At 38.5% G+C, this 72,089-nt stretch overlaps 1 protein-coding gene and 3 pseudogenes across 3 annotated transcripts; 1 reads left to right on the forward strand and 3 right to left on the reverse strand.

Annotated features, from left to right (window-relative positions):
• Positions 1 to 1,098: 1,098 nt before the first annotated feature.
• LOC112621604 lies at positions 1,099 to 2,154 on the reverse strand (annotated as a pseudogene).
• Positions 2,155 to 32,350: 30,196 nt separating this feature from the next.
• LOC112620042 (putative vomeronasal receptor-like protein 4) lies at positions 32,351 to 33,736 on the forward strand. The gene is given in 2 exon segments (XM_025378043.1): positions 32,351 to 32,368; positions 32,673 to 33,736. Coding segments are annotated over 2 exon segments (918 nt in total). The 3' UTR covers positions 33,573 to 33,736.
• A 9,877-nt stretch (positions 33,737 to 43,613) lies between these two features.
• On the reverse strand, positions 43,614 to 45,649 carry LOC112620228 (annotated as a pseudogene). The gene is made up of 2 exons (XR_003118491.1): positions 45,404 to 45,649; positions 43,614 to 45,090 (listed from the first exon to the last, which is right to left on the reverse strand). The product of XR_003118491.1 is annotated as a 14-3-3 protein epsilon-like (transcript).
• Positions 45,650 to 57,229: 11,580 nt separating this feature from the next.
• On the reverse strand, positions 57,230 to 59,260 carry LOC112620858 (annotated as a pseudogene). Its single transcript, XR_003118607.1, has one exon. The product of XR_003118607.1 is annotated as an MAPK-interacting and spindle-stabilizing protein-like (transcript).
• Positions 59,261 to 72,089: the final 12,829 nt, after the last annotated feature.

The following is a 72,089-nucleotide window of genomic DNA, read 5'->3' on the forward strand; positions in this document are numbered from 1 at the left end:
AATGTATTTCCAAATTTATTACATTTGCAAGATTTTTGTCCGATATAAATTATCTGATTTTGAACAAAGTTTGAGCAACTGCTTCAGGGTTTCCCTCTAGTATAAAATGTGTACAGGCCGGGCGCGGTGGCTCAAGCCTGTAATCCCAGCACTTTGGGAGGCCGAGACGGGCGGATCACGAGGTCAGGAGATCGAGACCATCCTGGCTAACACGGTGAAACCCCGTCTCTACTAAAAAAATACAAAAAAACTAGCCGGGCGAGGTGGCAGGCGCCTGTAGTCCCAGCTACTCGGGAGGCTGAGGCAGGAGAATGGCGCAAACCCGGGAGGCGGAGCTTGCAGTGAGCTGAGATCCGGCCACTGCACTCCAGCCTGGGCAACAGAGCGAGACTCCGTCTCCAAAAATAAAATGTGTACAATAAGATTTGTGATACAAGTAAAGGTATTACAACCCTCCTTATATTTGTAATATTTGTCATCAGCATAAACATGCATTTTACTTTAAAGGGTTCTAGTTTCTGAAAGATCTTTTGACAGTAATTGCTTTTATAATGCTCCTAATTAAGTAAAAATTCTGACGTTAAGATGTGAGCAGATATCAATGACATTTTTATATTCTTCATATTTGTACTATCTTTCTCAAGTATAAATGCTTTCCTGTGCAATAAGGTGTGGATATTCCTTCACAGTTTTGCCACATTCTTTACTTATAAAGTTTTCTCCAGTATAAATTATCTTACCTATAATCAAGTGTGACAACCACCTGAAGGCTTTGTCACAGTCTTCACTTTTTTTTTTTTGAGACGGAGTCTTGCTCTGTCACCCAGGCTGGAGTGCAGTGGCGTGATCTCGGCTCACTGCAAGCTCCGCCTCCTGGGTTCATGCCATTCTCCTGCCTCAGCCTCCCAAGTAGAGGGGACTACAGGCGCCCACCACCATGCCCGGCTAATTTTTTGTATTTTTAGTAGAGATGGGGTTTCACCGTGTTAGCCAGGATGGTCTCGATCTCCTGACCTCATGATCCGCCTGCCTCAGCCTCCCAAAGTGCTGGGATTACAGGTGTGAGCCACCGCGCCCGGCCACACATTCTTCACATTTTTAAGGTTTTACACCTGGATGATTTTTTGTATATTTCGAAAAGTTGGAGGTGTTGTCAAAATCATTGTCATATCTTTTAGGTTTGTAGAGTTTCTCATCAATATGAATTTTTTTATGTCTAGTAAGGTTTGAGGAACAGTTAAAAGCTTTACCATATTTGTCACATTTGTAGTGTTTTTCTCCTGTATGAATTTTCTTATGATCAGCAAGAGTTGCAGGCTAGTTAAAAAATATTGCCACATTCATCACATTTGTAAGATTTCTCTCCAGTATGAATTGCTTTATGATTAGTAAAGGTTGAGAATACACTAAAGCTTTTGCCACATTCTTCACATTTGTAGATATTCTTTCTAGTATGAATTCTCTTATGTCATGTAAGGTAGGAGGGCCCATTAAAACCTTTGCCACATTCTTCGCATTTGTAGGGTTTCTGTCCTGTACGATTTCTCATGTTCAGTAAGGTTTGAGGACTGGGTAAAAGCTTTGCATCATTCTTCATATTGTAGGATTTCTCTCCAGTATGAATTGTTTTATGTTTAATGAGGTTTGCAAACTGGTTAAAAGCTTTGCCACATTCTTCACACTTGCAGGACTTCTTTTCAGTATGAGTTTCCTTATGTTTAGTAAGGTGTGAAAACTGGTTAAAACCTTTGCCACATTCTTTACATTTGTAGGGTTTCTCTCCAGTATGAAGTCTCTTATGGTTAGTTAGGGTTGAGAACTGGTTAAAGGCTTTGTGACATTCATCACATTAGAAGGGTTTGTCTCCAGTATGAATTATCTTATGTTTATTAAGGATCAAGAATACACTAAAACTTTTGCCACGTATTTAACATTTGTAGGATTTCTCTTTAGTATGAATTTTCTTATGTCTAATAAGGGTTGAGGATTGGTTAAAGGCTTTGTCACATTCTTCACAGTTGTAGGGTTTCTCTTCTGTATGAATTCTTTTGTTTAATAAGCTGTGATAACCAGTTAAAAACGACCACATGCCTCACATTTGTAGGAATTATCTCTAGTGTGAATGCTTTTATGTCATGTTAGGTGTGAAAACATGCAAAATGATTTGCCACATTCTATACATTTGAAAGGTTTCTTGTCAGGATGTCTTATGACTTTGAATTTAAAAATATATGAAAGACTTTCATATATTTATCACATTGAAATATTCTGCTCTGAGTAGTTGTCAAACATTTGCTAAGTTCATTATAACCTCGGTTGTGCACCTTACACTCATCCACACTTTTACAGTAAATTTTTATGTCTTTACTGTAAATTTTTATGTCCACATTTTCCATATCTTCTCGGTATCACTTTTTGGAAAGAAGCCTTTATGCCTTGCTCTGGTCAACGATCTTGGGGATAATGAGAACACATAACTGAAAGAAATAAAAATAAAAAATTCCTTCACTTGCTAGACTCAAATGAATATACTTTACAAATCTAATGTATAGGCTAGTGTGGTGGCTCATGCTTGTAATCACAGCACTCTGGGAGGCCGAGGTGGGTGACTGACTTGAGGTCAGGAGTTTGAGCCTGGCCAATATGGTGAAACCCTGTCTCTACTAAAAATACAAAATTAGCTGGGCATGGTGGTGAGCACCTGTAATCCCAGCTACTCAGGAGGCTGAGGCAGGAGAACTGCTGGAACCCAGGAGGCAGAGGTTGCAGTGAGCCAAGATTATGCCATTGCGCTCCAGCCTGGGCAAGACAGCAAGACTCTGTCTCAAAAAATAAAATAAGTCAAATGGAAGAAATGTACAGGAGAAAAAAAGGAATGGTGAAAGATGAAGCACATAGATAATCCTGGTAAACAGCTGTGATTAATAAAATTATCCACCCTTTGTGTTCTTCAGGAACAGTTTACAGAAAAAAACAACCTTCCCATTTTGACTTAGATGGTTTAAGTACTCTCTCGTCTTACTTATCACATAGCCAGACATGAACTCTCCAAGTCTTCTTTTTCTAATTAAAAAACCAGTTGGATTTGTCTTCAGTGGTCAGAATAAAATACTTCTTAATCAAAGTTTATCCCCTTCCCACAAGCTTCTGAACTTTGAGCTACCCTCAGTCTGAGCCAACACAGAACCCCATTTTATGTCCCTTTTAAGAACATGCTGAGTTCAGGGTAAAAACTGTTCTGATCTAAAATCTAATTATTTTCACCCTGCATTTTCCATCCCCTTCCCACCTCCTTTTTATTTTATTACCATTATTCTTTGAGACGGAGTCTCGCTCTGTGACCCAGGTTAGAGTGCAGTGGCGCAATCTCAGCTCACTGCAAGCTCCGCCTCCCGGGTTCATGCCATTCTCCTGCCTCAGCCTCCCGAGTAGCTGGGACTACAGGTGCCCACCACCACGCCCGGGTCATTTTTTGTATTTTTCATAGAGACGGGGTTTCACCATGTTAGCCAGGATGGTCTTGATCTCCTGACATTGTGATCTGCCCACCTGGGCCTCCCAAAGTGCTGGGATTACAGGCGTGAGCCACGGTGCCTGGCCCCCATCCCCTCTTTAATCTTGTTTGCTCCTCCCTATAAAAGAAAGCCCTTGTCTGCCGAGACTTTGCAGTCCTTAAAGATCTTATAGTTGGCACTTCCTCCTGTTGCAATGCTTCTTTGGAAATCAAATTTTTTACAGAAATCTAACTTTGTTTTATTTTACAATGTTTAGAAACTGCCTCAAAACAGTAACAACTTTATCTTCAGTAAAACCCTCCCAATCCCCTTCCATCTTAACCTTAACTGCAACTGCCTGTGGGTCCCCAGCTTTCTAGGGCTCTGTAGGTTCTCCGTATAAAGGTTTCTTTCACGGCTGGGGTGAGCAGGCTGGGACACCTGCAGGGGAGGCCTCCTAGAAAGAATTAACTGGACCTTTAATAACATCCTTTTGCAGGATCAATATTAACCCTAGCTTGGAGTCACCAGGCTAAAGCTTTGATTTCCATGTCAAAGGTACTCACTTGGTTTTTGAAACTAAGTGTTTGAAAAATCCAGCACAATTACTCAAACACAGTGTTACTATAAAGGGAAGGAATTTATAAGCTGCTTACATTTCACACCTCAATAAGAAAAGTAAAAGTATTCCTTTCAGATAATAAATGTATTTTATTATTTCCATTAATAATCATGTAGCAAACAACTAGTCATATGGGAACACTTCTAAGAGGTACCAAGTTTCACCTCATAAAATTTAGCATGAAACTCAGAAATCAAAATAACAGGATATAGAACAGAGATAGTCAGTGTCACAAACTTACCCTGCAAAAAAAGAAGCTGATGTTTTCATGAATCTATGAAACTCACCAATTAACTACAACATTTTCTTGTGGAAGTGTATTAATTTTCTTTTTTTTTTTTTTGAGACAGAGTCTTGCTCTGTCACCCAGGCTGTAGTGCAGTGGCGTGATCTTGGCTCACTGCAAGTTCTACATCCCAGGTTGTATTTTTAGTAGAGACGGGGTTTCACCATGTTAGCCAGGATGGGGAAATGTATTCATTTTCTAAAACCAAAATGAAAGAGTGATTTTGCCTATAATTTTCCTTGGTGGCTAGTAATCTAAAAGCTAAGCCTTGAAATTCTGTTTGAAATCACTCAGCCATAAAAAGCACACCTCAGAAAATTGTTAAACTCACTCTGGGAAAGAAAAAGGTAAATGAGAATTATTAACAAATGCAATATATGATTACATACTATTTTTTTTAAAACCCACCTCTTTTATGTCCTTTGTAATTATTTTTTTCTACCTGTCAAACCCTACTAATAAAATGCAATTTACAGTTTAAAAACTGAAGTCAGGCTGGGTACAGTGGTTCACGACTATAATCCCAGCACTTTGGGAGGCTGAGGTGGGTGGATCACCTGAGGTCAGGAGTTTGAGACCAACCTGGCCAACATGATGAAACCCAGTCTCTACTAAAAATACAAAAATTAGCTGGGCATGGTGGTGTGCGCTGGTAATCCCAGCTACTTTGGAGGTTGAGGCACGAGAATTGCTTGAACCCAGGAGTTGGAGGTTGCTGTGAGCTGAGAGCCCACCACTGCACTCTAACCTGGGTGACAGAGCAAGACTCGGTCTCAGGTTAAAAAAAAAAAAAAAAGCAAAAAACAAAACTGAGGGTCAAAATAAGTAAACAAATATTTTCACAGTGACAAATTTATGGTGTGGCAGTGCTGATTAAAAAGCAGATGTGTCTGAATCATGTGTCAAGTCAGGCCATCCAATCGCTTAAGAGATTCTCCCCCCCCATCCTGCTCACTTAAGTGCTCAATAACCTGTCTCTCAGGAGACACTGCACTATGCCCCAGGTGCATCTTACTTTGCATTTTACAAGTTATTGAACCATCTCACTGGGGTCAGTTTTTGTTTGTTTTTTGGAATATTGTTTTTTCTTTCACAAATTTTTCACTATTTGTCTTTCACTATTTTTCCTCTGTTGTACTTCTTTCACAATTTTTCCTCTGTTGTACTTCTTTCACAATTTTTCTGCCCCCATACAGAATCCAGGGAGCAAAAATTATTTGTGTTTTCCCCTCAATACCAGCATCTGATTATCTGACCAGCAATGTGTCTACAAGAAATGGAATCTGGCTTGAACACAATCTTAATGTCTCAAGGGGTTAGCTTTTCAAAAAAATAGTACACCAGGAGATTCCACTCAGCCCTAGAGCATCCAGCTGCTCTTTAAGAGGCTACACTCCATACCTCAGGTTTTCCTATTGGAGAAAATGACCTAGGAGCTGAGAATCAGTAGACATTACAGCAGACATAGCCATGGTGGGTATCTCGGTTTATCCCTAGACAGTACTGAAACCCAGGACCTGTAAAAAACTGAAGGATGGCTGAGGACACATCACCCCATAAAGTTTCCAAAGGGAAACCATGACTCAAAAACATTCTGAAAAGATCTCTGTGCCTAGGAAAGATAAAAGAAAAAGAGGCACAGACTTTTTTTTTTACAATACATTGTCTGTGGATTATTCTTTCCTTTCTTCTTATGAGAAATATTTACAAACAGAAAACAAATGTTTTAAAAAGTGCCATCCAATACTTTGTCATAATGATTAATAATGATTAACACAGTATCAAAAATGTACACTAAAGAACAAACAGTTGATCATGCAAATTAGGGAGGGGAAGTTGGCATTTGGGAATGTCAGAAGGAACTGGAAATTTAGTATTTTACTGCAAGCCAGAGTTAGGACGAAGGATTAGGGGGTGGGGGGTAGACTTGAGACCCTGTTTGGGACACATGTGAAAAATGCAGGGTAAAATCTGTCCCCTGTGGAGTGTGAACATAATTAAATGGCAGGCAATTAAACTGAGGTGGCTCTAGCCCCTGGATTCCTACTTTAAAAAAAAAAAATCTAACTCAAGTGCATTTTTTTGTCAATTACTATATTGGAGAAAGCAAAATTTAGGCTTAACCAACTATAAACTGCCAATTAACCTCTGATTACATTATCAGAAAATTTTCATCTCGATCATACAAGTTGGAAAACTATGTAACCGTACCTAACCAATGACTTTCTTCATTGTGCACCTTAAAATGACTTTTTTTTTTTTTTTCCTGAAAGGAAGTCTCGCTCTTGTCCCCCAGGCTGGAGTGCGATGGCCCGATCTCGACTCACTGCAACCTCCGCCTCCACAAGGAGGAGACAGGACGCCCGGAGTCCCTGCTGTGAGCCGGGCCGCCATCTTATGGCTAAAGGTGGCTGAGGGCCGAGCTGAGCCAAGAATTGGGAGTGGGAGTGGGGATAGGGGGTGGCGGGAGGGGAAGAGAGGGAGGAGGTCCGCGGAATTTGGAGCCCACTTCTGGGAGGCCCGCGTCCCGCCACAGCCACTTCCTACCGGTTCCAACCAGCTCTCTCCCCCTTTCTCGGGATGTCGGACCCGGCACCCTCACCACTTTTAGGCTTCCAGGGGGTCCTGGCGTCTTAGCTGCGGATCTCTCAATACCTACAGGTCACAGGGACACAGAGATTGGGCCTCTAGAAGCAGAGGACACAGAGAAGTGAAGTGAACACCTGGAGCTCCAACGGTTGCGAAAGACAAAGGCCGCGCCAAATCCCGGAAACCGTCCTGTCTGCTCCAGCTACGTGCGTGATTGGACGGTGCCCAGCCTAGCGATCCTGATTGGATAATGTTTAGGGCCCCACCCACTCAGGCCCTGAGTAGCAGAAGATGTGCTCAGATGCAGGGCTGAATGAAGACAGAGTGAAACCTAAGCTGCAGCCTTTTCAGGCAGGGCTTCTTCCTGAGCTGAGCCAGGCCCGCCCTAGAGGGCATTTGTATTTAACCAAGTGTATAAGATCACATGCATTTATAAATAATATATGGCTATTCACAAATGCAAAGAATATAATAACCATTATTTAACAAATTCAGATTTTATGACCTTCCTGGCTTCTGGTTGTTGAGCAGGCAGCCTGGATTTTTAAAACGGAGGCAATCCTCTGAAATAAAATGTGAGCAACATGTGAATTTTACATTTTCTGGTAGCCAAACTTTAAAAAAAGAAGAAACAGGCCGGGCTCGGTGGCTCAAGCCTGTAATCCCAGCACTTTGGGAGGCCGAGGCGGGTGGATCACGAGGTCAGGAGATCGAGACCATCCTGGCTAACATGGTGAAACCCCGTCTCTACTGAAAATACAAAAAACTAGCCGGGCGTGGTGGCGGGCGCCTGTAGTCCCAGCTACTCGGAGGCTGAGGCAGGAGAATGGCGTGAACCTGAGAGGCGGAGCTTGCAGTGAGCCGAGATCGCGCCACTGCACTCCAGCCTGGGTGACACAGCGCGAGACTCTGTCTCAAAAAAAAAAAAAAAAAAAAAAAAGAAGAAACAGGTGGAAATGATTGTAGCAATTTAATTAACTCAATATATTCAAAATATTATCATTTCAATATGTAATAAATACTTATTACTAATAAAGTGTGTATATATATATTTATAAATAAATATTTAAAACGAACTCTGTATTTTACCTTTCTAACACATCGCAGTTTAGACCAGCCACATACCAGGCACTCAGTAGCCACACGTGACCAATAGCTGCTACATTAAAGTGTAGCTTTGACATCTGGAGGATGAAGAGCCTGAACAAATCTTCTCCACCAGAGGTGAAGGAAGAGCCTCTCCCTACCAACATCTCTCTTCAGTTCTAAGGGTGGAACAGATACTGGCCATGTAAAAAGCAGAGGGCAGCAGGAATAAAATAACCACAGGTACGTCACTGCGGCCCACCTTTTGATGTACCTGTGACTATTTTATTCCTAAGTTATAAACTAAAGATCTCAATTATAAGCTAAAGACTGTTGAAGTAAGAAACTAAATAATAAGGGGAGAGAGAATGCTTAAAAACTGTTGGTGTGAATATAAATCAGTAAAGCCATTATAAAAAACAGAATGAAGATTTCTCAAAAATATTAACATAGAACTACCATATGATGCTGCAATTGCACTACTGGGTCTAAATCCCAAAACAAAATACATGTGTTGAAGAGAAATCTGCACTTCTATATTTATTGCAGAACTCTTCACAGATTCATAGCATAGAATCAATCTAAGTGTCTATCATTCAATGAGTGAATAAAGACAATGTGATATATATTTTTTGTTTGTATATATTTTTTGTATAAGCATATATATAATATATGTATATTTTGGGTTATATTTTAGTATATATATTTATATATATTTTGAGCATATACATACACATGAAATAAGAAAATCCTGTCATTTGCAATCATACGGACGAAACTAGAGGAAATTATATTTGTTAAAGTAAGCCAAGCACAGAAAGATTAATAACTCATAATTTCACTGTTGTTCACTTACCTAAACAACTTGATGTTACTAAAGTAGAAGTTTTGTGGTGGTTACCAGATTGTAAGATAATTAAAGAAAGAAATGTATGTGGAGATGTCTGTGAAAAGATACCTAATTACAGTTGGCTAGGAAAAATAAGTTCAAAAGGGCTATTGTACAGAATAGTGACTATAGTTAGTAATGATGTATTGTGCCAAGACCAGCTCGACTGGGGAGACCCTAACCCAGTGGCACTAGAGGAATTAAAGACACTCACACAGAAATATAGAGGTGTGAAGTGGGAAATCAGGGGTCTCACAGCCTTCAGAGCTGAGAGCCCCGAACCCAGAGATTTACCCACATATTTATTAACAGCTAGCCAGTCATTAGCATTGTTTCTATAAATACTCAATTAAAAGTATCCCTTATGGGAAATGGGATTAACTAAAAGTATCCCTTATGGGAAACGAAGGGCTGGGCCGAAATAAAGGAATAGGTTGGGCTAGTTAACTGCAGCAGGGACATGTTCTTAAGGCACAGATCGCTCATGCTATTATTTGTGGCTTAAGAATGCCTTTAAGCCGTTTTCTGCCCTGGGTGGGCCAGGTGTTCCTTGTCCTCATTCTGGTAAACCCACAACCTTCCAGTGTGGGTGTTATGGCCATCATGAGCATGTCACAGTGCTGCAGAGATTTTTGTTTATGGCCAGTTTTGGGGCCAGTTTATGGCCAGGTTTTGGGGGGCTTGTTCCCAACATGTCCCCCTTCTTTGATTTGCAAATCGATAAAAGCAAAGGCAGCTTTGTCACAGTGAGCTACTTCTTGCAGGAGTCAGGATCCACATCTGCAGACTATAAAAGAGAAACAACACAGATTAAAAGCACAGTCATCATTGAAATCACAGAGCTTCCAAGTGTTTTTATCCATTGTAATGGGTTACTAGCTGCTAATCTGTCTGCAGCTCCTTCAAGCACTCCAGTTCCTGGCATTAAGGTCAGGTGTGCCTGGGATGCTTTAAATATTTGTTCTTTAATATTGTAATATCCAAAGACAAGTTTTTAGAGTGTCCTTCTGATGCTTTTTTTATTCTTTCCCAAATTTTGATCTTATTAAGAGCTATTAATAGTTTCCACAAATCCTTAATGTTTAGCTCCTACAGTGGGCCATATCATTTGAGGTTGAGGTGCCACTATACCGCCATGGTTCCAGATAATAGGAACTCTTGCCAGGTTCAATTTTGTTTACAAATAGATTTATGAGAGTGGTATGCCTCAATTATAGGAGCAGATTTATTATGGTAAATACTGAGATCAGAAAGCATGTGTAACTGTGTCATAGAGTGATTACATCCAGGCATTATTACCAGCCAGGATTGATAAATATGCCCAATAAGTATAATTGTTCTCTGTGTCAGCCCTTGTTGAAGGAATACTCACAGCAGTGGTGATAACTGCTATCATAGCTACCATTAAATTACTCTTTGTGACTGGTTGTCCTGCTTTCCTCAGGTTTTCTTCCTCCATCTGTGACAGCTTCTTGATCTGTCCCCAGGTGGGTGGCTGTGTTCGATGGGTGTTGCTCATGACAGTTGGGGTTCTCCTCAGCGTCAGTCTCGACATGGCTGCAACTGAGGGGTCCTCAGGATCCTCCCAGAATCTGGCTCATGAAATTTTTCAGGTGTCTTGATGGTATCCAAATTGGCTGTTGATTTTGGCCTGGAGAATCACAAGCATAACCATAACCTCTACCCCATTATTATCTTACCTATTTCCCAACTTTTTGCTATCAGATCTCTCCACCAAATCAGTTGTTCTGCTTCTGTCTTTGTGGCTGTTTCTGTAGATGTTGTTCATCTGCTGATAACATCTGGCCTTTGGGCAGGCTCAAAAAATTTAAAGTTAATAATGCTAGATTTAGTTGCATCTGTGGGGTTCCATATTCTCTAAAACCCCTTTTCTGCTTTTGCAACTGCTATTTTAGGGAAAGATTCATTCTTTCCACTATGGCTTGTCCTTGAGAATGGTATGGGATACCAGTAATGTGTTTAATATTCCACACAGAGAAAAATGTAGCTACAGCTTGGTTAGTATAGCCTGGGGCGTTATCTGTTTTAATAGAAGCTGGAATGCCCATCACCACAAAACACTGCAAAAGGTGACATTTAACACAGGCAGAAGACTCTCCTGATTGGCATGTAGCCCAGACAAAGTGAGAAATACATACATGTACATAAGCTAGTCTCCCAAATGAGGGAATATGTGTGACTTGCATTTGCCAAAGAGAGTTAGGTTCCAATCCTCAAGGATTAACTTCTCCTGTAAAAGATGAGAAATGTACCATTTGGCAAGTTGGGCATCACTGGATAATAGCTTTAGCTTCTTTCCAGGTAATGCTGTACCTGCATTTGAGACCAGAGGCATTAACATGGGTTAAATTGTGAAAGTGTCTAGCATTAGATATTGCATTAGCAACTAGGTGATCATCCATTTGATTCCCTTCAGTTAAAGGTCCTGCAAGAGGTGTATGAGCCCTAATGTGAGTGATGCAAAAAGTGTGCATTCTACTTCTAACTGCTGTTTGCAATTGGGTAAATAAAGTCATCAGTTGTTCATCTGTATGAAACTGTAACTGAGCATTTTCAATTAACTGTGTGGAATGAACCACATATGAAGAATCAGAAATTACATTAATAGGCATATCAAAAGCAGTCAGTACCTCAATTACAGCTACAAGCTCTGCTTCTTGAGCTGAAGTATAGGGCGTCTGGAAAACTTTACCTTTTGATCCAGAATAAGAAGCTTTCCCATTACTAGACCCATCTGTGAAACAATGAAAGCACTTAGCAGGCTGCAGGTTGTTTACTGCAAGAATTGTAAATGCAAACCTTTCACAGTCTTACTTGGCTAAAGGGATAGTAAAGAAATAGTCTTTTAAATCTATGACTATTAAAGGCCGATATTTTGGAATTATAACAGGAGAAGGCAATCCTGGCTGTAATGCTCCCAGAGGTTGTATAACGGAATCGATGGCTCTTAAGTCAGTTAACATTCTCCATGTACCTGATTTTTTCTTACTTACAAAAACTGGAGAATTCCAAGAGGAAAATGTTGGAGCTCTGTGCCTATTCTCTAATTGTTCAGTAACTAATTTCTCTAAAACCTCCAGTTTCTCTTAGCGGCCACTGTTCTATCCAAATTGGCTTATCTGTTAACCATTTTAAAGGTATAGGTTCTGGAGGCTTAACAATGGCCGCCATCAAAAATAATATCTTAATCTTTGGCAGGAACTTTGTCTTTCCACTTGAAGTGGTTTTTTCAAACCTTGCAAAATTTTTTCTAGTGCCATACCAGGGACATGCCCCTTTTAATGCATTGTATGTTGACTCTGAGGGCTACATAATTGTTCTGGAATTAGAACTTGTGCTCCCCATTGTTGTAATAAATCACCCCCCATAAATTTATAGGTACAGAAGTTATAATAGATTGAATAGTTCCAGGTTGTCTATCAGGCCCTTCACAATGTAAAATATAACTACTTTGACATACTTCAGGGGCTTTACCAACTCCAACTACATTAAATTGAGGGGGTTGAATTGGCTATGCAGACAGCCAGTGCTGTAGAGAAATGATTGAAATGTCTGCTCCTGTATCTATCAAACCTTTAAATTTCTTTCCCTGAATAGTTATTTCACAGGTAGGACATTTATCAGTAATTTGATTTACCCAATAAGCTGCTTTGCCTTATTTATTTGTGCTTCCAAATCCTCCTGTTTGTTTAATTTCACTTTTTCCCATTCCCACATACTGCACAATCAGGAGCTGTGCTATACGTTCTCCTGGCTCTGCTTTCCAGGGAACAGAAGGAGATATAACAATTTGAATTTCCCCATTGTAATCTGAATCAATGACTCCTGTATGTATTTGTACCCCTTTTAAACTGAAACTAGATCTGCCTAGAAGTAATCCTATCATCCCCACTGGCAAGGGTCCACAGACTCTGGTTGGGACCTTTTGCAGGGGTTCCCCAGGCAGAACATTCACAGCTTTTGTGCAGCATAAATCCACTGTGGGACTACTGGCTGTGGCGGGCGACAGACATTGTACGGGGTGAGGGAATGGCTTGAGTTGGAAATGCCCTGGTTTAGAACGGGACCTGGGACGGGCCTCTCATGGTGTTTCCTGAAATCAGGTTCCCATCTTTATCAAACTTAGAGTGGCACTGATTAGCCCAATGTTTTCCTATTTTACATTTTGGACATATTTCAGGCTCAGCAGTTTTCCTTTTTCCCCTATCTGGTGGCCTGACTCACTGATTTTTTCTACATTCTTTTTTAGTATGACCATGCTTCCCACAGTTAAAACAAGCTCCAGGAAATGGAGTATTTCTGTTATCCACTCTCAGTCCTGCCATTGCCTGTGCTAGCAGAGTAGCTTTACGCAGATTACCTCTGATATCATCACAGGCCTTGATATAACCAACTAAATGTGCTTTCCCTCTGATAGGTCACAGAGCAGCCTGGCAATTGGGATTAACATTGTCAAAAGCTAATAACTGCAACACTATATCCTGAGCAGTTGAATCTGCAATCATCTTTTTAAGAGACTCCTGTAACTGAGCTATAAAATCAATGTATGGTTATTTGGGTCCCTATTTTATAGCACTAAAGGAAGGATATTTTTCTCGACTTGAAGTGATTTTTCCCCAAGCTCTAATGCACACTCCTCTAAGCTGTTCTATGGCATCATTCTGCATGACCAGTTGTGCATCTAAACCAGCCCAGCCACCAACCCCCAAAGGTTACTCTGCAGTTATATTAATTCGAGGTTGGGCCTGGGCATTGTGGGCAGCCTGAATGGAAGCTTCATCTGCCCACCAAGCTTTAAACTGTAAGAACTGAGCAGGAGTTAGACAAGCTTGAGTAAGAGCATCCCAGTCAATAGGAACCATTCGCCTGGAAACAGCAACATTCTTTAACAGTCCCATTACAAAAGAAGAACCTGGCCCATACTGATTTATAGCTTGTTTAAATTCTTCAAGTAATTTAAAAGGAAAAGGCTCAAATGGAGCTATAATATTTCCCTGTTGATCTCGGGGGTGTATCCTAACAGGGAACTGCCAAGCCTCTAAATCTCCCTCTTGTCTAGCTTCCTGAATTCCTGCCTCAATAAAACTAAGAGCAGTTGTTCGAGGCGCTGCTTGAACAGTCACTGGGGCAACTACTTTTCCGCCAGTGTCCTCCAGAAAAGAAAGATCTGGAGGTTCTTTTTCTTCAAAATAATAATGAGGAGGCGCAGAAGGGTAGGGATGAACCTCTCCCTCCTTTGCTGCTTTAGCTTTAGCTGGCAAATAAATCTGATCTGTAACCTCTTCTGTTACTTCATTATACTTCGCTTCCTCCTCATCATTGGTGTGAAAAAGTTCCAAGGTGGAATGAACCACAGCCCACACCTGTCCCATTGCTACCCTGATGCTTCCAAGCTCCCCTTCTTACTCACCATGGAAATTGCTTTAAGAGTATTTAGGTGTCCTCCAGCTAGTTCCACGTTCTCCAACCATCCCTCCAGCAACCCTTCAACCTGGATTTGAACCCCCATGATGGACACCACTTGCCGAGACCAGCTTGGTTAGGGAGACCTTAACCCAGCGGTGCTGGAGGAATTAAAGACACACACACAGAAATATAGAGGTGTGTAGTGGGAAATCAAGGGTCTCACAGCCTTCAGAGCTGAGAGACCCAAACAGAAATTTACCCACATATTTATTAACAGCAAGCCAGTCATTAGCATTGTTTCTATAGATATTCCATTAACTAAAAGTATCCCTTATGGAAAACTGGATTAACTAAAAGCATCCCTTATGGGAAACGAAGGGATGGGCCGAAATAGAGGAATAGGTTGGCTAGTTAACTGCAGCAGGAGCATGTCCTTTTTTTTTTTTTTTTTGAGACGGAGTCTCGCTCTGTCGCCCAGGCTGGAGTGCAGTGGCCGGATCTCAGCTCACTGCAAGCTCTGCCTCCCGGGTTTATGCCATTCTCCTGCCTCAGCCTCCCGAGTAGCTGGGACTACAGGCGCCCGCCACCTCGCCCGGCTAGTTTTTTGTATTTTTAGTAGAGACGGGGTTTCACCATGTTAGCCAGGATGGTCTCGATCTCCTGACCTTGTGATCCGCCCGTCTCGGCCTCCCAAAGTGCTGGGATTACAGGCTTGAGCCACCGCGCCCGGCCAGGAGCATGTCCTTAAGGCACAGATCACTCATGCTACTGTTTGTGGCTTAAGAATGCCTTTAAGCAGTTTTCCACCCTGGGCGGGCCAGGTGTTCTTTGTCCTCATTCTGGTAAACCCACAACCTTCCAGTGTGGGTGTTATAGCCATCATGAACACGTCACAGTGCTGCAGAGATTTTGTTTATGGCCAGTTTTGGGGCCAGTTTATGGCTACATTTTGGGGGGCTTGTTCCCAACAGTATTACATTTTTTAAAAATGCTAAGACAGTCAATTTTATACGCTCTTGTCACAAAAGTGTCAATGATGTGAGATAAAGCACTTGCTAAGTACCTAGCATTAAGCTTTGACAATGTATACATTTGACAATGTACTTTAAAACATATTTTACAGGATAAATAAATTTTATGCATCAATTTAAAAATATGTTTTTAAAAACATTATCAAACAAAAGTGTTTCAAATGCTCTGTGTCTTTGTCATAAACTTGACTAAATCCTATCAAAAGTATATATCTTTAGTTTAGTGTTTTGTTGTTGTTTTTTTTTTTTTTTTGAGATGGAGTCTCACTTTGTCACCCAGGCTGGAGTGCAGTGCACAATCTTGGCTCACTGCAACCTCCAATTCCCAGGTTCAAGTGATTCTCCTGCCTCAGCCTCCAGAGTAGTTGGTACTACAGGTGTGTGCTGCCATACCTGGCTAATTTTTTGTATTTTCAGTAGAATGGGGTTTCACCATGTTAGCCAGGCTGGTCTCAATCTCCTGACCTTGTGATCAACCCTCCTCAGCCTCCCAAGGTGCTGGGACTACAGGTGTGACCCACCGCACCCAGCCAGTTTTATTTTTTAAATTTAATAACTATAGAAACTATAATATTTGCCAGCATATTCTAGACCCAGCACAGAACATGGGAAGAGCCAGTGTACTCTAGGGCCCTTACTTTACGCTTGAGACATCTTGGAGTTTCTGGTGCTGATGATAATGAGGCAGAAATTGAAAAATAAATGTGTTCATTCACTCTAAGAAAAGTACCAGGAAAGGCAAGGGTTAAAAAGAAAAGAACAACTGTTCCTCTGCTTAGCAGCTCACTTCAAGGACAGTTATAAGACAACACTGTCTGGAAAGCCAAGGCCAAAGGAATGGGCTTCAGACACCATTCCCCTACCAACTGCCAGAACAACATTGAAGGAAAAAAGAGAAGAGAAAGACAAATTCTTTCACTGTTACTCCTTTCCCTGGTTTCTTAAGCATAATTATGTTTTACAAATGTCTGTATTTAGCCAGTTCTTGTTTTTCTTTTGACACAGTTACAAGGTCACTAGCTATGCAAGGCCACAAGTTATGCTAAGTCAACAGTTATGCTATAGATTACATGACCTGTCACTGTATGATTAACTGCTTTTGTTTTGCCTCTGTAAGTTTTCTTACAAAATCCCTGCTCTGTCTTTGTTCAAGACTCAGCTTTTTGAATGTGAATTCACTGAGCCGTTGCATACCTAAAATAAACAATCCTCCTGTTCTTCATGTCGGTCTCTCTGTCCCTCAGTTTCCTGCAACAGTAATAGTATGAAAGACATTAAAAGGGCAGGTCTCATAATTAACTATTCTGTAAACACATTGAATAAATTTGCACCCAAAATCAGTGGAAAATGTTTTAATTAAAAAGCTGCCATTATCTCCAATCTTGGCTACAGTTAGGTAACTAAAAACTGTAGGCCATAAACTGCACCCAGTAAAATAAAAAAAAAAATTATAAGAGAAAGTCTTCAAGATTGTAATCTCAATCTGGAAAGGAAAGATCATTTTGGATTTTTAGTCCACAGAGGTTACTCTATTATTTTTCCACACTTAACATTCACACTCAAATAGAAGCTTTTGCGTGGAAAAATAAGTTGTGGTATATGTGTGTCACCAAAATCTTAATTTAGAATTACTCACTTACCATTAGGTTTCCTGAAAATTTTATTTGTCAGATACTTTTTCTCTTAAGAGATTTCAAAAATCTGATTTGTTTCTTTCTATGATGCTTACAACAGGCAACCTACTCATGTTCATGCTTTACCTATTCTAACTAATGTTATATATACCACATTTTGTGTTGGAAATTCATAAAAAAAGAGAGAAAGACAAGTGATGCTAACTGCCTGATTTATGCCTTTTATCTCAATTAAATGATTTAACCATTGCATTGATAAGCTAAAAAGAACCTCAAACCCTTCAGTTAAAAAACAGGTTTTCATCGCATTAAATAATTTCAAACTTCTCATCAGAACCTAGAAAGTACATGTGAAATGATATGGCATGGAGACAACAGTGAGAAAACTGTAGCCATAAAACAGTCCTCTTTGGAACTGTAGTTTTGGCTGTAAAATGACCATGTAAAGCTTTACTTTTTGTTGTATAACTTACACTATGGAGTAAGCATCTTTTCTTGCCTTAAAAAGTCTATGCCTTAAAAAATTGTCATTTTGTTTTCAAAGTCTGAATAAATGTCTAACACTTTATCCTTTGTGCTTTCAATATTATCAAATATTTGTGAGTTTCTGTGATATAAAGGTTTTTCTCAGCACTCCTTTTTAAAAGGATTTTAATCTTTTTTACTACCTCTGTTTTTCATGTTGATAATTTTGTTTTCCATTAGGACATTTGGCTGAATATCCAGATATTCTCAAATATCAATAGTGTAAAGATTCTTGGAACGATTTTTTTCTATTAACTCCACTTACATTTGATTCAAAGTTGACGTCTATTTTAAGCACTTTTTATTTCTTTTCTGCATGTTTATATTAATGGGTCAATTCTCACTATGGATTATCCATTGTTTATATACTATTAGTCTGTGTTTATCAATCTTAAATAAAAAAGTGCAATACATTTATAACTTTTCTATTTGAAAATAAATAACAGTTTTCCAATTACCAATCACCAGCAGAACTTGAAGATAGTGATGTGATGTGTCTTGGTGCAATGATATTAATCAGAATGAAAAAAAGATTAAAACTCTGGACAAATTCAAACATGGGTAAATAGGGCAGTAACATTAAACAGAAACATAATGACTCAACAGTTCTTCCTATGAGAATATATATGAGAATATACTTAGAGAAATTCTATTAAAGAACACATTAAGCTCTATACCATTCCCTTCACTGAAGAAGGGTTTGTAATCACTTGAAACTAACAATAGTTTTAGTGTTTGTGATGGTTTATTCTATGTGTCAACATGGCTAAGCTTTGGTACTAAGTTTTTTGTTTGTGAAACACCGGTCTAGATGTTAGTGTAAAGGTATCTTTCTGACGAGATTAACATTCAAATACTTAGCATTTTCTTCAATTGAACAAAGCAGATTACCCTCATAATGTGGCAGAAACTCATTTTACCCATTGGAGGCTTTAAGAGGAAATACTGAGTTCTCCCAAGGAAAAATATCCTAGTTACATAATAACTTTAGACTTGAGACTAAAACATCAACACTTCCCTAAGTATCCAGTGCCACTTTGCTCTTCAGATTTAGCATTGTCAGCCTCAATAATTCAATGAGTCAATTTTAAAAAATAAGCCCCCCCTTTTTTTTCTAAAGAGATAGTGGCAGAAAGACAGCATACTAGGAAGTTTCAGGCCCCCAGTTCTCTGTGGAAATAAGAGAATAGCAGCAACATATCCACAAAATATCTTTGTGGCAATTCTAGCAATCAACTGAGAAACTGTAGCAACCAACTGAATGCTTAGTTATGAAAAAAAAACTGCACCTCAAATGCTAGAAAATTCGGTGACATTTTTCACGTGCTTTTTCTCTATCCTGATCTGGTGCAGTGCACTGTAATCTGAAGGAAGGCAGTCAATTCACAATTTCTACCTCATATAAAATGGAATAACTAGAAATAACTTGGATCGTTGTAGCTAATTGTTGTACTAACTGAAGTAGTGACTCCTGTTTTATTCAACTTGAAACACTGATATAAATGAAGCAAAATTTGGATAACAGAATGGAGGCCGCGAAAATCAGAAGTAGGCACCATGTTGTGTTAGATTTGCAAAAATTCTATAGTAATCCAGGGACCTGAAGGCAGCAAGTTACAGTCAGAGAAACAAAATAGAAACCCTAGGCTTTTGAGACAAAACTGGCTGAAACTCTTGGGTAAATTGATACATGAGAAGTATATTTATCAGAAACTGGAATAAAAATTTACACTAAAAACCCAGGAAGCTTTTGTGAGTTTCTAGCATCTCTACACCACACTGATTAGTGAGAGTTTATTCCTGCAGTAAGCCTGTCTATAACAGTGAATAAAGTGCCTGGGTTTTTTTTTTTTTTTTTTTTCCTGCAAATTATTAACTCTCATAAAAAGATTATAAGGCATATAAAACAGGGAAATATGGCTCAATCAATAGAACAAAATAAACCTTCAGAAAACAAGCCTAAAGAAACATAGATTTATGTCTTGCTTTATGGATAATTTAAAACAACCATGTCGTCCCAGGTACTTGGAAGGCTGGGGTGGAAGGATCACTTGGGACCAAGAATTCAGTGCTGCAGCAACCTATGGTCTTGCTGCTGCACTTTATCTGAGATGACAGAGACATCCTGTCTCAAAAATAGAAAAGAGAATACTGTGCCCACCAAAGCTAGCCTTCAAACACAAAAAATAATAAAGACTTCCCAGATAAATGAAAGCCGAGGGAATTTCTTGACACCAGACGTGTCTTACAGAAAATGCTAAGGACAATTCTTTAATCTAAAAGGAATAAACATTGACATGTAACAAAGAAACATCTAAAATCATAAAATCATGGGTAGAAGCCTTAATGGGAATACAGAAAAAACTCAGAATAATGCTATAATCGTGGTAGGTAAACTGCTTATATTTTAAGTATGGACATAATACAAAAGTACTAGCCACAAGAATAATTATGACAATTGGTTAAGAGATAGGTAATATAAGAAGATGTAATTTAAAATATCAAAAAGTAAGAGTGCCAGGGGGATGGTGTTAAAGTGTAGAGTGTTTTACATTACTTGTATTTGTAATTAAAGTTAAGTTGTTATTAGTTTAAAAGAGCATGCTATAACCATAAGGAGTTTTTGTTAAGCATTCATTATGTTATCTGTAAAACAAAAATCTATAGATACATTAAAAGAAATAGCATAAAATCATAACATGCTACTAGAGAAAATCACTTAACCACAAAGGAAGAGGCGAAGAAAGAAAAAAATTTACAGAACAACCAGAAAAGAAGTAACAAAATGGTAGTAGAAAACCCTTACCTATAAATAATAACCTTGAATGTAAATAGATTATATTATTCAATTAAAAACTGAAGTATGGCTGAATGGATAAAAAAAACAGGACCAAATATATGCTTTCTATAAAAACATTACTTAATCTACAAAGACACATAGACTTAAAGTGATGGAAAAAGGTATACCATGAAATGAAAACCCAGAAAGAGCAAGAGTAGATACACTTATATTAGATAAAATTGACTTTAAGTCAAGAATTGTAAAATGCCATTATAAGATAATAAAGAGGTCAATACTACAAGAGTTTATAACAATTGTAAATAAATTGTTAAAAATAAAAAAGTCCTAAACACTGAGGCATCAAAATATGTAAAGCAAATATTAATAAGGTTAGAGGGAGAAATTAGCTGTAATACAATAATAATAGGAAATTTCAACACCACATTTTCAGCAAAAAAAAGTCATCCAGACAGAAAATAAAGAAACAGAAAAATAGAGTTAAACTGCACTTTATGCCAAATGTACCTACAGGACATTTACCGAGCATTTCCTCCAGCATCAGCAAAATATAAAATTTTCTGGACAGGACATGGAATATTCTTTAGGATAGACCATATGTTAAGTCACAATAAAGGTCTTAGTAAATTTATAAAGATTGAAATTATATTAACTATATTTTCTGACCAAAACATAAGAAAACTAAAAATGAATAACAAAAGGAATGGCAAAATCTATACAAATTTATAGAAATTAAATGACATGTCCTGGAACAATGAGTGGGTAAGTAAAAAAATTTAAAAACAATAAGTTTCTTGAGACAAATGAAAATGAAAACACCACATATCAAAAAAATTTGAGATATAGCAAAAGCAATTATGAGATAAGTTTATAACAATAAACACCTACATGAAAAAGATATTTCAAATAAACAACCTAATAATATATCTCAAAGAACCAGCAAAACAAGAAAAAACAAATCTCAAAAAAGTAGTAGAAGGGAAGAAATAACAAAAATCAAAGTAAAAATAAACAAAATAGAGAATTAAAAATAGAAAATACGAAAGATGCAGTTGTTTTTTGAAATAATAAAATCAACACTTCCTAGTAGATTAAGAAAATAACAGAGAAGACTCAAATAAATAAAACTAGAAATAAAAAGGGATAAATCACAACTGCTACCACAGACATACAAAGGATCACAAGACACTACTAAGATCAACTGTATGTCAATAAAATGAAAAACTGTGAAAAAATAGATAAATCTGTGGAGACATACAACTTACCAAGATTAAATCATGAAAAATTAGCAAACATAAAAAGACAAGTAATTAGTAACAAGATCAAACTGGAAGTAAAGACTCTGAGGAAAAGCCCAGGGATGAATGACTTTACTGTCAACGTCTGACACACATTTAAGGAAGAATTATTACAAATACTTCTCAAATCTTTACAAAATATGAAAGAGACAAGCTACAGAATGGGAGCAAACATTTGCAAACTGTACGAATATCCAGAGGATATAAAGGATTCAAACAACTAACCAGCAAACAAACAAACAAACAACAAAACAAAATAAATAATTCAATTTAAAAATGGCAAAATACCTTAATAGATAATTTTCCCAAAGAAGTGTACAAATGGCTGGCAGCTTTATAACAAAATGCTCAACATTACTAACTACAAGGGAAATGAATTTTTTTTGTTTTTGTTTTTTGAGACAGAGTCTCGCACTATCACCTAGGCTGGAGCGCAGTGGCACAATCTTCACTCACTGTAACCTCCTCCTCCCGGGGTCAAGCAATTCTCCTGCCTCAGCCTCCCAAGTAGCTGGGACTACAGGCACATGCCACCACACTCAGCTAATGTTTGTATTTTTAGTAGAGACGGGGTTTCACCATGTTGGCCAGGATGGTCTCCATCTCTTGACCTAGTGATCTGCCCACCTTGGCCTCTCAAAGTGCTGAGATTACAGGCGTGAGCCACAGCACCCAGCCGGGAAATGAAAATTAAAGCCACAATGAGATACTATCCCACCGTAGTAACAGTGGCTAGTATCAAGAAGACAAAATATAACAAAAACATATGAGGAGGCAGTGAGAGGAAAACTCTTTGACACTGTTGGTGGGGATGTAGCTTAGTACAATCGTTATAAAAAAAGTATGGTGATTTCTCAAAAAGTTAAAAATAGAGCTAACATATGGTTCATTATTGAACTACTGGTATATAGCCAAAGTAACTAAAATCAGTATGTCAAAAAGATATTCGCACTATGATGTTTATTCCAGCACCATTCACGGTAGCCAAGAGATGAAATAAAAATGTGGCCATCAATAAATAAACAGATAAAGAAAGTGTGGTATATATACACAATGGAATACTATTTGGCTATGGAAAGAAACAAAATGCCGTCATTTGTAGCAATATGTGTGAACCTAGATAATATAATGTTCAATGAAATAAACCATAGACTGAAAGACAAATATTGCATGAGCTCACTAATAGGTGGAATATAGAAAAGTTGATCTTGCAGAAGTTAAGCATAGACTGGTAGTTACCAGAGTCCGGAGAGGGGTCTGGGAAGAAAAAGATTAAGTGAGGTCATTCACTGGGTTCAAAGCTACAGTTAGATAGAAAAATTAAGTTCTGGTGTTCTATTCACAGTTGGGTGACTCTAACAACTATGGCATAATAACAACATATCTATTTTACAATAGCTAGAAAACAGTAACTTGAAAGTTATCACTATAAAGAAATGATAATGGTTTGAGATGATGAACATGCTAATTACCCTAATTTTATCAAAATGTACATATGTTTTAAAACATAACGCTATACCCTATATTTGGAATTATGTGTCAGCTACAGAATAACTTACTAACCTAAATAAATAAATTTACCAATGCAAAAAATTTCAAGTCCTTGAAGCTGTGTTCTGTGTGTCTCTTGTAAAATGCCTTTTCCACTTAACCAGAACGTTTTCAACTTGGCCTTCCCCTTTACTTTCTGCTTGTCCAGAGATTGAAGGTCAAACAGACGTCAGAAATTAGGATCATTCTAGGTCTTTTCTGAGCCGGCAGCTGGCCCTAATCCTGTACATTCCCTGCTAGATTCTCTTAACTATGTGGACACTTTTCAAAGATCTTATTCCCAAAGAATTGCACTCTCCATTATCTCCTGGTAGGCATTTCAGTATGACTACTTTTTGTCCCAAAGAAATCCCTTTGCCTAAGGTTATTGATTTGAAATGCCTTTTTTCATGAAGAAATTAACTGCTATAAATAGCCCTTTGGTCACAATGCTTGCTGCATCTTGCATGTTTTGTTGAGTAAACATTTTTATTCATCTGAAATATTTTCCAATTTTTAATTTTTTCTTTGACACGTTGGCTATTTAGAATTTCATTGCTTAATTTTCACATACTCAAATTTCCTGATGTAATGAATTTTTAATTTTATTCCATTGCAGTGAGAGAAAATACTTTGCATTTACACAATTATTTTAATTTTTGTTTGTTTGTTTTTTGAGACAGAGTTTCGCTCTTGTTGCCCAGACTGTAGTTCAATGGCACGATCTTGGCTCACCGCAACCAAGATCACCATGGCTCACCATGCCCGGCCAATTCTTTTAATTTTATTATGTATTTTATTACCTAGAGTATAGTTTATTCTAAAAAACATTCTGGTCAGGCGCGGTGGCTCAAGCCTGCAACCCCAGCACTTTGGGAGGCCGAGATGGGCAGATCACGAGGTCAGGAGATCGAGACCATCCTGGCTAACACGGTGAAACCCCGTCTCTACTAAAAAATACAAAAAACTAGCGGGGCGAGGTGGCAGGCACCTGTAGTCCCAGCTACTCGGGAGGCTGAGGCAGGAGAATGGCCTAAACCCGGGAGGCGGAGCTTGCAGTGAGCCGAGATCCGGCCACTGCGCTCCAGCTGGGCAACAGAGCAAGAAAAAACATTCCATGTAAACTTACTAAAAATGTATAGTCTATTCCTGCTATGTGGAACGAACTATATGTGTCTGCTAGATCTCAGTGGTTTTGCTTCCTTCAAGTCTATTTAGTCTTTGACCTGTTGACTGTTTTTTAATTCATTATTGAGAGTGAAGTATTTAAATCTCTGTTATTTTTAGATTATCTCTTTCTTGCTTTATTTTTGTCAATTTATTTTTTTTTAGATGGAGTCTTGCTCTGTCACCCAGGCTGGAGTGCAGTAGGGTATTCTTGGCTCACTGCAACCTCCGCCTCCTGGATTCAAGTGATTCTCCTGCTTCAGCCTCCCGAGGAGCAGGGATTCTTATTTTTACATTCTGTCTAACAATCTTAGTTTTTCATATTTAATTAATTAATCCTTTTATATTTCGTATTATTTATGTAGTTGGACTTATTTTTTCTGTATTATTTTTGTTTTCTACATATCATATGTATATTTTATTTCTTTTTCTACTATTTTGCCTTATTTTGCATTAAGAAAGCATTTTTATATAACGTCGCAATTTTAAAAATCATTTTAAATATATATTTGTGGCTATCTCTTGCTGTTTTAGGGCTTCTGATATACATCTTCATTCATCAGAATCTGTTTTATATTTATAATAACTTAATACTGATGAGTTATACAAACATCAGTTCTATGTATTTCTATTTCTGCTTCTCATTTTGTGATACAAATTTTACACTTATATTGACACATGCTATAAACTTATTATCTTACACTTATTATTTTATATAATTTTATTTTTATTTTTATTTTTTATTTTTTTTTTTTTGGGACGGAGTCTGGCTCTGTCACCCAGGCTGGAGTGCAGTGGCCAGATCTCAGCTCACTGCAAGCTCCGCCTCCCGGGTTTAGCCATTCTCCTGGCTCAGCCTCCCGAGTAGCTGGGACTACAGGCTCCCGCCACTTTGCCCAGCTAGTTTTTTGTATTTTTTAGTAGAGACGGGGTTTCACCATGTTAGCCAGGATGGTCTCGACCTCCTGACCTCGTGATCCGCCCATCTCGGCCTCCCAAAGTGCTGGGATTACAGGCTTGAGCCACCGCGCCCGGCCTATAATTTTATTTTTAAAAATGAGATGAGAAAAGAAAAAAGAGCAAAGATACATCTAAAAATCATTTGATATTAACCTTTTTATTTCTCATTTCTGAATTTTCTCATTTGTTCCAGAATATTCAGCTAATTTTTATTGCAAAACATGTTATCACTCACCTGTTTTGTTCAGTTATTGGTAAGTATATTACACGTATTTGTAATTGGTCCAACAATACAATTTTATTTACATTGTTATGCATTCATTTTTAAAAATAAGAAATAAAAAAATGTATGCATGATGTGTTTTATAATGACATGATTATCTTTACTGGTGCTTTTGTCATTTCATGTAGATTCAAATTGTTCTCTTTGGTTATTTGGTTCTCTCTCTCTCTCTCTTTCTTTTTTTCTCAGAGTCTCCCTTTGTTGCCCAGGCTGGAGTGCAGTGGCACAATCTCAGCTCCCTGCAACCTCCACCTCCCAGGTTGAAGTGATTCTCCTGCCTCAGCCTCCCAAGTAGCTGGGACTAGAGGCGCTCACCACCACACCCACCTAATTTTTGTATTTTTACCTAGCTGAAATCAACTCAGTTTTTGTTTACCTGGAAAGGCCTTATGTTGCCTTTATTTTTTATTGATAGCTTTTGCATTCAGAAGATTATTTCTTGACAGTTTTTCTTCGATGAGTAGACAAAAAGATTTAAAAGGAATTGAAAGGCTTCCAAAAGGCAACTAAATTATGGTCTAAAAAAATGGATATGAGATTGTTTTTAAATTGAATTGAAAATAAAATTATATTGATGGCAGCTGATGATACGTTAGACTGGGATGCAGAGAGCAGGAAGAATTAAACTTGTGGACAATAGAAGTCTGAGTTGTTTGGTCCTGACTTAGGCCAAATGGAGGGCCTTCTTTTTAGAGAATTAAAGATGGATGCATGAGAGCACAGCCATGCTGAAACTAAAGAGCTGAGCGCCTGCACTGTGCTAAGATCCACAGGTTTGTAGAAATAGAACTCACTATTTTAACATACAACAATTTAACATGCAATACTAGACTAAGAAAGCAAATAGGCAGTGATAATTATGATTAATGTTAACTTTAGTTTTAATATAATGGTGTTTGATGGGTGTCACAGAAGCAAAAATATGGCCTTTGCTATAAAACGTGTGCCTTACTACTGAGTGTGTAAAGCACTCCTGTGAGTGGAAGCCACAAAGAAATCTGAGGGTCAGGGTGGTAGAATAACCCATTGATTCTCCATATCTAAAAAAATAAAATTTCTTGACATGGAGAGTTTGTGTCTAAACACTCACTGCTTGAAATAGATGTGCACTTCTATACTCTATAAATGTACCTGGACAAAATAGTGAGAGGTATAAAGTAGCCTACATTTTGCTCCCATGTCTAGTGCCCTGACTCAGAACTGTATCTTCAGGAAAATGGAGCACTTTGCCCATATAGGTCTCACAGAGGTGGCATTTTTCCGTTTCTCACAAAGGTGCTTTTGGTCTACTTCTTATCATGAAAATCAGAGATTGCTGGGGAACATTAGTGAGGGCAACCATGAATTACTTGAACCAGTAATAATGCAGTGGGAAATTTGACAATGTGTTTTACTAATTTCAAAGTTGGGTAATTGGGAGATTACTCTTTCGTTTATAAGAACAGACACCATACAACCCACTGGGCTGAATATACCTGGGGAAATAAGCTTACACATGGAAAAGTTGGAGCACAGCTGTTTCTAATGTATTTTCTAGGAATCAAAAAGTTTCATTTTCCCTTGGTGGTTCCTTTCTTAAAATCACAAAACCAGAGCTGGTACTATCTTTATATTTGACGTGAAAATTACAGGCCTGGAGGGATGGGCTGACGGCCTTGCTTCCTTAAAACCACACATTGTGAGCCTCATCCCTCAAACATGGACTCACTCCAAAGACTCAGCTGGGTGACTGTTTGTCATCATTATTAACAGTGAGAGCTCAAGACTCAGGTGAGTGGTGGGATGAGGCAAAATTTTCCCAATGAAGAGTTAGGATCATTCTTTTCATAATTTCAGTCATGTCTCAGTGAATCATATCTAAGTATCTAATATGATTCCAAATGAAAAAAAGCAACTTTATGAATACTGGGGCCATAATGTATTGATCTTATAAATACTTTGTTAATTTTGTAATACTGTATTTAAATTGTAATTGTATTTTATTTGTTATTATACTAGCTTTTTCTCAGTTTAACTTACTGTATATACCTAGCTAAAATTTTATTTTTTGAAACACAAGAAATCTGAACTAATTCATAAGAATTTAGTCATATTTGTTTGTTCTTTTAAAGTTGAAAACACTTAAGTATATTATAATGTTTAGAATTATCTCAAAGCATGATTACTGTTTGATATTTTACATTAATTAGCTTCAGTGAATGACCATAAAATTATTTTGTTTTATTGTAGGGTGGTAGCACATACAGGATTTGGTTCTGGTTACCATGAAACTGTAAACAAGTATCTCCTTTTGTCATTTATCACATTTTGTAGAGTTAATCACTACATTACACATGTGAAAGGCAGTATAATGAGAGTAAACTTGACCTGCGTTATGTGTTTACTGAGAGTACTCAGGAGCATCACTGTCAGCCTCAGCAGCCTTAGGTTATCTAGTGGTGAGAGCTAAGTTGTGCATTCAGACTTTGAATTTTTTTTTTTTTTGAGACGGAGTCTCTCTCTGTCGCCCAGGCTGGTGCGATCTCAGCTCACTGCAAGCTCCGCATCCTGGGTTCACGCCATTCTCCTGCCTCAGCCTCCCAAGTAGCTGGGACTACAGGTGCCCGCCACCATGCCTGGCTAATTTTTTTTGTATTTTTAGTAGAGACTGGGTTTCACCGTGTTAGCCAGGATGGTCTCGATCTCCTGGGCTTGTGATCCACCCACCTCGGCCTCCCAAAGTGCTGGGATTACAGGCGTGAGCCACTGCGCCCGGCCCGATTTTGAAATTTTTAATGGGTCACATAAAACCAAATTTTTCTTTGCACTCTAAACAACCTAAAAGTAGCATCTATGGACTTTTTTTTTCCTACTTTGTTTCACCCAGTTTGACATCATATTAATGCAAATTCCATAATTCTAACTGTGGTGTAGTTGTCAGATTTATCAAATAAAAACATAGAACACAGTTGAGTTTAATATTTGTATTAAAAATGACTTCTGCAATATGTTAAAGGCAATTATCAATTGTTTAGCTCTGGCAGGTGATAAGAAGTTTTGAAGATACAATCAATTCAATCATACTCTATTTGTATGCTCTAATTTATGACAACCGTGATTGTGATGACCAAGATTGCTGATCTCGTCTGGGATCAGCATCAATGCTCTCAAGAGCCTCAGTGGAAAAACACACCATCTGATCACGCAGAAGATTATTCCGTTTCAGTGTGTTTAGGTTATTTACAGAGTAAGGAGAATGAATTAGCATAAACTGGATGTTTTCTAGGGTGAAAAAATAAAATATTAAAATTCTTATCTATGTTATTTAATCTAATTATTTGTCCTCTATCTTCTTTTGGTGTGTGGTTCATAATATATGGGTTACATTAATAAAACTATATAGATATATAGTTAATAACTCAACTGTACATATATTATTATCTCATGTTCAAATATATTTTTCTATTACTCCAAACGAACACTTTCTTTTTTTTTTTTTTTGAGACGGAGTCTCGCTCTGTCACCCAGGCTGGAGTGCAGTGGCCGGATCTCAGCTCACTGCAAGCTCCGCCTCCCGGGTTCACGCCATTCTCCTGCCTCAGCCTCCCGAGTAGCTGGGACTACAGGCGCCCGCCACCTCACCTGGCTAAGTTTTTGTATTTTTAGTAGAGACGGGGTTTCACTGTGTTAGCCAGGATGGTCTCGATCTCCTGACCTCGTGATCCGCCCGTCTCGGCCTCCCAAAGTGCTGCAATTACAGGCTTGAGCCACCTCGCCCGGCCCTCAAATATATTTTTCTAGTACTGAAGTGTGATCCTTAAAATTTGGATACCATTAAGTCTTTAATTTAAAATTACTTTGTGTTTTTTTCTGATTTCAACTTGACAGCAGAACTCAACTGTGCTGATGGTGTAGATGTAAGGTGGAAACCTTTCGCTGTTTGTTTCTAAGATAAATGTGTGTACTTATCGGGGGAATCAGCCACCAATATTTCAACGTTGGTTGTTTTCTATTTTCCCTAAGTGTCGGCCAGTCTGAGAAATAAAGAGAAAGAGTACAAAAGAGGGAACTTTTACAGCTGGGTCTCCGGGGATGACATCACATGTCGGCAGCTTCTGTAATGCCCCCCAAACCACAAAACCAGCAAGTTTTTGTTATGGATTTCAAAAGGGGAGGTGTGTACGAATAGGGAGTGGGTCGCAGAGATCACATGCTTCAAAGCCTATAAAATATCACAAGGGCAGAAGGGCAGAGCAAGATCACAAAGCCAGGGTGAAATTAGAATTACTGTTGAGGTTCCAAGTCCCGCTGGGCATGCATTGTCATTGAAAAACATCTTAACAGGAAACAGGGTTTGAGAGCAGAAAACCAGTCTGACTACAATTCTCCAGGCTGGAATTTCCCAATCCTAGCAAGCCTGGGGGCACTACAGGAGACCAGGGTGTATTTCATACCTTATCTTCAACCACATAAGACAGACACTCCCAGTGTGGCCATTTTAGAGACCTCCCCCTAGGAATGCATTCTTTTCCCAGGGCTATTCCTTGCTAAGAAAAGAATTCAGTGATATTTCTCCTATTTGCTTTCTGTAAGAAGAGAAATATGACTCTGTTCTGCCCGGCCTCGCAGGCCGTCAGACCTTATGGTTATCTTCCTTGTTCCCTGAAAATTGCTGTTATCCTGTTCTTTTCAAGGTGCCCAGATTTCATATTGTTCAAACACACATGCTTTACAAACAATTTGTGCAGATAATTCAATCATCACAGGGTCCTGAGGCAGCATACATCCTCAGATTACGAAGATGACGGGATTAAGAGATTAAAGACAGGCATAGGAAATTATCAGAGTATTGACTGGGGAAGTGATAAATGTCCATGAAATCTTCACAATTTATGTTCAGAGACTGCAGTAAAGACAGGTGTAAGAAATTATAAAAGTATTAATTTGGGAAACTAATAAATGTCCATGAAATCTTCACAATTTATGTTCTTCTGCCATGGCTTCAATTGGTCCCTCCATTCGTGGTCCCTGACTTCCCACCACATTTACTTACTAAAGTTTCATAGAAAGAGTAATAACCATTTACTCAACTAGATGTTTCCTTTATAAAATCAAACATATCTGGTGATTTTAGAGCAACATTTTCTCAGTCACTAATTTTTGATTATCCAAGGATACTCAATGTCAACATTCTTGCATCATCTCATATATTTTTATTTATGGAATTGTACAATGATAAGTGACCTTGAATCAGACACATTTTATTTAAAAAGTGAGTGAATTTAACGGTGTTTCACTTTTTTAATGTCATGAAGCTAAATTGTTCTTAGCCCTGGATTAAATTAAAATGATAAATTATGTCTGAATCTTGGCCAAATAATATGAAATGCTAACTGCAAAATTGTTCTGCAAAATTTTACAAGGTGTTATAGTATTGAAGTTATCACAAGAAAACTTGAGAGGAATTATCTTTCTTATTGAAGACTAAATATTTTTCTATTTTTTAAATAGAGTAGAAAATGGTAGAGTATCTCTGTATTAAGTGAAGTCTCAGGAAGATGTGACTATTTTGATGCAACTTCATGGTTGAAACAAAGTAATTAAAAGTAGTGGCCAGTCTCGGTGGCCCATGCCTATAATCCCAGCACTTTGGGAGGTCAGAAATTTGAGACCAGCCTGGCCAACATGGTGAAATTGTCTCTACTACAAATACAAAAATTAGCTGGTATGGTGGTGGGCACCACACGGTGGGTGCCACTTGGGAGGCTAAGGCAAGAGAATCGCTTGAACTCAGGAGGCGGAGGTTGCACTGAGCAGAGATTATACCACTGCACTCCAGCCTGGGCGACAGAGTAAGACACTGTCTCAAAAAAAAAAAAAAAAAAAAAAAAAAAAGGAGTAGTGTTTATCTTCTTGGTAACTGAGAGGAAAATATTTAAAAATGTGTTCTGAGATAAAGAGAGATCATATAATAAATCTCTAGGATGTGAACTAAACAGAGACAGCCAGAACTATTTCTATATTATACACAGTAAATTAGGGTTTCATTAAGCACAATAATGTACCCTAGTCCCTATAAGCATATTGACATCTGAATTTCAAGATATCACATTACACATTACAATTCATGACAAAGAGAATATAAGGGTGCAGATAGGATAAAAATTGCTAATATGCTGAAGAAATATCATGAATTATCATGGTGAGTCCAGTAAAATCACAGGGGTCAAAAACCATGGAAGAGTGATGATGAATAAATTGTATCAAAATGATAGATCATGAGAAAGACTCAACCTAATGTATTTTTAATTGTTTTAGTGAGTCTTTTCACATTAACATGCATTCAATTCAAGTGTACAAATACTATTCATTTTATATGCCTAATTGAAGTGGTAAATATAAAATGAGAGAACATAAAACAAGGATATGATTACTGAGATGAAGGCCAAGGTACATGAGGAATACAGGTAGTGTGCCCCTTAGACAGGCATAATTGAAAATGTATTTATTATATATATTCATAATAAATATATATGTATATATTTATTTGGTTTAGAAAATAGTATAAGAGATACATTATCAAGAATTTATATAAGATGGGGTTAATCAAGAAAATGAGAGTAAAATAAAAATAATGAAAATGGTAATAATTTTGAACACTGACAAAAGAACATTGATGACACAAATCTATTTTTTTCAGGTCTTCAAAATATGTTTCTTCTACATCATTAGGATGAACACACATGTCATATGTTATCTTTGAAAAAGGCCTTTTCTTTTCTTTTCTTTTTTTAGACAGAGTCTCGCTCTGTCGCCCAGGCTGGAGTGCAGTGGCGTGATCTCGGCTCACTGCAAGCTCTGCCTTCCGGGTTCACGCCATTCTCCTGCCTCAGCCTCCCAAGTAGCTGGGACTACAGGTGCCCGCCACCACATCCAGCTTTTTGTATTTTTAGTAGAGACTGGGTTTCACTGTGTTAGCCAGGATGGTCTGGATCTCCTGACCTCATGATCCAACTGCCTCAGCCTCCCAAAGTGCTGGGATTACAGGCGTGAGCCACTGCGCCGGGCCAAGGTCTTCTATTTTCAAGCTGGCATTGGAATTTCAGCCAACATATTTCTTCTTCTCTGGCACATTTTTACATTCTTTGAGTATAGCAAGCCTAAAAACCATGACCTGATCATCTGTCACTTGACCTTTGTCCAGATAGTGATGCTAGTCATTGCAGCAAAGTTATTGTCTCCAGATATGTTTGAGTCATAGAATTTTCAGAATAACTTCAGATGTAAGGCTGTGTTCTACATATACAAGGTAATGAGGGGCCTCTCTATCTGCAACACCTCTTTCCTGAGCATCCTTCAGACCATCACCATCAGCCCCAACACCTCCTGGTTGGTGAGATTTAAACATAAAATCACAAAATACAATATCCTAGGTTTATTATTTTTTTGGTCCCTCAATTTGTCTTTCAACAGTGACATGATAATCTACATTGTAGGTTTTTCCAATGTGACCCAGCTAATTCTGAAAGTCAGTAAATACTGCTCACTTTCCCCAATGAATGTCATCATCAGAAGGCTGTTTGTTACTCTGTCGTTACCCGGAGATGTCTTCCTTGTAGGAATCATGCTGCTCTCAAGTGCATACATCGTGATTCTCTTGTCCAGGCATCAGAGGCGCTCCCAGAACCTTCACAGCACTAGCTTTTTATTAAGAACCTCCCCAGAAAAAAGGGCCACCAAGACCATCTTGCTGCTGGTGAGTTTCTTTGTGGCTATGTACTCATTGGACTTAATTGTCTCATCCTCCACAATGCTGTTATGGGTATTCAGCCCTGTCATCTACAGTGTCCACAAGTTTATGGTCAATGCCTATGCCACTGTCAGTCCTATGGTGCTAATCAGATCTGATAAGAGAATCATCAGTATTCTGCCAAAGGTTCACTGGAAGCGCCATCCCTTTTTAACAAGTTAGTGATAAAATTTCCTAAAAATTATTTTGCTGTCATCAATTATTTTAAAACACAGAATTTGCTATCCGATTTAAATAAAACCTGTGGAATTTCACTTTCATAATATCTATTTTTTTTTTTTTTAGATGGAATCTCACTCTGTTGCCCAGGCTGGAATACAATGGTGCGATCTCGGCTCATTGCAGCCTCTGCCTCCTGTGTTCAAGCAATTCTCCTGTTTCGACTTCCAGAGTAGCTAGTAGTCATGTGTCACCATGCTCAGCTAATTTTTTTTTTTTATTATTAAAGACAGGGTTTAGCCATGTTTGCCAGGCTGGTCTTGAACTACTGACCTCAAGTGATCAGCCTACTTCAGCCTCTCAAAGTGCTGAAATTACAGGTGTGAGCCACTGCACCCAGCCTATCTCAATTTTTTTTTTTTAATTTCCTGGTGCTAAGGACTATATGTTGTTATCAGTTCAGGGTCCCCCATGATTTAATAGTCCCAAAGCATGTCTCTCACTACTTAATTTTAATTTTACCTTTATACAGGAAAACATTTTCTTTTTTTTTTTTTTAAGATGGAGTTTCACTCTTGTCTCCCAAGCTAGAGTGCAGTGGCATGATCTCGGCTCACTGCAGCCTCCGCCTCCCAGGTTCAAGCAATTCTCCTGCCTCAGCCTCCTGAGGAGCTGATATTACAGGTGCCTGCTACCACGCCTGGCTAAGTTTTGTATTTTTAGTAGACAGGGTTTCACCATGTTGGCCAGGCTGGTCTCGAACTTCTGACCTCAAATGATCTGCCCACCTCGGCCTCCCAAAGTGCTGGGATTACAGGTGTGAGCCACTGTGCCTGGCCAGGAAACCATCATTTTTCTGAGTGTATGCTTGTGTGACTTCTATTAGCAAGCATATCACTCAGGGTTATTACTTTTGAAAAAATATATACATATTTTGAGATGGAATTGTGCTCTTGTTGTCAGGCTGGAGTGCAAAGGTGAGATTTTGGCTCACTGCAACCTCTGCTCCCAGGTTCAAGGGATTCTCCTGCCTCAGCCTCCCCAGTAGCTGGGATTACAGGCATGTGCCACCACACAGGGCTAATTTTGTATTTTATTAGAGACGGAGTTTCTCCATGTTGGTCAGGCTGGTCTCAAACTCTTGACCTCAGGTGATTCGCTCTCCTTGGCCTCCCAAAGTGCTGGGATTACAGGTGTGAGCCACCGCACCCAGCTGAATAATTTTTCTAAGCATGCTTTTAAAGTTTATTTTTAATTGAAGATAACATCGTAGAAGTTTATTATGCACAACAAAAGGTTTCAAAGTACATATAGATTGTAAAATAATTAAATTCAGCTAATTAACAAATGCATTATCTAAGTTATTATTTTGTGGTAAGAACATTTAACATCCACTACCTTTGCCCTTTTCAAGACTGTACAATCTCATAAGTAACTATAGCCACCTTGCTATTTAAAAAACAGCATTAAATTTATTTCTCTGATAAAATTGTAATTATATTCCTTTTGGCCAACATTTTTTATCCTCCTCTCCCCTCTAATCACTTCAGCATTTAGTAACTATGTTATATTTTATAACCATTTTAGTCTCCATAGTGCATAAGGGTTTCCTTCTCTCCACATATTGCTAACACTTGTTATCTTTTGTCTTCTTGATAATGACCATGCTAATTTAAGTAAAGTAACAACTATATTACTTTTACATTTCCCTGATGACTAATGATTTTGAGCATGTTTTCATACACCTGTCAACTATATATATATCTTGTTTTGAGAAATATCTATTCAGGTTTTCACTCATTTTAAAATTGGGTGATTATTATTATTATTTCTGCTGTTGCGTTATTTGAGACCCTTATATATTTTAGATGTTAACCCCTTGTCAGATGCACAGTTTGCACGTTTTCTTCCATTCTGTAGTTTGTCTTTTTTTTTTAGACAGAGTCTCGCTCTTGTTGCCCAGGCTGGAGTGCAGTGGCGCAATCTCAGCTCACTGCAACCTCTGTCTCCCAGGCTCAAGTGATTCTCCTGCCTCAGCCTCCCCGGTAGCTGGGACTACAGGCACCTGCCACCATGCCCAGCTAATTTTCTGTATTGTTAGAAGAGAGGGGCTTCACCACGTTGGCCAGGCTGGTTGCAAACTCCTGACCTCAAGTGGTCCACCACCTCAGCCTCCCAAAGTGCTGGGATTACAGGCGTGAGCCACCACACCTGGCCCGTAGTTTGTCTTTTCACTCTGTTGATTATTTTCTATGCCATGTAGAAGCTTTTACTTTAACATTTTAGCAACTTTTTTTTCTGTTTTCTGGCTTATACAAAGGTGAGACATTTTGCTCTCACTGCTTTTATGAGCTTTTTCTTTGTGTTGGTGTTATGAAGTTTGACCTTTTTTTAAATTAAGGTTTATTTTATTTAAAATTGACATATAATTATACACATTTATGGATACAGTGTGATATTTCAGTGCATTTATTCATTGTATAATAGAACCAGAATAATTAGCATAGCCATTGTTTTCAACATTTGTTATTCCTCTGTGCTGATAACATGCAAAATTCTCTCTTCTAGCTAACTTAACCTATATAATAACATATTATTATTAGTTATAGTCACCCTACTTTGTGTAATATAACACAAAAAATTATTCTTTATTTTTAAATTTTTTGAAAAAAATTTTTTTTTTTTTTTGAGACAGAGTCTCGCTCTGTTACTCAGGTTGGAGTGCAGTTGCACAATCTGCTCACTACAACCTCTGCCTTCAGGGTTCAAGCAATTCGTGTGTCTCAGCCTCCCATGTAGCCGGGATTACAGGCACTCGCCACCATGACTGGCTAATTTTTGCATTTTTTGTAGAGACAAGGTTTCACCATGTTGGCCAGGCTGGTCTCGAACTCCTGGCCTCAGGTGATCCACCTGCCTCTGTCTCCCTCCCAAAGTGCTAGGATTACATGTGTGAGTCACCATGTCCTGCCTATTCTTTCTTTTAAATGATAATGTTGCATTCATTGGCAAACCTGTTCTCATCTCTTCCTCCCCACATCCTTTCCAGCCTCTGGTAACCACCATTTTACTCTACTTCCATGAGATCAGCTTTAAATTTTACATAAAAATGGTATCATATGGTGTTTGTCTTTCTATGCTTGGCATATTTTACTTAACATTATGTTTTAGAAAAAACAGTATGTAGATTCTTCCAAAAATTAAAAATAGAACTACCCTATGATTCAGCAATTTCAATACTGGGTATATATCAAAAGGAAATAAATTCAGTATGTCAAGGAGGCAACATTACTACCATGTTTATTGCAGTACTAATCCTAATAGCCAGACTATCACTTTACTTAAGAATGCTTTAATCTCTTTTTGATATATTACACTTCTAAACTTTTAAAGGATTTAAAGGTTTTCAGTTTTAGAAACTATTTAATCACCAATTCTTTAAATATTTCATTTTTCATATAGTCTAGTAAAGCAATTAGATGTTCATCTCTTCTCAATCCAATCTTCATATATGTATAAATATATTTCATTCTCTATTTATTTGCCTCCTGTAAAATATGTAACTACATCAATTTTGCTTAGTATTCTATTTTATTGGCCTCTTGTCAGCTCAGTGTATTTTAATATGTAACCCATATGTTGTACATTACACTGCTTCACCACATTTGTAATAGCTTACTTTCAATTTGCTTTTTTTTTCAGATATGACTTGAGAAGCTTATAGTTTTTTTTTCATTGCCCATTACTTTGGTTTTCTGTTTTTCCATTGTATTGAAAAATATTTAAACATAAGTCAAATATCTGATGTTTATGTACCATACAATTTCTTTTGACCCTTCATCTTGGTAGTTTATATATTAGTGTGCAAGTTATATATTAGTGTGCAACATAATATATAACTTAGTTTTCACATATGGAAGATATCATACTTGGAAATGTCTCCAGTCTGTGTGTTTCTTTGCTGATTCCATTTGCCTTGTTGGAAGTTGAATGCACATGAATCTGACATTCTTGTGATTAGTTCTGTCTGAATAGAGCATGTGCTTCTTAAATTGACTACTCCTCTGGATTATTCCCTTTATTTACTCCTGGTCCTGGGAATTTCTCATATTTTTCTTCAACTATATTTAGCATAATATGGATTGTTTAAACTTCTCGACAATTTTAATTATCTGTATTAAATGTTTAAAATATATATTATTTTTCTGAAAAGCATAAATAGCAACAGTTGCATACATTAGTAAAATATGTCTCATAGATTGTCTATGACATAAAACATCATCTCGTGCAAAATCTCAAGGTTTTTCGTGTAGAAGACCTCCTTCCCAATACATCACATTGTAATAATTTGTGAAGTGTGATTATTTTTGCTACTATGTATGTACTACATATGTATTATGCACAAATTTCAGAAACACTCCAATGAATATATAGCCAGAATTACTGTTTTATATAATATAAAGCTAATATGGGTTAAAGCATTTACCTTAATTCAGATTTTTTCTACAATTACCATTCTCTGTCGTTAGCACTTTCCTGATATCAAAAACATAATATGGATTTAGATTTTTTATTTAATCCAGAAGATGTTGAAAATGGTTCTAAATGGAGTTTACATGTGGCCAGATAATACTTGTTAATTACCTTTAACTTTTTTTTTTTACATTTATCGATATATAAAATAAACTAAAAGTGTATATATTTAGGATTTAGAATATGATGTTTTGAGACATGTACACATTTTTTAATTACCTCGGTTAAGCTAGTTAACGTATTTATCACTTTCCATACTTTATGTGTTTGCATGTGAGTGGGTATGGTGAGATTACTTGAGATTTGATTTTGAAAAAATTTGAAGTATACAGTATTCTTAACTATTGTCACCAGTCTATATGTTACCTTCTCAGCATTTATTTTATAGCTGAAAGTATGTATATTTTGACTGATACCTTGTCATTTCCTGCCACATCCTGGCCTGTAATAATTATTATTCTTCTTTTCCTATGACTCTGAGTTTTTAAAGATTTCACATAAATACAAAATCATGCAGTACTTGTTTTTTTGTATCTGGCTTATTTCACTTAGCATAATGTCTTCATGGTTCTTCAATGTTGCTGAAAAAGGCAGAATTTTCATCTTTATTAAAGATAAATTACATATACATATATATTTATTATAGTTTCTTTACATATTCATCTATATATGCTAAGTAGTAACCTATCAAGTTATTTTTTCTATATTATCATTCAAATATAATATTGTTTTGCATTTACTATTATTAAAATTAATTTCCTGTCTTTAAAAAATTTTCATAAAGTTTATGGGGTCAATTCAATCTGCCCTCTTGATAAAAGCCAAAGTTATATGTCAGTTTTACTAATTTGGATTAGATTGAGATTTTTATTGCCTCAAATAATAAATATAAGCATTAAGGATAAAAATATAATTATATTCTTCATCTTAAAACAAAGAAAACTTTGGGTTATTTATTGGACAAAAGACTTACTCTAGGCCGGGCGCGGTGGCTCAAGCCTGTAATCCCAGCACTTTGGGAGGCCGAGGCGGGTGGATCACAAGGTCAGGAGATCGAGACTATCCTGGCTAACATGGTGAAACCCCGTCTCTACTAAAAATACAAAAAACTAGCCGGGCGCGGTAGCGGGCGCCTGTAGTCCCAGCTACTTGGGAGGCTGAGGCGGGAGAATGGCGTGAACCCGGGGGGCGGAGCTTGCAGTGAGCTGAGATCGCGCCACTGCACTCCAGCCTGGGAGACACAGTGAGACTCCGTCTCAAAAAAAAAAAAAAAAAAAAAAAAAAAAAAAGACTTACTCTATATTATTATTTCTATTTTTGTGTCACCTAAACATTTATTACACATAGAATACCACAAAATAGGAATAAATAAATTGGTAGTCACAAATTATGAAAGTAAAATTAAGAAATAAGATATACTTCCCAGAGACTGTTTGTAACAAAAATAAATGAAATATGTTTTAGGTGATGCATATTTTAATTCCTCTGATTTGATTATTATATATTATATGCTTGTATCAAACTATCACATGTACTACATAAAGATGTGCCACTATTATGTGTCTGTAACAATTAAAAATAAAAAAGTCTATATGAATATATATGTATATATAAACAATCACGTAACAAGTAAAGTATTAATTAAAATATTTCCACAAAGAAAAGTTTAGGGCCTGACATCTTATGTGTCAAATTCAATGAATATTTAATAAATAATATCAATTGTTTAAAAAAACTTTCAAAAATTGAAAAGAAATTTATACTTTCTAACACACAACATTAGAACTATTATACAATAAAATAAAGTATACAGGCCGGGCGCGGTGGCTCAAGCCTGTAATCCCAGCACTTTGGGAGGCCGAGACGGGCGGATCACGAGGTCAGGAGATCGAGACCATCCTGGCTGACACGGTGAAACCCCGTCTCTACTAAAAAAATACAAAAAACTAGCCGGGCGAGGTGGCGGGCGCCTGTAGTCCCAGCTACTCGGGAGGCTGAGGCAGAAGAATGGTGTGAACCCGGGAGGCGGAGCTTGCAGTGAGCTGAGATCACACCACTGCACTCCAGCCTGGGCAACAGAACAAGACTCCGTCTCAAAAACAAACAACAACAAAAAAAGTTTAAATACTTTAAATGATCACTTTAGAATATATTAATAAGGGGGAATATAGTATTTCGAGAAAACAGAGTTTTAATGAAGAGCAAAGGTAGTATGGCCTAATGGGACTCTTCAGTGATACAGATGAAGTGAATTCTGTATTTGAATCATCAGCTGTGCAGCTGTCAGCAAGTTCCTTAAGTACTTCCCATTCAGCTTTCCATCTGCAAAAACGCAGGCAGCAGCTCACCTGATTACTCTTGAGCACTTACGTGCTAGATTCCAGACATTGCTGAGTAATGAGCACAGTGCCTGGTGCAAAGCTGATACTCAGTGTTAGCAAAATTATTATTTGATTTTGAGACAGTCTCTCGCTCTGCCGCTCAGGCTGGAGTGCACTGGCACGATCTCGGCTCACTGCAAGCTCCGCCTCCCAGGTTCACACCATTCTCCTGCCCCAGCCTCCCCAGTAGCTGGGACTACGGGCAGCCGACACCACGCCCGGCTAATTTTTTGTATTTTTAGTAGAGACGGGGTTTCACTGTGTTAGCCAGGATCGTCTCAATCTCTTGACCTTGTGATCCGCCCACCTCGGCCTCCCAAAGTGCTGGGATTACAGGCGTGAGCCACCGTGCCCGGCCAATGTTAGCAAAATATTAACAGTATCAATTACAATCCTACGAACTCAAAGAAACAGGATAAAACAACACAGCGCTTGGTTTTCCTGATGCAGGTTGGATCTGGCAGCATTCCCATTTCCTCTCATGGTGCTCACAAAGGCTTCCTTTAATGACACATTCTAGGATTTCACCAGTTTTCCATGAACTACTGTTACAATTTTCTAAAGAAAACAGGGTTCACACCTTTATCCCGATTTTTCAGCAAGCCCACTCTATTGTCCTAGGATCAGGAAGCAGCTAATTTGAGATTTCATTTATGAGGCTCAAGGCATTGTCTGGGACAGGGGCCAATTAAATGTCTCCATCTATTCCATCAGTTTCCCCTTTCAGTGATGGACGTTCATCCCCATCTTCCTGTAGGACCCAAATGTAACTGTGCAGACGACGTGCTGCTCTGGGCACCCACCTGGAACAGAGCATGTACACAAACCCACTTACTGTCGCTCCTAACATTGTAGGAAAGCTATGGGTTTTTCTTTTCCAAGGCAAAGTACTGAGATGTGTAATCAAAACACTAATTAGCTACGTTCAAGTTGTATTTAAGTTAACTGATCCTCAAAGGGACTCAAATCAAGAGCAGAAACTTCTGGGGCAGCTCCCTTTCCAGCCCACAAATACAGGAACTGGGAGTGACACTGTCCTCACAGCGCGATGGCACCTTCTGCAGGTTTCCCTGGCTGCCTTTCAATTTTTTTTTTCTTTACTGAGACGGAGTCCTGCTCTTACTGCCCAGGCTGGAGGGCAGAAGCGCGATCTCGGCTCACTGCAACCTCCGCCTTCAGTTTTCAAGCGATTCTCCCGCCTCAGCCTCCCAAGTCGCCGCAATTACAGGCATGCACCACCACGTCCAGCTAATTTTGTTGTATTTTAGTAGAGACAGGGTTTCAGCATGTTGGCCAGGCTGGTCTCCAACTGCTGACCTTGTGATTCACCCGCCTTGGCCTCCCAAAGTGCTGGGATTACAGGGGTGAGCCACCGCACCCGGCCTTTCAATTTTTGACAGGGATCTTTTTTTTTTTGATAGAGTCTCGCTGTCGCCCAGGCTGGAGCGCAGTGATGCGATCCTGGCTCACTGCAATCTCCGCCTCCCAGAATGAAGCGAGTCTCCTACCTCAGCCTACCGAGTAGCTGGGAGTACAGGCTCGTGCCACCACCGCCAGCTAATTTTTGTATTTTTAGTAGAGACGGGGTTTCACAACGTTGGCCAGGATGGTCTCCATCTCTTGACCTCATGATCCGCTTGCCTCAGCCTCCCAAAGTGCTGGGATTACAGCAGTGAGGCACCGGCGCCCGGCCGACAAGGATCTTTCTTATAAACCCGTACCAATCACCTCTTTCCTAACTACCTTTGTAAGTTTCTCTGAGTGGTAGGTTCTGTTTTTTCACCTTGCAAAAATCGCCACACCTTTAAAAATGCTCATGCATCTTGAAACTGCTGACTGAAAGTCTTAAGAAACCCTTTCACAAAGCAAAAATCATGTGAACCAACTTGGGACAGTTGTAACATTTGGTACTGCCTCGTTACAAGATAAACAAACAGTAGCGCCACCTCCATTAAGCATGTTTTCGTAAGGAACACCCCCCATTACATGTGCTCATCTGAGCTCTGCGAGTCCGTTCATGCATTAGTGTTCAGTGTGGTGGCAGCAAATCCCTGCATCTCACGACTGGCTTCTTTACTCTCCAACAGACTTGACAAATTCCTTGGATTTTGACCTGTAGCAGGTGTGCTGGAAGCAAGAGCAAATCAACTTGAAAGCTTCTTAGAGGTTGCTCCAGACAGATAGCAGTATATGATTATATTCAATGGTCTCCCTATCTCTCGGAAAAGCAACTCACAAAAACATGTTTATTCTCATTGCCAGCACTCACTAAACACAACTAGGATATCACTAATCTGTTCATTTCCTAAATCTCTGCTACTAAGAGTTTAAGCTGAGAGTAATTATTTGCAGTCTTAACATCCAATTTTAGAAGACTAGTGTGAAGAGGAAGCATTTATCAAAAGTGTTTACTGACACAAGGAATCTAGAAATGTACCTTCCAGATATATACAAATATTTAAGCAGAAACTGTTGCAAGGGTATTTACTGCAGCACCTGCCCAAAAGTAGCAAACTGATCTTGACAAACATCAGGTGTACATCAGTGTTACAGTCAGAATGAGACACATCTAAATGCCTAACATAAAAAGATCTACAGTAACTAGGTATCTACACACACTGATGTATAAACTGTTAATGGAAAGAAGCTTCTTAGAGGGAGTGTTTCTGGGAAGGGAGACTGCTACACTGCTGTCTACAACGTGTGCATGGATTACTAACAAAGGATTGAGTAGTTCTCCACTACTGCCACTGGCCTCTGGAGGAAGAGGGCACACAGTTTTACCTCTAAGAATTATTGTAAGACATTCAGCCTTATTTGGTTGTACAAAATACTACGCTTAATGATCCATAATTACACCTTGTACTACTCATGTTGTACTTTAATGATTAAAATAAATACCCTGTTGCTGCCTGGTCTGGAGGACAAGACACGCCATCAGCTGACTCAGTGTTCTTCACAACCAGGCTACAGGCAAATTTTTTCCAAAATATACATCTTTGGGAAGCTAACAAATTATTTATGGAAGAAAAAAGGAGGAATGTTTCACATTCAGGCAAACATAATACTGTCAGTGTGCTTGGACTAGAGATTTTATTTTAGAAGTATAAAGGATGGAGGCGCGATGATATTTGGCATTTTTAATTTAGGTTTGTTTTATTTAAGTTTAATGTTAATTCCATGCTGTGTTTCAGTAAGAACAATACAGATTCTGTATCTGTGGCTCCAGTCAGATATCCAGTAGTACAAATTAGCTTCAAGTTACACATACTGAACAAAAGAGGTTGAGCGAGCGAAGGAGGGGAGGAGTGAGGGGAAGGAGGTAGGGGGAGGGGGAAGGAGAAGAAACAAAGAATTGAACAGGCATGCAGGCTTTTCCATACCACCTTCAACGCTAACCTGCTTCAGTGGGAGAGTAAAGTAGGCAAGAATGAGCAGCCACGGATTGTTGAACTGTTACCAGCACCATGCTTTTCAGCAACATTTCAGCGGAGTTTGAAACATTTTTTTACAGCAAAACCATTACAACAAACTCCCTCCCCAAACAACCTTTAACCATCTCAAGCTAACACCCAATTACTTTCAAACACTGGTATAAAATACAGTTTAAACAATTAGAAAACTGATACCACTTATGCCTCTATAGTGTGATTAACCTCTCTTAGATGCTTGCATCACCTAGAAGTCTAATGGCTTTCAAATGTAATTTCCATTTCTAATGGTGATCTTGCCACATCTGGCACGGAGACAACACAGTAATGCTGAAAAAGCCTCTATGCAGTCCTGTTAGTGTCTTAAAGAACCTAAAAGCTGGGACCAGTAAAATCCACAGAAATTCACTCTTGCCTTCAAGAATTTTTGAAAACTGTTAAAAAAACAAAAACAAACAAAAAAGCAGGGCAGGAACCTAAATTCTGAGGCCACATGTAAAAGTCAGATTTGGCGGTTCTTAGGGACAATGGGGAGTTTCCAAGGGACGGGATGGGGAAGAGTGGGGTGGTCAGGGATGGTTTCTCTTGTTGGTTTTTATGTCTCACTGATTTTCATCTTCCACGTCCTGCAGCGCTTCTTTATTCTGTTCTTCATCATCACCCTGCATGCCTGAAGTCCACAGTGTCTTTATAGCTTTCTTCACTCAGCATATCCAGTTCTGCAATTGTGTCATCAAAAGCTGCTTTTGCCAACCTGCAGGCATAGTCAGGGGAATTAAGAATTTCGTAGTAGAATACAGAAAAATTGAGAGCAAGACCTAAGTGAATAGGATGCGTTGGTGGAAGTTCTGTCATTGCAATATCACTAGCAGCTTTATAAGCCGCTAGGCTGTTCTCCACAGCCTCCTTCCTGTCATTTCCTGTGGCAAATTCTGCCAGATACCTGTGGTAGTCCCCTTTCATTTTATAATGGAAAACTTTGGACTCGCCAGTGTTAGCTGCTGGAATGAGGTTTTTGTCCAGTACATCCAGAACGTCACAGCAGAGTAACTTTAGCTCAGTCTCAATCATTTGCCGATATTCCCAAATCATTTTTAGCTTGTCTTCTCCTTCTTTTTCTTCTTTCTGTTCAATGCTGCTGATTATTCTCCAGGAGGCTCTTCTAGCTCCAATCACATTCTTTTTTTTCTTTTTTTTCTGAGACGGAGTCTCGCTCTGTTGCCCAGGCTGGAGTGCAGTGGCCGGATCTCAGCTCACTGCAAGCTCCGCCTCCCGGGTTTACGCCATTCTCCTGCCTCAGCCTCCCGAGTAGCTGGGACTACAGGCGCCCGCCACCTCGCCCGGCTAGTTTTTTGTATTTTTAGTAGAGACGGGGTTTCACCATGTTAGCCAGGATGGTCTCGATCTCCTGACCTTGTGATCCGCCCATCTCGGCCTCCCAAAGTGCTGGGATTACAGGCTTGAGCCACCGCGCCCGGCCTCCAATCACATTCTTATATGCAATAGATAGGAGGTTTATTTCTTCAACTGTCAGTTCCACATCCATCCCTGCTACTTTCTTCATTGATTACACCATTTCTTGGACGATACTACGGGTTCAGCTCCAGAGCATGCTGTATTGCGCAGCCTGCTCGGCCAGCTTTACCTGGTACCAAATCCCCTCGATCATCCACAACAGCAGCCGCTCTCCCAGGGTCTGCGAGACGGATGTAAGCGGATAGTGTCTCTGACTGTCGCTCCGCTGCTGGGCAGCAAAAATGGCGGCACCTCAATCAGGGACTTTGCCCTGCGCAGGCGGAAAACTGCTCAACTCTATGGCAACCGCTCCCTGGCAACTAATGATTTCTTAAATAACACAACAAAAAAGCACAATCAAGAAGAAACTGATAAACTTCATCAAATTGAAAAAACATTTTTTTATACACCAAGAAGAATATGTAATCTAAGCTGCATAATGAGAGACAATATTTCAAATTATCTATCTTTTTAGGCTCTAGTATCTGGAATACAAACAAAACCAAAACAAACTCTTATATGTCAATAATAAAAGGACAAATTACCAAATAAAAACAGTCAAGGGACTTGAATATATGTTTCACCAAAGAAGATATACAAATTGCTAATATGAACATAAAAATATGCTCAGTATATTTTGCTATTAGGAAAATAAAAATCAAATCACAATGAGATAACAATGAACAAACTATACTGGCTATAGAAAAGCGACAATAACAAGTGTCGACAAATGTGGAAAGTATGGAATTTCTATGCATTGCAGCTGGAAAGGCAAAATAATGCAGTCATTTTGTAAAACAATTTGGCAATTCTTCAAAATTTTAAACACAGAATTGCCACATGGCCCAGAGGTATTTTTCCACACATGTATGCAAAGGAAATGAAAACCTAAGGCACACAAAGACTTGTATGTGAATGTTCATAGCAGCAATGTTTATAAGAGCCAAAGGGGAATATCATCCAAATATCCATCAGCCAGTAAAAAAATATGTGTCATATTTATGCAATAAAATCCTTAGCAATCAAAGGGAATTAAGCAATAATCCATGCTACATTGGAAATAAACCTCAAAAATAGTAAACTAAGTGAAACAAACTAGGTTTCAAAAAGACTACATAATTTATAATTCCACATATAAGAAGAGTCCATAAAAAGCTCATTGATAGACAGAAAATAAACTAATGGATGTCTAAGGCCTGGGTAATGGTGGAAAGTGAATGAAAACAAGATAGATTTTACTCTGGGATGATGAACATATTTTAAAGTTAGTTGTGATAATCTATATATAACTCTGTTAAAATATTAAAAACAGGCTGGGCGCAATGGCTCATGCTTGTAATCCTAGCACTTTGGGAGGCCCAGACAGGCAGATCATTTGAGGCCAGGATTTTGAGACCAGCCTGACCAATGTGGTGAAACACCCATCTCTACTAAAAGTACAAACAAATTAGCTGGGCGTAGTGACACATGCCTGTAGTTCCAGAGGCTCAGGTAGGAGAATCGCTTGAACCGGGAGGTAGAAGTTACAATGAGGCAATCCCGCCACTGCACTCCAGACTGTGCGATGGAGCAAGACTCCGTCTCAAAAAATAAAATAAAATAAAATAAAAAATAAAACATTGATATTTACAATGAAAATGTCATTGTATTATATAAATTATATCCCATTAAAGCCTATCAAAAACAAGCATGCCATAAGTGTTAAAATAACTTCTGACTTTAGGCAACCCAAGTAACAGACTTTTAGCACCAAAGTTATTTCTGCTGATTTAATAAATATTAAAGAAAGAAGAAGAAGATACTTCAAATACCACAAGAGGACACAAGTGCGACCAAAAACATTATAGAGGTTACGTAAGCAAAAAGAAAACAGTTTTTAAGGAGTATTTATGGATAGGAACCACCTGGTTTTACTAGACTAGGAGAGTGAAGTGATATACAGAAGAGTACTCTAACTCACAGATTGTTACAAATAAGTAATGATGTCATCATAGAATGAGGAAAAATTAATAATTAATTATTAACTAAAAATATTTGGAGAAGCAATCTAACATAAAGTTGGTTGATGGCACCTGTCTCTGCAGTTAGAGTAGCCTATTGCTAATGCAAAAGCTGCACATTCATTGCTTCTTCAAAACCAATCTTGATACCCAAATCTGATACTAATCTCTAAATTTATTACTATAATTTATGAGAAGATATTTGCCTATTTTTTATTACATAACATGGCTAATGTTCAGTATTTGAAGGTTTTTATTAAAAATAACCTTAAATTTTTATTTAAAACTCATTATAGAAATTAAAAATGTAAACAAAGATATAAAAATTATACAAAAATTCCTGAGTACCCATCACAAGGCTCCAGCCATTTTTTTTTGTCTTTCATCTTCAATTATTAACTCCATTTTTTTTGTAAAATGTTAAAGTAAATATAAAAATCTGTATTGTTAAATTTATAGAAATTTTGTACCTCTAACAAAAAAAAAACAAAACAATGAAAATATTACTATGATTCCTCATAAACTTTTTTTTTTTTGAGACAGAATCTTGCTCTGTTGCCAGCCTGGAGTGCTGTGGCGCGATCTCAGCTCACTGCAACCTCCACCTCCCAGGTTCAAGGGATTCTCCTGCTTCAGCCTCCCAAGTAGCTGGGACTACAGGCACATGCCAACAAGCCCAGCTAATTTTTTGTACTTTTAGTAGAGACGGGGTTTCACTATATTAGCCAGGATGGTGTTGAACTCCTGACCTCGTGTTCTGCCTGCCTCGGCCTCCCAAAATGCTGGGATTACAAGTGTGAGCCACCACGCCTGGCCAAAAAGATTTTTAAATATATATTTGTGTATATATTTATGGAATACATGAGATATGTTGATACGGACATGCAATATATAATAATTACATTTTGGAGAATGAAGTGTCCATCCTCTCAAGCATTTATTCTCTGCATTACAAATAATCCAATTATACTCTTAGATATATTAAAATGTGCAATTAAATTATTATTGACTATAGTCACCCTGTTGTGTTATATTAGGTCTTTTTCATTTGTTTTACTTTTTCTATTCATAAACTATCCCCACTTCTTCCCAACCCCCTACTCACCACCCTCCCCAGCCCATAATAACCATCCTTCTACTCTCTATCTCCATGAGTTTAATTGTTTTAATTATTAGCTTCCACAAATAATTGAGAACATGTAATGTTGGCATTTCCTTTCCTGGCTTATTTCACTTATCATAATGACCTGCAACTCATATTATTGCAAATTACTGGATCTTATTCTTCTTAATGGGTATGTAGTATTCCATGGTGTATGTACCACATTTTCTTTATCTGGTCTTCTGTTGATGCACATTTAGGCTGATTCCATGATATTGCTATTGCAAATAATGTTGCAATGAACATGTGTGTACGTGTGTCTTTATGATAAAATAATTTATACTTATTTGGTTATGTACCCAATAATGAAATTGCTGGGTCAAATGCTGCTTCTGTTTGTAGTTCTTTGAGAAATCACCACAGTGCTTTCCACAATGTCTGGACTAATTTATATTCCCATCAGCAGTGTACAAGCATTCCATTTCCACTACAACTTTTGCAGCATGTTACTTTTTTGTTTGTTTGTTTTTGTTTTTGAGACGGAGTCTCGCTCTGTTGCCAGGCTGGAGTGCAGTGGCACAATCTCGGCTCACTGCAACCTCCATTTCCCAGGTTCAAGCGATCCTCCTGCCTCAGCCTCCCAAGTAGCTGGGACTACAGGCATGTGCTACCATGCCCAGCTAATTTTTGTATTTTTAGTAGAGATGGGGTTTCACCATGTTGGCCAGGATGGTCTTGAATTCCCGACCTCATGATCAGCCTGCCTTGGCCTCCCGAAGTGCTGGGATTACAGGTGTGAGCCACTGCACCCGGCAGCAGCATCTGTTACCTTTTAACTTTTTAATAATAACCTTTATAACTGGTGTGAGATGGTATTTTATCCACTATCTAATATTTTAAATAATGTGCAAAAAAGGAAACAAAACCAGGTTATTCAGTATCAAAAGTAACAAAAATTATAGCATATCTGTACAACTTGGCATCAAAGAAACGTTACATTGCATGGTAGTTGTGAAAACATACATGTAGATAAAATATTTAAAAAAGGAAAGGGCTCAAGATGGTAAATTTGTGACATTGGATGTCAGTTCTCCTTAGAAAGAACAATATTTTGAACTATTAATTATACCTCCAATAGAATATCAAGGAAAGAACACTGGAACCTAATTGAGAACTCACAGAAAAAATCTGAGGAGCCAAAGGAAAAGGAAGCAAGAGGCCAACTCAGCAGAGAGCTGCTAGGAACCTGGAGGGCCTCAGCATTGCTGAGGACAGGTAAGTGGGGAATGTTTCCGCAGCCTGCATTTCTCCTGTGGACTGCCACAGAGTTGTGGGAGAGCTCCTTTGTTCTCATGAACCCTGACACTAACACTAGCTGTTGACTTCAAGAACTCTTGAGAGCATAGCACCAGACTGGGGACTCATACTGTGCTACTCACTTTCCACCAAGATGCAAGTGGTTGTGTCAGGATGCCACTGGGAAAATGCAGGCATCAGGGGACTGACTCCAGCCCTGGGAACCTCAGTTCCCCTATCTCCGCATCTCAGGAGCTGCCGCTGACATTGGCCAGTGCCAGCTTGGAGGGCTGCAGTGGCCCAGAGTTGGCTGGACCCAAGAATGATGCAGTTTCCCAGAAGTTTAGCCCTACAGAGTGCTGCTCCTGGGAAAGAGGAGAGTTCAGTGAACCAAGAAGGCAAAACTGGGACAAAAGAAAAAGCATTCTACTTTCAGAGTCCAAGAGCTGCCTGCTTGGGACTGTGAAAAGTAACTTTGCTCTCAACAAGTGCGAAAACTGTCCTCACACTGCAGATGAAGGGTGAAATGCCCTCTCACCAGTTGCACAGCCTCTGTGCAGTGGCTCAGGCACAGCAAACCCTTCGCACACCACTGCAGGCACAGCCTGTACTACTGCCACAGGAAGTTGGGGTAGGTGAGCATCTTGAGCTGTGAGTGGTGACTGCAACCTGACTGGCAGCATGGTCTTCAAGCCTAGGCTTAAAAAAAGGGTACAGGGCCCGGTGTGGTGGCTCATGCCTGTAATCCCAGCACTTTGGGAGGCTAAGGCGGGCGGATCACTTGAGGTCAGGAGTTCGAGACCAGCCTGGCTAATATGGTGAAACTCCGTCAATACTAAAAATACAAAAATTAGCTGGGCGTGGTGGCGGGCACCTGTAATCCCAGCTAGTCAGGAGACTGAGGCAAGAGAATCGCTTGAACCCTGGAGGCAGAGGTTGCAGTGAGCTGAGATCACATCACTGCACTCCAGCCTGCACATCACAACGAGACTCTGTCTCAGGAAAAAAAAAAATTTTTAACTAATGAGCTCCCTTCCAAACCAACATAATCACATTTTCTTACAAGTGAGATCTGGAATAACAAATAATTTATATGCACCTGAAAGTTTGAGAAGCAATGCTTAGCTAAGTGGCTCTCACCCCAAACTTCCACTTAAGAGCATCTGGCCAGTTTGAAAAAATGCTGATTTTACCTGTTGTTCTGGGTGGAATCATTTATGTTGTTCTAATTAATTGCCCCATGTGATTCCAAGGTGAGGCCAGGGTAAAGCACACAGGCTCCCGAATTCTTTCAGGAGAGCTGAAAAGCTTTAAGCTTTTTCCCCAAAGGGAGATCACAGAGGCTGCTCTGCTTGTGTTTGGTAGGGGGCTAGTCAGTTTGGCCTATATTCCCATAGCTGTAACAGAAACCACTGGAGTCTGTGGCAAGGAAGAGTACTAGAGGGCAGAAAAATGAGAAAGTCACAATTTCATCTTTATATAGCTGGCCATTGTTTCTGAATTCTACACAAAGGCCAGGAGGAGAGAACATTTTCAGCGCTTTAAGGTCCTTCTGCCTGTGGGTGTGGTAGCACCAGGTAAAAAGTTTGTCCTGATGCCTTTACAGACACATTCTCAAGATGAAGGTGAGATTTGTTTGGTTAATCTCTCCTAAGAAGGAATCAGAGAAGAGAGAAAAAATGGCCGATTCTCAGATAAGTGTGTCCCAGGTCAAAAACTGTGTCCACTTTTTCTTCTAGAATGTCATGTCTCTAGAATTGCAGTCATTTCCATTTCTACTTCTGATGTTTCTGCCTAACAAGATTATTTTAACTACCTTTTTCCTTTTCTTCTCAAGACAGTGAAAGGACCTCTTTAAAATAACTCTCCCCTCTATACCAGAGCCTTATCTTCATTCTCTCCATCCAGGCTTCTTACATATCACAAATAATTCTCACCTTGAATTTATACTCTGAAACATTGAAAGGTTCCCTTTGTAGACAGATCACTCTGGGCAGGTGGGGATATAAAACAATCTTTTTGAGGATGGTGCTGGGTCCTCAGATATCAGTGAGTGAGAAAAGTACACTGTTTATGTTCCATCTGGATGCTCCATCAGCTCTATGAAGAACATAACTTTTAAATGCACACTTAAAAAGGATGGAATTAATTGCCTGGGATAATTCAGAAGGTAGGAAAAGGGATTAATTTTTTAAAATGTGCCTTCTAGGATGCTAAAGAGGGAGTATTTAAATACACTATTAGAAATTACAAAATATGGGAAACATATGTAGCTTGAATTTTACATAAAATTGATGTTTTTTGTGATTAAATTCCGATTATGGTTTAGGTTTTTTGGCCAGTAACCTTGCAGAAGTCATGTTGAATCCGCCTATATGTATCAGCACCTGATACCAATTTGTCCCGATAGTTTTATTCACTTGGTTAAGGTGCTCTCTAAAGGATTCCTCCACCACAAAGTTACTTTTCCTTTGAACACTATCATTAGCGAGTATCTTGGAGAGACTTTCTGATTAATGTGCATAAACAATCCCATTTAACCTGGAAGTGCCCCCTTCTTATTAGTTTCTCTTTGTTTCTACCTTGCTTCAGAAAATGACGGTTGTCATCTTTGTTTACCGGTCTTATACACTGGGATAAAAACCAGGTTCTGTCACTTACTAGATGTTTTACAAAATATTTTTCTTAGCTAGAATCATCGAGATCTTTGATGAGTTTGTTAGCAATGCAGAAACTCAAGTCTCATCCCAGGTCTCTTGAATTAGAATACACATTTTAACAAAATCTCCAGTTTACTGATGTACACATTAACATATGAGAGGTACCTTCTAACTTATTGTGACTTCTCCATATGAGAACTATATACAACTTACTCTGTATAATGTAAATATAGCACTCAAAACTGTATATGCTTGTGTTTATGCCATGAATTGTATGCTGCATCATTCAGAAAACTATAGTACCTACACTGGCTTTGTGGATCTTATTTCATTCTCTTTCCTCAGAATGAGGGAAAACATTAGAGAATCTCTCTGTATTAAACAGTATCTTCTTGGGTAATTCAAGTCTCTCATGTAAAACAGAGTCAACTCTCTTAACTCTCAAACACCTACAGTCAAATTAAGAATTCTGCCCATGGCCACTTGCTCTGTGTGTGTGTGTGTGTGTGTTTTTTTAGAAACTGCTACCATTGAAGGATGTGGCCATAGAATTATCTTAAAAGGAGTGGGAATGTCTGAATCCTGCTCAGTGGAATTTATGTAGGGATGTGATGTTAGAAAAATACAGATACCTGGTTTCCCTAGGTGAGAATAACATCTCCCTGGAATTCCTAATACACCCTAAGGTTTCTATTTGCTCCCTTTGTAGAATGATTTTGGGAGTTTTTCCTCACTTAAACTATTTTTAGATCAATACTTTTGAGGAAAACTTGAAGATTTTTTTGGAATAAAGAAAGAAAATCTTCAAGATGTTTTATCTTAACAGAAACCTTCCCCTTTCTTCAGCTAATCTGTATCCTTCACTCTAGATTAGTAGAAATCTAGAAATTCAGTGGCATAAAATATTGTTGCCCAAATATTGAAATCCAATATTCATCACAAATTTTAAATTCAATAGTGTTGGATAGTAGAGCTAAGGGCCCAGAAATGTAAAATATGTTTTAAATATTCTAAAGGTTCTGTCAGAAAACAGTATTTAGAAATTAATTTTTTAGAATATTTTATAATATTCTCTCCTCTTTACTGAACATAGTGTTAGGTTTGTAATTGGAGGATCCCAGCAAGTCATCTTACTTTTTTCTAACAAAACAGGTCTTGCTGTCTCTAACCCTCATCTGATCTCCTGCCTTGAGCAAATAAAAGAGCCCTGGAATGTGAAGAGACATGAGACAGTAGTCAAATACTAAGGTAGGTAGGCATGAATGAAGCAGATAACACAGACCAGAGGTACAAAGGTCAAAAAGAATGCCAGACCTTAAAATGTGATATGGGACACTCTGCTTCAATGGAAATGTTTCCTAAAAAGCCACTTTTTCCTCTTGCTCTCAAATAGGAGCATCTTCTGTCCCATACCCTTAAATTCCCTCAGGACTCGACTTCCCATTCTGTGATTTTCCTTTGAGATTACCACGAGAGTCAGAGTCTTTATGGCTTATAAGGTACTGCATGATGTGCCTGCTCTTCCATGGCTTTGGGGGGATACAAGAATATGTTTATGTTTGAGGAACTGCGTGTTAAATCATTTTTAAAGTTTTCTTTTTCCATCATGTCTGAAATGTGTGAGAGCAGTGGTGTTATTAAGATTTGCTTCAGGAATCTCAGGAACATCAATGACAAACATTGCCTGTTATTTCTCTGTTCTTTCTTTCTGATTTTTGCAATCCTCACAGATTTGAAGTGATGGCTCATCATTGTTTTCATTTGCAACTGCCTGATGGTAGGTGATATTGAGCACTCTTTCGTATACCTATTGGTCATTTGTATATATTTGTTGGCAAAATATTTTGTCAGTCTTCTATTTTTCAGTTGGGTTATCATTATTATTATTTACCTTTGCTTTGAATTTCTTATATATTTTGAATATTAAACTCTTATTGTATATATGGTTTGCTATTGTGAGTATGATGCAATAAACATGCAAATGTATCTATCATTTTAATATAATAAATTCTTTTTGTGGGTAGATCCCCAGTGATGAGACTTCTGAATCAAATGGTAATTCTATTCTTAGTTATTTGAAAAATTTCCATATTGTTTTGTACAGAGGTTGCGTTAATTTATATGTTTCTGCTGACGGTGTATAGAGTGTTCCCGTTTCTCCACATCTTTGCCAACGTTTATTATGTGTTTTTCTTTTTAATAGTAGCCTTTATGGCTAATGTAATATCTCATCATGGTATTACTTTCTGCTTCTCTGCTAATTAGTGATATTGAGCATTTTAAAAATACACACGCTGGCTATTTGTATGTCTTTTTTGAAAAAGACCTAGTTATTTGCCCATTTTCAATGGGATTCTTTGTTATTATTACTATGATGACTTGATTTGAATTATTTGTAAATTCTCAATATTAGTTCCATGTTGGCACATAGTTTGCAAATATATTCTTTTATTCTGTAGGTTGCCTATTTACCCTGTTGATTTTTTTTTTTTTTTTTTTTTTTTTGCTGTGCCAAAATTTTTTAGTTTGAGTCCCATTTGTCTATTTTCCTTTACTTTTGTTTATTGCATGTTTGAGGTTTTAGTCATGAATACTTTGCACAAACCAATGCCCAGAAGAGTTTTTCTTACATCTTCTGTTGCAGTATAATTTGAAGTCAGGTAAGTGATGCCTCCAACTTTGTTCTTTTTGCTTAAGATTGCTTTGGCTCTTTGGGCCCCTTTCTTATGAATCTTATAATAGTTTTTATGTAATTCTGTAAAAAATAATGCAGGTATTTTGATAGAGATTGCAGTAAATCTGTAGATTGCTTTGGGCAGTATGGTTATTTTTACCAATATTAATTCTTTCAATCCATGAGCATGAGCCATTTTTCTTTTTGTGGCATTTACATTTTGTCTAATCAATGTTTTGTAGTTTACCTGTAGAGCTCTCTCACTTACTTGATTAAATATGTTCCTATGTATTTTATTGCTTTTTGGAGCTATTGTAAATGAGATTGCCTTCTTGATTTGGTTCTTAGTTGGATCGTTGTTTGTGTATAAAAACACTACTAATTTTCATATGGTGATTTTGTATCTTGACACTTTACTCAATTCATTTATCATATTTAAATGATTTTGGTAGAGTTTTTAGGTCTTTCTAAATATAACACCACATCATCAGTGAACAGGAATAATTTAATTTTATTTTTCTAGTTTAGGTGCCTTTTCTTCCTTTCTTTTGTCTGATTGCTTTGGCTAAGACTTCCAATACTATATTAAATAGGAGTTGTAAAAATGGCATCCTTTTCTTGTTTCGGTTCTTAAAAAGAATTTTTCTCATTCATTATAATGTTACTTCTATGTTTATTTTATTGAGGATTTTCATCATGAAGAAATGGTGAGTTTTATTAAATTCTATTTCTGCATTTATTGAGATAACCATAGGTTTCTGTCCTTAATTTTGTTCATGTAACTTATTATGTATACTACTTTGTGTACTTTGAACCATTATTGCATCCTTGGTATAGAACCCACTAGATCATGATATATTCTCTTTTTTATTTTATGTTGGATTCAGTTTAGTAGTATTTTGTTGAAAATTCTTGCATTTATGTTCCCAAGGATATTGGCTTATCATTTTTTTTTGTTGTTGTTGTTGTTGTTGTTGTGTGTCCTTGGCTAGTTTCGGTATCAGGGTGATAATGACCTCAGAATTACCTAGAAAGAATTTCATTATCCTCAGTTTTGGGGAAGAGTTTCAGGAGGATTATTATTAATTCTTTGTATATTTGGTAGAATTTGTGCATTCATCCGGTCCTGAGATTTTCTTTTTCAAGACTTTTTAAAATTACTGGCTCAATCATGCTACTTATTATTGGTCTTTTCAGGCACTCTGTTTCTTCCTGTTTCTATCTTGAGAGGTCGTATGTTTCCAGGAATTCATTTTTTTTCTAGGTTTTCAGGTTTGTGAGTGTCTAGCTGTTTTTGAATGTTTTTAGTGATCTTTTTTATTACTGTTGTACCCATTGTAATGTCTATTCTTTTACTTCTAATTTTGTTTATTTAGATCTCTCTTATTTTTGCAGTTAGTCTAGCTAGCAATTTATCAATTTTGTCTTTTTGAAGAACTAACTCTTTATTCTTTTGATCATTTGTAGTTTTTGGTCTTTATTTCATTTGATTATGTTCTTATTTTTGTCATTTGTTTTCTTCTTCTAACTTGGAATTTGGTTTGTCATTAATTTTCTAGTTTCTTTAAGTGTGATGTTGGGTCCTTAATATGTAAGCGTTCTACTTTTTTGATGGAGGCATTTAGTGCTATAAACTGTTGTCTTAGTACTGTTTTTGTGGTGTCTCACAGGTTTTATTATACTGTGTCTCTATTTCCAATTTGTTCCCACAAATTTTTACTTTTCATTTTAATTTTTTACTTGAGATAGGGTCTCACTCTGTCACCCAGGCTCGAGTGCAATGGCACGATCTTGGCTCACTGCAACCTCCACCTCCTAGGCTCAAGCGATCCTCCCACCTCAGCCTCCTGAGTAGCTGGGACCACAGGTGCACACCACCACACCCAGTTTGTTTGTTTGTTTGCTTGTTTGTTTGTTTTGTATTTTTGGTAGACACAGGGTTTTGCCATGTTTCCCAGGCTAGCGTCAAACTCCTGACTTCAGGTGATCCACCTGCCTCAGCCTCCCAAAGTGCTGAGGTTGCAGGTGTGAGCCACCACCCCGGCTGACCATCTTTTTTTTTTTAAACTTAGTTGCAGAGATCTACAATTTATTATTATTTTCAGTGTTAGAGCTAGAGGGTAATTTTTTCAAAGATGGCACTCAACTCCACTTATTTACCTGTCAACAAATACAGAACTGAACTGTTAGCCATAAGCACTTTACAAACAGACTCAGGAAACTATGCAGTAGACAATAACATAGCTTAACCAGACTCTGAAAAACAGATACATATTTTGGTTCACACTTGTACAAAGAGAACAGTCATGTCTGCATGACTTAAGGTTCTCTAAACACAACTGTTTTATGTTTTAGACCCCTAGAGTGTGCCAGTTTACCACATCAGGGAGGAATCAAGGAATGTGCTTCTTCTGAAGAACCAAGGGCAAGTGGGGTAAGGGTGGCTACAGGGAATGCTCTGGGCAGAAGAGCTGCCTCAGGTTTTTGTGGGAATGAAAATTACCTGTTGCAAGTAAGCAATGCCTAGGGTTTATCTAGTTTGAGGTTCAAAACAAAGGAGAGAATTATTTCCTTCCTCGAGCTCTTCCCAAAGCAATATGCACATCTCATAATCAAATCTCAAGTAGTACAAAGAGATAACCAATTATCTAAAAATTTAATTTACATACATGTTGGCCTGGATTAAAAACAAAAAAGTTAGTTTCCATAAATAGCAGACTTTAGTGCTGTATGACCCAATGACTAAAATAAAACCAGAAAGTCTTTACTGAAAGCTCAAGGATAAAAATGAACACTGGCTGACTATTGAACTCCACATCTGACAATAATTACTGACAGTTTAAAAATGTATATCCAAAATATAACCTCAAAAGGACCAGGTTTTTTTGTCCAACAGAACAGCTCAAAATGTTGAGGCATTATTTGTTTGGATTATGATGGGTTATTCTCAAAGTTTATTTATCTAGAAGGGGAAAGTGATTATAGAAAAATACTTGAAATAATTTGCCAATGAAGTCGCAGATTCTAGCAATAATCCACATCTTAGATTTTTAAGTGTGTAGTTTCATAGTTTAAACAAATTCTGTCAAAGAGCTATTCAATATACTTTATCACCATAACTTTCCATGAAAACCAAATAAAAATCACATCTGAATGATTTACTTCTATGCTTTTATCTGATTGTATACATATGATGTACTACACATCCAAGTACAAGAGGCAGTTATCCTCTCTGAGAGGTGCAAGAGTTGTTCTTTCATGAATGCCCTCTAACAGTGAAACTGGCAATTTTTATATATGCATTCATGTGCATATACGTGTACTTCAAAAAGCAAAGCGTCATCTGTTCGTCCATTGTTAACTTAATGGTAAGAGTGGGGACCACCAGGCATCGGTGGAGCGCCAGAAGGTCCTGAAGGCACTTGGAAAGGATCACTGGGAGTAGGATAGAGTCCCGGTGTGGGATACAATCCTGTAGGGGCAGGATATGGTGTGGTGGTCCTCAGGCTCCTGGTGGATTGGTGCCCCGTGGAACAGGTGGTGCTGGCCCAGAGGCTTGGGGACGAGGAGGAGCGGGATATGGCCCTGGAGATGGATATGGCATATTAGGGGTAGGATACTGCCCTCCCATTCCTGGCTCCCAAGGTCCAGAAGACATGGATCCCCATGGACCTAAAGGACCAGCTGCAGCTGGATCTGTGGGTGCACCATATGGTCTGGGTAGCTCTGGAAAGGGCATATTTGGTGTAGGATATGGCCCTGTGGAGCCAGGGCCTGGCACTGTTGGGGCTGGATAAGGACCACCGGGTGGGGGGCATGATGGTTCCGAAGGAAGAAAGAGTGCTGGGTGTCCTGGAGGTGGTCCGGTGGGAGGCATGGAAGGATACATTCCTGTTGGTGCTGGTCCAAAAGGCACAGTAGAGGGTGTTGCACTTGGTGGGAGTCCAGATGGCACCGAAGGTGGAGCTCTCGGATTATTCCAAGGGCTGGAGCCTGGCCAGCCTTGAGGAGGTTGGCCAGGTTTTGTATTGCTCACAGCAGAGGTTTTGGCAGGGGAGTGTTCAGGTAGTGTATCTGCCAACGAAAATTCACCAGACATTTTCCCGGCAATATCCGAGACCGCGGTAGGGTCTAGAAGCGGCGATGGATCTGAGGGACTGGGCCCTGAAGAAGCGGGCGCAGGCTGACTGACAGCAGGGAAAGCAGCCGACCATCTTAATTTCTTAATTGACATGGTGACTGTTTAAGAACATGTTGTTTAATTTCTTTGTAATTTTAGTTTCTGAAATTCTTCTTCATATTGATTTGTAGTTTCATTCTACTGTGGTTTTAAAAGGTAGTTGATATAATTTTGATTTTGGGGGGTACTTTGTTGAGACTTGTTTTATTGCCTACCACATGGTCTATGTTGCAGAATGTTCTATGTTTTGATGACAGGAGTGTATATTCTATGGTTGAGTGGGAAGCATGTTCTGTAAATGTCTTTTAGGTCTATTGGGTCTAAAGTCCGATTTAAGTCCAATAATTATTTCTCAGCTTTTCTATTTCAATGGTCTCTCAATGCTGTGAGTAGAATTTCTAATTTCTCCACTATTATTGTATTGCTGTCTATCTATTTCTACAGGTTTAGTAATTTTTTTAAAAATCTGGGTGTTTTGATGTTGGGCGCATATATATTTAGGATTATTATATCCTCTTGCTGAATTGATTCTTTATTATTGGATGATTACCTTCTTTATCCTTTTTGTTACTGTTTTTTATTTAAAATCTGTTTTATTTGATGTAAATATGGATACTTCTGTTTGCTTTTGGTTTCTGTTTGTGTTAATATATTCCTCCCTTTACTTTTAGTCTATATGTGTCTTACAAGTAAGGTGAGATTCTTGTAGGCAACATAGTATTGAATCAACTTTTCTTATCCATTTGCTAAATCTATACCACATAATGGGGAATTTAATTGATTTGTATTCAAGGTTAATATTGACATGTAAGGTTTTGTTTCTGTCATAATGTTGTTTTCTATTTTTTAATCTATTTATATTTGTGGTTTGATAAAATTCTGTCGTGTTGTGATTTGATGTTTTTTCTTTTTCTCTTTTGTTTTTTAAGATGTATTTTATACTTTTACATGTTTTAATGATGGTGAATATCAATCTTTTGTTTTTATATTAGAAATCCTTTGAACTTCTCTCATAGGCCCAGCCTAGTAGTAATTAGTTTCCCCAGCATTTATTTGTCAGGGCAAGACTTTATTTCTTCTTCATTTGTGAAGGTTAATCTAGCTTAATGTAAAATTTTTGGCTGGCAGTTTCTTTTCCTTTCAACATTAAAAGTGCCATCGCATTCTCTTCTGGCCAGTAAAGTTTCTGTTGAGAAGTCTGCTGTTAGTCTGATGTGGTTTCCTTTATAAATGACTAGATGCTATTCTTTTACTGATTTTAGAATTATTTCTTGCACTTTAGATATTCTGATTATCGTATGCCATGATGAACCCCTTTTGCAATGTATTTTGCTGTGATTGCTGGGCTTCCTGTATATGGATGTCTAACTCTGTTGCTAGGTTTGAGAAGTTTTCTTAAACTTTATTTTCAATTATTTTCTTAAATAGGTTTTCTAAAATGTTGATGTTTTTTACCCCTCAAAAACACTGATAATTTGTAAGTTTAGTCACTATATTTAGTCCCAAACATCTCAAAGTCTTTGTTCATGCTCTTTTATTCTTTTTTCCTTATTTTTGTCTGAGTAGATTATTTTGAAAGACCTGTTTTCAAGTTCTGAAAATTCGTTTTATTCCTGTTCTCGTCTATTATTGAATCTTTAAATGTATTTTCTTTTTCCTTCAATAAACCTCCATAATTTTTGTTTGGATTTCTTTTAAAAGATATCTGCCTCCTTGATACATTTCTCATTCATTCTCTGAATTTATTTATTTATTTTTGTATTGGCTTTCAGATTTCTCTTGCATCTCTTTGAGCTTCTTTAAAATCTATTTTTTGAAAGTCTTTTAAAGTCTGATATTTCAATGAATTTTTTTGCTAGAATACTGGAAAATTATTGTGTTCTTTTGAACGTGTCATAAACCTTGCTTTTCCATGCTTCCTGTGTTTTTATATTGATTTCTGCACATCTGGAGCAACAGTTTCTTCTTTTTATTTTGAATTTACATTCATTGGAGGAAGCTTACTTTTTGAAGTTATTACCATGATGTTTATTGCATAGGGCCATTTGACTTTACTTTTAGGTTTGTGCAGTGGGAAAGACTCTGTATACATTTCTTGAGTATAAACAAATATATATACACACACACGTGTGTGTGCGTGTGTGTGCGTACAGCAAATACAATGTTTTATTGGCATAGGAGTCATCTTTTATCTTAGGTTGATTTTTAAAACTGAGTCTCAGAAAACAATTAATGTATCTTTGTTGTTTTGGTCATTGAGGTACAGCACAGTATGACACCTGACTTAATAGGGTGAGGGGTTAGGATGGGGGTGGAAGATGAGAAATTACTTAATGGTTGTAATGTACATTATTTGAGTGATGCATGCCCTACAAGCCCTGACCTCACCACAATGGAATACATGCATGTAATTGAATTACACTTGTACCCCATACATTTGTATAAATAACTTAAAAAGAACCACAAGAGTTTGCTATCTTGCTTGTTCATAAATACAAATACATTATGAATGCTTCCCATGACATTAACTATTATTGATGCAGGAGTTAAAAATAAATTTTAATTTTAATAAAAGCAGACCCCAAATTACTTCTTTTCTAATATAGAGCAGTGTGTAAAATTGAGCTGCAGACATAGATAAGCAAGATGGAAGCTTGCACAAATAAATGCTGGCAGCTGTGCCAGTAGGAAAACGTGCTACCTGGGGACTAGGCATGTTCAGAATGGTGGCTCTATGTTCCATTTCCTTTGTAAACCATGTGTACAGTAAGAAGCAGGCAACATGGTGGCAGGCAACAGGGCACCACCCAGGCAAAGACTCCATTTACATAATAGAAGATTAGGTGGGGGCAGCCAGCTTCCTCGTGCACTGTATAAACATCACACCTGGCCCAACCAATCTTTGGGCCCTATGTAAATCAGCCACTGCCTCCTCAAGCCAGTCTATAAAATCTGGTGCACTTTGCTCCAGGCCGGAAGTCCACTCGGGCAACCCTCTCCCTCACAGGAGAGAGAGCTATTTTCCTTTCTCTTTCTTTTGCCTATTAAACCTCTACTTCTAAACCCACTTCTTGTGTGTCCACATACTCAATTTCCTTGGCATGAGATGACAAAACTCAAGTATTTACCCCAGACAGATGACACTGCTTCATTATTTTATAAGTGATAAATTTATTAGTTAAAATTTCTGTATTAAGAAATATAGCACATTTTAAGGCTGCTGATGCACAGTGCAATAACTGCCATATACAAATATGACACCACTTACACTTAGAGCCCAGGCACAGAGACTCACACCAGTAATCCCAGCACTTTAGGCTCCCAGGGCAGGTGGATCACTTGAAGTCAGGAGTTTGAGATCAGCCTGACCAAAATGGTGAAACCCCATCTCTACTAAAAATACAATTTTTTTTTTTAGTAGAAAAAAACCTTTTTTCTATTAGTGGGGATGGTGGTGCATTCTTGTAACCCTACAAGGATGAGTCAAGAGAATCGCTTGAACCCAGGAGGCAGAGGATGCAGTGAGTTGAGATCACATCACTCCAGCCTGGGTGACAGAGTGAGACTCTGTCTCAAAAAAAAAAAAAAAAAAAAGTATTACAAAACTCTTGTTTCCCTACACTTACCATTTATCAACAGTTTAATGATATATGTCATTTTTAAATACATTTTCCATTTTGGTATGTCAAAAAACTGGCATCTCATTATTTTAATATGCATTTTAGTAACTATTCAGGTAACTTGGTTTTATATATGTTTAGTGTATTACTTTTTGAATTGCCTAGTCATGTCTTCTGCTTATTTTGCTATTCAATTATGTAACATTTTAGTGATTCATATGAGCTCCCCATTATAGTAACCATTTGTCCAAAATTATTATTTATATATCTCCATTCAGATTCCAGTGTTCACTCTCAATGTTTTTGAGAAAAAAGGAGTTCCTTCCCTCTAAAGATTTCCACTCCCTAAAGAGCTTAAATAAGTACCAATTACTAAAACACAATTAGGGAAGTTTAAACATTACCTAATTACACTTTATTTGTGGAAAATAAATATTCTCCCCTTTCCATTATTATTTAATCATGTATAGAAGGAGCCCATACATTCTGGGCTGAAAAATCTCTTTTAAAAAAGGGAAAATGTATTCTGTCAAAGAGGGTACGAAATTCCAAGTTCACACTGAACTTTGCTAGAAACATTGCCTTTAGGTTAGCCATGTTCTTTCTGAAACACAGAGCTGCTCACATCACAGCCTTGTTCCAAAACATTTGATGGCTCATAGCAGCCAACACAACAGATCCCCCATTCATTTTTCCAAGGTCAACACCTCTTACTATCACAACTCTACACAACACTTCCAATCTCTATTCGCTACTCACACTCCACTTCTTGTCCTACTGTGTCCTCAAATAAGCCTCATATTTTTATACTCCAATGCCTATACTTAAACTGTTTTTTTCCTAAATGTACATTTTCCCTTTCACACATCTTTCTCCTCCACATGGCAAACCCTGCACATTTGAGAGCATTACTTTCTTCTCCACTTGGATGTCCTCCATGTGTTCTTGCTGGTTGTGAGGCACTGATGAGTTTTAGAACTGGAACCATATTTTATCCATCTTTGCAGTTCTAGAGCCTTGCACTGGGGTAATTGTTAATAAATGGTTCCCAATGCAAGCTTGCTGATGGTGATATTCAGCAGATGAGAAAATGAGCCAGAATGCCTGTCTACTAATCCAGATTGCTTTTCACGATTATTTTGCTAAAACTCCCCCATTGTCATTAGCAAAATAACAATGATAATAATGATACTAGTACTAAATACACAAGATAAGTCAGTTATAATTGAGCTGGTAGCATGCGCGACTTAAATTTTCTATTTCTTGCTGGTTTCAAGATAGTCCTTATCCACAGATAGGAAAAAAACAGGAAAGAGACCCTCAAGTGCTTCTCACAATGCAAACTCTTCCAATTCTATAACCTGCTCAGGTACCATCATACAACAAATGAGGCACACTGGTGACCCCCATCTCAAACGCACTCTAAGAGAGATAGAAAATCTTCCTCTCACTGTCCTCCAGTACACGTGACTCCTCCTGCTTCAAAAACAACAACAAAATAATATCTCCCAGAGGCTATCACACTTGAACTTGAACAAATTTTTAGATTTGATTAGTAATTAGGTCAATACAGTTGTTGCCGTTACTTGACTCATATCACATTTATAAACCTCTTGGGATCACCCCAATACAAGTTCTGAGGCAAAACCTTGAGTTTCTATATCATGTAAAATAACAATAACCTCTCATAACATAAAAAAATGGATCTGTTCTCAAGGCATTGGCCCTACCCAACAAAACTAAATTTCCCAAACACTTATAAAGTTTACAGCTTCAAGTCTCTTCAAAAGTAAGCTACATATGAGTCTTTGAACAGGGCTCAGCACTTTCAATGAGGTTAAAAGTAAGTGTCCACAAGGGAGGTTTTAAAAGACAAGAGAGTCCCCCACTATCCACCACACAGAAGACCATCAGAATGTCAGAGTCCATGCCCACTTCTCCACTTCTAGGACATCTCCCACCATGTGAAAGACCATCTCTATTCCACACCCTAACCTTTCCAATGAGAACAGGGTAAAAATTCAGTCTTTGGCAGGACTTGTCCAAGGTTTCACTCTACTTTGCCCCTGGATCTCACTCTGCCAGCCTTCTGCTTTAGTGTCTTGTTGACCTCCCCTTTTCTAAGGGCATACAAATCCCAGTCAGTTCTTTCCATGTACTAACACCCCCTCCGAAAGCCCCTCCCTCCACAAAACATCCATCTCTTCCTGACCATCACGGAAGTGAAGGCCTAACTTATGTTGCCAAATACTAGCTAGAATGTGCTGTAATCTATTTCTGGAAGCTAGAACCCTGTGCTGACACACTTGTTTTTCTCTTTTGGTGTGCCCATTATTTCCCTTGATGAGCCTCACAGGGAGGACTCTGCACACAGGAGGTTTTCACTTAGTGTTTGTTCGGTGAATGGATCATGACTCTGTGGCGGGTAGTCTGGAAGGGGTCAGAGTCATAGCCCTGGAGACACACTTAGCAGTTTGAGTTCTAATAGCTGGCCACCTCCCTGGGTCTCTATTTCCTCATTCGAATCCTGAGGATAATAATTACATCTACATCTCTGTGTAAAAGAGTTGTGATGAATGAATGAGATGACATAAGAAAAAAAAATAGGATGCTGGTAGCTAGTGCTCAATAACTGTTAGATCTTATAACTTCTGCTCCTACTGCTATCACGCTGAGTGTGTTTTTACGTAAAAAAGCTAACAACCAACAAAGGGTAAAAATTCAAGTATAACTTTAGATTCTTGACTTGTCAAACTGGAGACCGATTGGGGTAATAAGTGTGGCACAGGCAGAAGAGAAAATGAAATACTTAATTTCTGGTTTATCTGATTTAAAGCAAATACAGGCAGGTCTGGCTAAGAAATGATTTTCATCAAAATTTGTCTGTAACATGGGTGCCATAGCTTAAACTTATTTAAAAATAGTCTAGACAGATTCATTTGTAATATAAGCATGTCATAGTTTCTGATGTTTTGGACTGGATTTCTGTTTGTTTGTTTGTCTGTTTATTTATTTTTGAGATGGAGTCTCACTCTGTCACCCAGGCTGGAGTACAGTGGTACAATCTTGGCTTGCTGCAAACTTTGCCTCCCAGGTTCAAGCAAGTCTCCTGTCTCAGCCTCCCAAATAGCTGGGATTTCAGGCACCTGCCACCATGCCCGGCTAATTTTTGTATTTTTAGTAGAGATGAGGTTTTGGCATGTTGGCCAGGCTGGTCTCAAAGTCCTGACCTCCGGTGATGTACCTGCCTCGGCCTCCCAAAGTGCTGGGATTACAGGCATGAGCCACCAACCCCAGCCAGGATTTCTGTTTTTTCAGTTTTTTTGAAGAGACACAAGAGACAGCACTAGCTACTATCAGACTTCTTAGAGATAAGCTGGTCCAGTGAGATTTTACAAAATTTGATTTCTGCCAGGCATGGTGGCTCATGACTGTAATCCCAGCACTCTGGGAGGCTGAGGTGGGCAGATCACCTGAGGTTAAGAGTTTGAAACCAACCTGGCCAACATGGTGAAACCCTGTCTCTACTAAAAATACAAAAGTTAGCTAGGCATGGTGGTGGGTGCCTGTAATCCCAACTACTTGGGAGGCTGAGGCAGGAGAATTGCTTGAACCTGCGAGGCAGAGGTTGCCCTGTGCTGAGATCGCCCTACTGCACTCCAGCCTGGGTGACCAAAAAAAAAAAAAAAAAAAGAAGAAAAGAAAAGAAAAATCACTTACTGTAAAGGTAATAATGAAACAAATCAGAATCTATAAACATAAGAATTTGATCAGTGCTAACCACTCCACTTTCCCAGTGTACATATACTTCTCCCTTTTTCTTGAGCATAACACAAAACAAACATGTGGCCACTCACCATCTACTCTCCAAAAGCAAGCTTCAGAACACACAGACCACCATGCTCACCCCATCTACATCTAGAGCTGCTTTAAAAAAGAGGCAAAATCAATGACAAACTGAGAAAGTGAGTGACTATTCTGTTCTCAGCACTTACTGTCACAAGAAGATGAAACATGCACACGCATTCTCTCATTCTAAGGCAGAACATCCACTTTCCTGAGGAAAAGGTGATTTTACAGCATGTAACCCAATGCCACATTCTTAGCAAGATGACAGTGGTTGTTTTTTTTTTTTTTGGAACGGAGTCTCGGTCTGTCGCCCAGGCTGGAGTGCAATGACGCGATCTCCACTCACTGCAACCTCCACCTCCCAGGTTCAATTGATTCTCCTGCCTCAGCCTCCCGAGTAGCCAGGATTGCAGGTGCACACCATTATGCCTGGCTAATTTTTTGTATTTTTTGTAGAGACGAGGTTTTGCCATGTTAGTCAGGCTGGTCACGAACTCCTGACCTCAAGTGATTCACCTGCCTTGGCCTCCCAAAGTGCTGGGATTACAGGTGTGAGCCACTGTGCCTAACCAACAGTGGTTTTGAGTGTGCAAAGAATGAGCATATCACAGACACCCCTAAGACACGTTACATGGCCTGGCTTACCTGATACAATTTTTAATTTATCTGAAGTAAACTCACTAAAATTCAAAAACATATATTTCTTTATTCACTTATTTCATTAATTTTCTCAGGGACTTACAGAAAATATATTCAACTTTCATTCACTTAATCTTACCACAATAGATGGTCTAACATATTTAGAAGACAGCTGTATGTAAGGCATGCCCATACCCCAAAGCATAGAAAATTCAACACATCAGGGCCTTGAGGAAGCCAATACTATAACAGTGCAAATACACAAATATTTTTTAAAAATTCATCACCCAAAAGACAGCATGTGTGGTCACCACTATCTTGCACTCTTTAAAATAAGTAGCTATGCATGGCTTATCCAGAAGTTAGCTCATATATGCTTGTCACCAAAAATTGGTTCTAAACATACTATTGATTTCAATCTTGGATATTCACAACAAGGCAATTGTCTGGTAAGTTATATTTATAAATAACTTATAATTAGGCTTCTAAACCCACATATATGGTTGGGTCACAGTGAGGCAAAGGACTCTGAGTTATTTGTAGAGTACCTTACAACTTAAATTTTCAAAAATCACACTTAAGCTTAGTTTTAGAAGTATTCTCTTTAGCATCTCTTCACCAAGCTATTCCAATTTTAAAAAATGAGGAGTAAGGAGGGCTTTTTAAAGTTTTATTCCTTCCTATTCGGTTTATCTCATCTAATAAAGAGATGAAATAAAGTGTGGTGTCCGTCTTAATATAATTTTTGGTTGTGGTTATTCAGAAATATCCATGCTCCCAAGTAAGAGATGAAGAATCACGTTCTCCCCCAAATGGAGAGATTCACTGGGGCCCAAAGGGATGTTCAGGTTACATCTGTCAGGATTGACACCACAAAAGCGAACCTTCTTTGGAGCACAGTGGCGGTTACCTGAGGTTTTGGTGAGTCATTTGGATGACATTAGAGACAAGCATTACCCCAAATGACAGTCCCAATAAGACTTCCATGTGAGATTGTCTTAGAGGATTGTGGCCCAGTTCACACATAAGAGGATGGCTGTGCAGCCCAGGGAGACAGATATCTTGTCTCAGGAGCAGAAACGTTAATGTAAAAGATGGCCACTTGCTGAGTAGTTGAAGCACGCCCTGATGGAACTCTCTGGGGGTCAGATTGCACACTGTCTCCTGAGTTGCATAAAGCACAGAACAACATGTCTGCACTCCAGTTTCTAGCATGTACCAACTCAGCAGAACACATCACAATCTATCTTGTTCCAAAAATATTTTATTTGCCATGGGAAAAAAATGAATTAGGCTGGGCATGATGGCTCATGCCTGTAATCCCAGCACTTTGGGAGGCCAAGGCTGGTGGTTCACAAGGTCAGAAGTTCGAAACCAGCCTGGCCAAAATGGTGAAGCCCTGTCTCTACTAAAAATACAAAAATTAGCTGGGTGCGGTGGCAGGTTCCTGTAATCCCAGCTACTTGGGAGGCTGAGGAAGGAGAATCGCTTGAACCTGGGAGGTGGAGGTTTCAGTGAGCTGAGATTGTGCCACTGCACTCCAGCCCGGGTGACAGAGCGGGGGGGGGGGGGGGGGTAAAAAAAAAAGTGAATGAATATAGTAGGAATCCCAGGGCTGTCTAGGGGTAGGTAGTAAGTCTGCCATCACCAAAAGTATTTAAATCCTAGCTAGACAATCACTCTGTGGGAATAAGTTTCACTCTTTGCAAAAGGGGTAAAATAGATCTTTTTCTTTGGCACCCATAGATCTAGTGAAGATCCCAGCATACAGTAGATACACAGCAACTTTTGTTTGCTAAATAAACTTTATTTTCACACAGATTGCTGGTAAGTAAAATATTGATATTTAAGACATTAAGGATATCAGAAAACCACTCATGTTCTTTATGGGGTTCCGATTAAGAAATAAGTTGAAAAATCAGACAATGAAAGGAGTTCTGATGCTCTTAAGTAGCATAAGATCTGCTCTGATGGACTTAAGCCATTGTAAAAATCCCAGCTTGGTTCCTACCAAAAGCCTCTTTCCATAAATGTTAGGCTTACAAGTCAAACAGATAAAGCATCACTAAAGCAAACATAAACTACAATGCTTTATGTTGTGTACATCTCATTTGATGTACCCAACAAATGAGGTGTACATCTCATTTGAAAATTATTCAAAAGCTCAGGCCATCTATAAGAAATTTCTTCTTTGCCTTTTAGTATCAAGAAATTAAAAAGAAGAAAAAGGAGAAGTGGGCAGTAGGAAACCATTTAATTATTTTAATAGGTAAGAAAATAACATTGTCTTTTCACTTACATGAGTACTTTTCATGCTTCATCCATGCCAGGTACATAACTTTTAACCAACTAAAACACACTACAAGTAGAGAAAACGCTAAAAACGTGAAAAACATGTACTTAACTCTATAAAGGGTAGGGAACATGCTCCGTTCATAAACATTGCTTAATCCAGCATTCCAATATCAGTGAGGCATCAGCATCCACCCAGCTATAAAAGCCAAGATTGGAAAGTCATTCATCCCTTCCCAACACCATTCCATTAGCGAGATTTTCCTACCTGTTGAACCTCTATCAAATCCCTCTGAGTTCCCATCTTTACTGCCTTGATGCTCCAGGCCACTACTAGTTGTCAAAATTTTCATAAACTAGCCTTCTAACTGATTTCCTTCCAAAGAGAAGGCCAATTATTCTTTCCTCTTACCAGAAACATTTTCTACCATGGGGAAAAATAGTCCTTAACATGCAAATCTCATCATGCTGCTTTTTTTTTTTTTTTTTTTTTGGATGGAGTTTCACTCTTGTTGCCCAGGCTGGAGTGCAATGGCGCGATCTCGGCTCACCACAACCTCCGCCTCCCAGATTCAAGTGATTTTCCTGCCTCAGTCTCCTGAGTAGCTAGGATTACAGGCATGTGCCACCACACCTGGCTAATTGTGTATTTTTAGTAGAGACGGGGTTTCTCTATGTTGGTCAGGCTAGTCTTGAACTCCTGACCTCAGGTGATCTGCCCTCCTCGGCCTCTTAAAGTGCTATGATTACAGGCGTGAGTGACCGTGCCCAGCTAATCATCATGCTGCTTTTTGGGCCAACACTTTTCACAGTTTTCCAGTTCTTACAAGTCTGCTCTAGTCCCTACCTTCTTCACCATTCCTATCATTTACTTCATTCAGTACTTTTTCTTCTTCCAAACACACTGTACTTCTCTCACTACCCTGGACACATCCACCTTTTCAACCTCAGGGGTCTGTACCAGCTGTTCTTGGAAGCATTCTTTCCCTCCAGTCACCCATCCTTCAGATATTAGTTAAAATGTCACTTCCATGGGATGCCTTCCTTGACCTGCATCCCAGCATCCTCCATTTCTCCTCCCAACACAAAGGCCAAACTTTACTTCATAGGTTCTTGTCATAGTTAACGTTTAGCAGTTAACACAGATATAAATAACCTCTTCATGGCTGGATGAGTCTCTTTCAATGTGACATATCATCTATGAGACTAGCAACTGTCTATCTTTATACCAGTCTTTATACCCAGGGGTTGGAGACCCCTGACATAAGGCAGCTACATTTATTACCAGCACACCTATGTTGTGTAGTGCCTGGCATAAACCAGATAGCCAATAAACAGCTACTGATCAAATACAGGACTTATAAGGTAAAGTTTATTTTTTCTCTTAAAGGAGAAAAAAATGCTTTAAGTTAAGGTAACATACTGTACTTGTGTCAGATGCAAATAAGACCTCAGGAGTCTGCCTGAAGAAACTTAAAAGATCATTTCATCAAAAGGTCACTCGTGGGCCGGGCGCGGTGGCTCAAGCCTGTAATCCCAGCACTTTGGGAGGCCGAGACGGGCGGATCACGAGGTCAGGAGATCGAGACCATCCTGGCTAACACGGTGAAACCCCGTCTCTACTTAAAAATACAAAAAAACTAGCCGGGCGCGGTGGCGGGCGCCTGTAGTCCCAGCTACTCGGGAGGCTGAGGCAGGAGAATGGCGGGAACCTGGGAGGCGGAGCTTGCAGTGAGCTGAGATCCGGCCACTGCACTCCAGCCTGGGCGACAGAGCCAGACTCCGTCTCAAAAAAAAAAAAAAAAAAAAAAAGGTCACTCGTTGGATGGTGTAACAAGTTAGGAACAGGTGCACCACCTATATCAGCTCAGTGAGATACATGTTCCCCATCACATAACAAACACATGTCTGCCATATGGGCTTAGAGTCTGAATTTCTGATGAGAAATAAAATGGTATCTAGAAAACCCCAGATAATGATATTCCATATATCAGTAAGCATCAATGGCATTTTTAAAAAGTATCACACATCCAGCAAATCCTTTGCGAAACAAGACACCCTAATATGCAATCAATTTAGCTGTATATATATATATATATATATATATATATATATATTTTTTTTTTTTTTTTTTTTTTATGGAGTTTCACTCTTGTTGCACCGGCTGGAGTGCAATGGCGCAATCACGGCTCACCCCAACCTCCGCCTCCCGAGTGATTCTCTTGCCTCAGCCTCCCCAGTAGCTGGGATTACAGGCATGCCCTACCATGCCCGGATAATTTTGTATTTTTAGTAGAGACAGGTTTCTTCCATATTGGTCAGACTGGTCTCGAACTCCCGAACTCAGG

This window comes from Theropithecus gelada, chromosome 3 (assembly GCF_003255815.1).
Source record: "Theropithecus gelada isolate Dixy chromosome 3, Tgel_1.0, whole genome shotgun sequence".
In the NCBI taxonomy this organism is placed as follows: Eukaryota; Metazoa; Chordata; class Mammalia; order Primates; family Cercopithecidae; genus Theropithecus; species Theropithecus gelada.